This window comes from Larus michahellis, chromosome 3, assembly GCF_964199755.1.
Source record: "Larus michahellis chromosome 3, bLarMic1.1, whole genome shotgun sequence".
Classification (NCBI taxonomy): Eukaryota; Metazoa; Chordata; class Aves; order Charadriiformes; family Laridae; genus Larus; species Larus michahellis.
Genome location: NC_133898.1, coordinates 94,642,599 through 94,714,687, shown reverse-complemented (window position 1 = coordinate 94,714,687; position 72,089 = coordinate 94,642,599).

Sequence of the window (72,089 nt, the reverse complement as noted above, 5' to 3'; positions counted from 1 at the left end):
AAACTTAATTCAATTAACTTGAGTTGAGTTCATTTTCTTACCTTGTTGCTGTGCAGGAAAGGAACAAGTATTTAGGAGTCAAGTCTTGTGATCTTGTGGTCTTCTGGAAGCATCAAACTGTTCACTGCAATGCCTCTTCATCTTTGCTGCTTGTTCAATGATCTCTGATGTGCTTCACTTTACAAATTAAAATGTCTGTTGTGTATATTATTGTATGAAAATAATTTATTCCAAGGTGTCATTTGTGAACTTTTAAGTTACCAAGTAATAACAACAATCCCAACATACTCTTTAGCAACAAATTGTGAAATTTTCATTGACACTTCTTGGCTTCAAGATGAGGTTGTACAGCTTTTCAAAGGGAGCTGATTTTGGCACTGACTGTTGTTTAAGAAAGTGAAACGTTACTCTTCATGGAGATTGTTGACATGACTTGCCTAGTTCTCTGCAGATTCAAAGCTGACTTCTGTTACAGATATTTTACTTCTGAATACTGGCTTTGGAATGTCAATGTGTTACCAAATGACCTGATTTTTAAAAGAGCTATAGTTAGTACTAGTCCATTTGAAAATATTTTTACTATTTACATGTTATTTCCTGCCATATGTGAAACTATAGTTACAGATAAATCACAGTGCTGCATGATAAAGCTGACATGAATCTTTCAGTGGCCCTACACCCTTCTTCTCAAAACTGGCTTCGCAGGATGCACACCAAGGTGCTCTAAAGAGGTGTGATGGGACACTACGTAGGCAAGAGCAAAATCTCAAGCTGTTAATTTTACATGGTGATTGTCACCAACATCCATCTGGAGGTGGATGAAGATATTATATCTCTAACTGTGGACTGCTGATTATGTAGTGTGTTGTCGAACAACCATATTGACATGAAAAAGAGAAGATATTCATGGCCAGGAACCAAACACAGTCACTACAGTACTTTCATGAGAAATGTGCCGTGGCATTTGAGTGTTGATGGACACTTACTAGTTAAGAAGTGAGCGGCAAATGGGTATGCATGCCCCAACACGCAGTTATATGGCAGTCGTAACAAGCTGTCACAGACCCAGCTCTGGACATGGCTGCTGAACATGAACCCTTTCATGGTTTTCTGGTTTACAGGATTGCTCTGATCAGCTGCAGAGCAGAAAAATTTATGAAAAGTGTCGTAGAAATGCCTTTCTAAATTATTAAGTTTAGTGGGATTCCCCTTCTACAGCTGAAGAAAGTGTTAAGAAAATGAAGCACTGATGCAGCCTAACATATTGAGTGTCAATGAACAAGCCAAAGGCTAAGTGGACAATTAAGAAATTGTACTGCTTGCTGGGACACAGGCTCTATATGGAGCATCGAGTGGCATTGGCTCGCGAAGTTCATTTTGGATAATGCTTACACTCCTGTTGGTATATATGTTGAAGCACTTGACTAATGAACAATATAGGAAGTTTGGCTAAGGTCTTTCTCTCAGTGTTGTTAAATGTGCAATGAAATCTGCTATGAAAAAGGTCAATCATAAGTTTTTCTCTTATATGTGTGTGCTCCACAACCTTCATAAACATTTGTGTACTGGCTACATGCTCCTTCAAAAGGTGCAGGGAAAACTCTGTAGTGAGTTTTTCTCATTACAGTTGAGAATGTGTTCAAATGTCTTGTTCCAGAAGACTGCAATGTGCGTTTACAGACCAGAAAGCCAACCGTATCCTGGGCTGCATCAAAAGAAGCAAGGCCAGCAGGTCGAGGGAGGGGGTTATGACCCTCTATTCTGCTCTTGTGGGACCCCACCTGGAGTACTGCATCCAACTCTGGAGCCCCCAACATAAGAAGGACATGGACCTGCTGGAGCAAGTCCAGAGGAGGGCCATGAAGATGACCAGAGGGCTGGAGCACCTCTCCTATGAGGACAGGCTGAGAGAGTTGGGGTTGTCCATCCTAGAGAAGGGAAAGCTCTTCTCCAGGGGAGATCTTATAGCAGCTTTCCAGTATCTGAAGGGCGCACGCAAGAAAGCCAAAGAGGGACTTTTTACAAGGGCATGTAGTGCTAGGACAAGGGGTAATGGCTTCAAACTGGAAGAGGGTAGATTTAGATTAAATATCAGGAAGAAATTTTTCAGTGTGAAAGTGGTGAGGCACTGGAACTGGTTGCCCCATAGAAGTTGTGGATGCCCCATCCCTGGAAGTGTCCAAGGCCAGGCTGGATGGGGCTTTGAGCAGCCTGGTCTAGTGGGAAGTATCCCTGCACATGGCAGGGGGGTTGGAACGAGATGATCTTTAAGGTCCCTTCCAACCCAAACCATTCTATGATTCTGTGATAGTGAAGACAGGGTGCCAACCTCAAAAGTAACGTACTTCTTGGTCTGTCTGTGGAGCACAAACCGCCCATTACCAAGACCCTGTTCCCAAACTCACATAAGTGTCTATCCAGTTGCATCCTGTCCCCTATTTCATAATCCTTCAGAGCACTGCCAGATATATACTGTGCACAGTGCTAATCCTCGCTCTGCAGGTGGGCTGTAGGAAATGAATCACTCTCAAATGTGGAAAGCCTAAATGTCAGTTACAGCCATAAGAAGCTGAAAAGGAAGCTGAGTGTGGGCTGCTGAAACTATTTGTATGGTGTTGTTAAGAAATGAAAAGCAAGAATAAGGCAAACCTTCCCTGGTGCTGTGCGCTGTGTGCGTGAACACACTTGTTTTGGACGGTGGCGTGATGGTTCAGCCTCTGCTTGGACTAAGATAAAGCATTTGCCATGCTCTACAGGTTGGGACAGGAGCAAAATCTCCACTTCCCTGACACTGACAAGAGACGAACCACAGAAAAGTAAATTAGGACAAGTCCATGTCACTACTGAGCACACAGTGGTTTGCTTAGGTGACAGTGGTGGGAAGGGTGACCAGGAGCAGTGAGAAGGCTGTGACTCAAAAGGGTAGATTAAGAGGTGCAAATGTGCCAGCTTCTCCCTTGCAGCTGCTCAGGACCTCAGCATGGTCCCATGGGGAGCTGACCCAGCCTCAAACCAGGACAATCTAACCTTCTAAAAAGGCAAACAAGCCTTCCCCCATGCAAAAATTTCTCACTCCAATCTATCCCGAGGCAGTGAGAACAATTCTTTTTTCATGATCAAAAGCATTATCTTTTCTATGTAAACAGAAGAATAGCAAATCATGGGAAAAGAATCTCTTTAAAACAACAAAGCTGAGATTCCTGCACTGAGCACTCTGAATCCTCTGCCTTAGGGGGCGACACATAAAAAATACTTCTGAGCGAGAGAAATGAGATCAAAACACAAAAAATTATAGTAGCTCGATGTTTACATTTTTGTTAAGGTTTCTTACATTTCACATTTAATTATCTACAAGAAAAAGGCTCTGCCTTGCCAGATCTTCTATGTTACAGTAATTAAACTGAGTTCAAATATCTTTTCATATTTGTAATTGCAATTTAAGTGAGGGACTGCTGGAAGACACTCATCCAATTTAGAATCTGTTAAACTATTTTTGCTTGACACATTCTATTTCAACCTAACGATTATCCTTTTTTATCTTATTGTACCCTTCCATCGTAGAATTCTCTCTTTTTTTTTTTTTATAGCTGCCATAACTTTTAGCATATTCATGAGCTGGATATTCCTGTGCAAAGCACTGTACAAATCTCATTTGAGCCACTGGAAATGTTTGCATAGTTACAAGTTCCCTTCTGTAAACTGAATGACCACTTCATTTGAGCTTTCCCACCTCTTTCTGCATCAGGCTTGAATCTGCTGTCGGTCTTGCCTCATTGTTTCTTTTTTCTGCCTCATCCATCAGGATCCCCAAGCAATGCTAATACTCAACCACAGCGTTATGCAAAGATACATGAGGAAGCTGCCATGCTAGAAGCATCCAAGTTGTGACAACACAGAGCTCAGCATGGGCTAATTCACCTTTTAGAATAACTGCAAAGTAGATTAGTTCACACTCATCTCCATGCTGCTGCCCCCGCTCTGCTTTAACACAGAGCTTTGCTTTTTCAAAGCAAGCTCAGTACCCCCATGCTGCTTTCCAATGTACAATCCAGACATAGCCTCGTGTGTAACTTGTTAGGTGAAATCTCTTAGAGAATGAAAAACAGGCAAGATTTTCTGTTTTTGCTGAATCATTTTCTTTCTATCAAGACTGACCGGTCAAAACAGATGACCAGGTATGATTTCAGGTCTGAATGCATTTAGATTCAGAGCCTGGTCTTGTCTGTTCAAGCAGCAAAGGTCCAGGCACTGAGTTCAGATTCGAATCCAAAGTTCAGGTCCAGGATAAGTCTATATGGAGTTGTAGATTTTGATGGACTGATGGACTTCATCTCCAACTGTGCATGCGAAAGATAGATTTTCACTTATTTTCAAGTCTATTTGGTATCTTAATGCTCTTTTGTATACAGAACATTAGAGCAAAAGAAACGACAGGAATATAATAAAAGTGATGAAGAGTTTCTTAGGCTTCTGAGTCTGGGATGATGGGAGGTGGCAACAGTTAAATGTCTCTGCTTATTATGTATTTTCTCCTTGTCTGCTGGTGGGGAATGTATGGAAAGATTTAATTCTTTGGAGATCAATTCTAATAAAATGTAGATAGTTTGTAACACAGTTTCAGAGTGAAGAGAAGTTAAGTTAATGATAACTGTCTGTGTAAGACGTGTGTGTGGTCAGTTTTGTCAAGATAATATCCAAACCACTGCTGAATCTTTAGCAGCACAAATGCAATGAAGGATGATAACAAAGAGTGTGTGGCACAGACTGAGGGAGGCACATTTGCTTAAGCAACTTAAGCAACTCAAAGATGGATATCAGCGTCTAAGCAGGCCAGGTAAGTAACTCCTGAATTAATGGAGAGAAACAGGCACTCCCTGGTGGTGATTCAGCTAATCCTAAACTCAAGGTTTTGGCTGGTATGATGACTTGACCTCTGGAACTGCCTGTGTTTTTCCCTTGAGTGCAGGGGATGATTTAGCTGTGTAATCTTTAGGCAGAAAAAGTGAGGAAGGTGAGTTGAGCAAAGGAGATACTGTTATGAAAGAAGAAAATTTAATAGTGTTATATGGAGCTTTGCTGGTAATTGTTGTAGGGTTCTTCTTAAGCAGAGTTTAGTGATTCTGAGAACATCCCTGCAGCACATGAGAAAGTGTGCTACAAAAGGCCACGCAATTACCCTTTTTAAAATGTATATTACTGCAGTGAAAATGTGCAGCAGAAAAAATCCTACTCCGTTGAAACCAAAGCTCTCACTGATTTCAGAGCACACAGAAGTGCATTTGCTGTTCTAATCCAAAGCTGTAGGTATTATGCCACATTAAAAAACTCTCCCTCCAACATGGAGGTTGCATGCATACAAAGACATCAAATTAACAACTGGCATAAATAGCAAAAGAATTCTGTGGGGTCAACAAAGCTTGTGGAGCTTTAGGAGAGCTTCAGGGTATTTACATGCTTGATGCCCTTTGACTTAAATGAATGCCAGTGTTGCATAAAGTGTCTGGCTTCACAAATCCAAGTCTTTTCACTTTCAGGGAAAGTCAACATCTAGGTGCTCTTGAAAATAGCTCATGTATCCTTATTTTAGGTGGCTAATTACATTTAAAACTAAAAATTTCAAATAAGAGGTTACAGATGTCCCCTTTGGATATGACCACCATCAAGAATGAGACAGAAAATGGGCGCAGGATGTGAATCTCTGGGTTCTGTTGTTTGGAGCACCTGGTTCTCCCATTCTCCAACCTGACATATAGCACAGCACAACCCCTCATGATACAATTAACTGTGCAGGTGCTGGTGGTGTAAATCAGGGCTTCATCTGAGTCAGTGCAAGGCTGATACTTCTATGGCATGCTTCATGCTCTTGGTGCTATCATTCTGGGGGAGAAGAAAAGCCCCAAATCACAATTGGTTTGGTTGGGTTTTTTTTCTCTCTTTATTTAAAGTTTTTCAAATCTTGAAGAGATATTAGCCTAGGAAATGCCAAATCTGGAGTACAGTAATATTTCTGTAAACTCTTCAGATGCAGAAATACACTTCCAATCTTAACAAAAATCATGACAATGGAGAACTAGAGAAGAATGCAAGTTCCTCTGCTAGCTCTTTGATTACTCCACTCAGCAATAAAGACCTCTTCTGTTCGTTCTTATCTGGTAAACCTGGTGTCTAAATTAGAAAAGAGATTCATCTTAGGCAATTTAAAAACAAAAACCAAAACATCTCAGTGATTTTTAGTTATCACATGGAGGATTCATAACTTCTTCCTGAGTCATTTCAATGAAATTGCCTAGATGCAATGAATCTTCATCACCGCTTGTCAGTTGTATTCTGCATGGGGTGGCTGTACCCAGTTTTACTCTATACAGGTATCTTTTCTTCCCCAGGAAATATGTACTCTTACAGCCCCAAAATAAAAGGTATTGAAGTTGTTATACACATTTATCTTTTATCACCTGTAACTTTTATGGAAAATGTTAACACTGGCACCTTTTCATTGAGGAAGTAATTTCATACTAACAAGCTTTGCTTGGTTCAACAGCTACCTTTAATATGTCAGTTAGTCTCAGAGATGATGTAAGCAAATGCGGTTACAAAGGTATTTCTTTTATCTTTTGTTCTTTGCAACAAATTCATCATCATTAAATTATCTCCTATTTCAGAACTCAGTTTATTTTCCTGAATACTTACTGATAAAAGAAATATGATTTTAGGTAACCTTTAATACAGTTGGTGGAAATGCTGAACTTGTGGTGAAATGTAGGGCACTTGCAGAAGCTTGAAATACTGATCTGATAAAGTTCCTGTTACTATACTGAAGGCCAGTGAGCTGTGCTAGTTTACACCACCTAAAGATCTCAACAGTGTGTGCACTACTATTTAACCCTCAGTAATATTGTAATAATCTTTCATTTAGGGTTTCTGTTTTCAAAACAAAAAGGAGATACATCTATGACAACTAATATTGCTCTGTGGTTGACCAGAACATACAGAGTAACACCGACCGGTCCGAGTAGCCAGGGCCTTACTGTAGCCATCCCTAGAATGGTACAAGGGGTCTGAGGGAGTTTTGTGGACTGGGCTGATCACTCTCCAGCTACACTCAGCAGTCCAGGACCTAGTCCCCAGTGCCAAACCTCGCATCTCCTCACACATCTGTCAGAAGCATCCGAAAGAGGAAGCAAGAGGAAAGGATTACGTTGGACACAGCCAGACCATTTTGAGGTCTGAAAACCAACTTTCAGGTCTCAGGTGAATTTTATTTATAAAAATAAAATAAACCCCACAGGTTTAGAAAGAACCTCGTAATTCCAAATTACAAGTTTTGTAAAATAAAGGAGATTTTTCCAGTCACCATTAATGAAGAAAAAGTCTTTTCTTTTATAAAAAGTGTCATTTCCTATTTAATGCATTTTTGATAACATTTCTGTTAACAAATTCTGATAACAATCCTGTCTTGGAGCACATCCTGTTGATATATCACACTCACAGAGAGATTAATCTAACTGGCAAACAGTTACAGCATTCAGTCTTCCTGTTGGCCATCATTTTTCCTGGGGAGAATAGCCTTAATCAAACCATTCTGCCTGGTAACACAGCAGTTTTTAGTTCTCATTCACAACTTAAACTTTTCAAGACGAACTCATATGTATTCTATAAAGTCAGAGGTCATATATTTTATTGATGGAAATACTTCATTGAACAGAGCTGACCAATAGCAAAGGTCTAACTCAACTCACTACTGGAAGGTTTAAATGCCTGAATTTCTCAAAAGGATGCTACAGCTTGCTGTTATTGTTACCAGTATTAAAACAGTTCCCTATATTTTCTAGTCTGTTGTATTTTTTAATCTTCTGGAGTTGTATTTGACAGATCTCTCACCCTGATTCTATAAGCAATATATTTGCCATCTCTAAAAGTTTTTTATTTTTGCCGCAATATGCCACAAATGCTCAAAGTCGTCTTCGTTGCAAGTGGATGGAGATGTGATAGATAAGGACATAGAAGGTAGGAATTTCATGGAGGCTTTTCCATTCTTTGTCTAGAGGTTGTATAAGGTAACATGCTTTTACTCCTTTAACAAAGGAGAATAGCACAGTTGTACCTCACTCATCCTGTCAATGCCTAGTGACGTCAGTGTGATGGACACCTGTTAATAGGGTCCCCATGGGTCTTCAGTTTCTCATGCATCCTTACACTCAGCATTGCAATAGAGGAAGCTGCCTAACAAAAGAAATGCAGTTCCAGCAGTTATGGGGGTAGAGGCACGTGCACTATGTCAAACTACTTTTCTACTATCATTTGGTGGCTAGTATCATTTCATTCTACTATCATTTGGTGTTCAAAGGAACATTGAACAGGAGGGTATAATGGAATAATCAGCTTCTAATATAGTTTCTGTCTTGCTTCAGTTATAGTTGAGAGGGAAGATCTGTGGGAGGATTCGAGTATCAATGGCAACTGTAGTCAGCATGTTTCCAAGATGTAAGCTTTGAAAAGCCCTGATGAAATGCTACCCAGGTATTGATGCATGTGAGATACAGATATATCTCAGAGTGGCCAGTGTTCAAATTCTTCAGGCATTTGAAGAGCTTTGGATAAGCTTTTTAAAGTTCCTAAGTGCGGTCAAAGTTAAGCTGATCTCAGCCCTAAGATATTTTGAATTTCAAAGAAAGGGATTTCTCCACTTTTTGCCTTTTTCTGTAGTGAAATGTAGAAGTTGCCACCATTTCAAATGGCTTCTGTTTTTTTAATGCTTTATTTCTTACTGTTATTAAGTGTTCTTTTGCATATAAGTGCACAGTCTTTCTAAATGACAACTTTGAAGCCTGTGGCCCTGTGATGGAAATCTAAAACTAGCCTGGAAATAAATGCAGGGAATACACACTAGAAAATGATCTGATCCTGGCAAAGGAGCAGATCAGATAATTTAACATCTTCTCAATTCTAGGTTCTGTTATTCTATAATGATTCACTTTGCTGTCAGATTCCTCTGCTGTGTTTTTGCTTTCTCCTGTCTTACATTGGACAGAGAACAGAATAAAGAAAATGGATGTTTGCTTTGTATCATCTTCGATGGTACTTACAGTTTTCACAAGAAGACTGTCAGTCTTGAATAAGATATGACATTTCTGGCTGATAGACGAATACCTTTTCAAAAATGAGAGGGGTTTTTTTTTTGTTTGTTTTTTTGTTTTTTTATTCTAGTGACCTTCAGAGAATTTCAAGATCTACTCTTTTACTTTACAAAGACAACTTCTTCCTGTAAATGGAAAGGAAATAAAGGAAAATGTTTATTTTGGATGTTTTATATAGAAATACAGCTTTTAAGTTAATGTACAAGCCCCAGAGCATCCTCTGTCACCCCAGAAATATACCATCCTTGAAATGTTCATTCCATATCCAGAACTTGTGAAGCCACATAGCTGACTGGCTTTTTATTATTTTTTTAATTATTTTTTAAAAATATAACCGTATTTTATTCACAAAAATAAAAGCAGATGTGTCAGTTATTTCTTCACCTGTGAAAGAAGCAGAGGAAAGATATACCTAAATATATTTTCATCATGACTTCAACCTTTGCATTGACCAGTTCTACATTTTGTTCTTTCTGTTGTACTTTTCAAAAAAGTGAAGAGAGGAGCAGCATAAAGGCACAGCTTTGGAAATCCTGTCTTCAAGATATTGGTGTCTCAGAGTTCCTGTTCTCAGAGCATCAGGCATAAAATTCAAGGGAGGTCACAGTAGATTGTTATTAGACCTGTTGTCCTCTTTCAGTACTTTCACAGTCTTCACATGCTGTCAAAAAAGGCAGAGTATTATTCTGTACTATAGGATTAAATTTTTAGGATATATTTTTCCAATCTGATTTGTAGTATTTAGCTTTCATTCTCACTGTTTGATTGCCTATTTCTTAATTTCCATGACAGCTTCTTACAAAGGTGTTAGCCACTTATTGAGCAAATTACAATAATCTTCTCTAGTATTTTAACAACACACTAGAAGTATTCTAGCAAATTAGAGAAGTAAATTTATTTTCACTATAGGCAGTGCTCCTCAATTTTTGCCTTTTGTCCTTGAAAGAAATAAGACTCCTATCTATGACTAGCAAGAACAAATCCTTGATCTTTATTCATGTATAGTAACCCTATTTCTATGCATATATAATATTTGTAGAGGACAAGATGCTTCATACATGCTGCCAGTAACTGCATTTTAGATGTCAGGTGTCTGGAGCAAAACCCAGAATCCTATACGAAGTATCTGGCCAGCATACGGAGCTCATAGTCAAACTTAGGTATTCATGAAAAGGCAGTTACATGAGCAGCCTCAACCCACTTTCCAGCTTTCTAAAACTGTCAGAAACGGTACTGACAGGAGAGCATGTGGTGTACAGGCTTCTCCATCTACTCTGGACACATATCCCAGTAGTCCTGCCTAAAAATACAGATCTGTGGTGGTTCTGGTACTGGATGGTACCTGGTCCTTTGGTATAACGAAGTGCTGATGAGAATAAGCGGTGGTAGACTCAGATGCAAACTCGTGTTTCTCATGAATGTATCCAAATTGCCAGTCTGGTCTCAATGAGATGAGCATGTCCGCTGTCACCTCTGTCCAAGTTGTTCAACATACATAAACAACAGAAGATAAGATTTATCTGATGAAAGGGTATGCTGATTTGGCCTAACAGTGAAGTTACTCAGAAGGGAAGAAAAAGATTTTGAACCCTACTTCCAGGACCATTTTTTATATGATGACGCTAAACACTGCTGGAAACCAGGTGTCATTTTTGTGCTTACCTCTCTAGTACGTGAAAGCAAGGTTACTAATTTGGGGAGTAGGATTCTGAATGGTTTGGAAGTTCTGGAAATCTGAAAATCTAACCCAAATGCCATGCAGCATGTATGGGGTGGAGGTACTTGTCGGGGGAGATATTAGTGGATTTAATTTTGCGTTAGGTCTGAATTTGTTTACTGAATCTACTCCAGTGCCCCTGCTGGCTCCAGGCCACAGCTACTACCAAAGCAAAGACTGGAATAAGCCCTGCTAAACTACTTTTTTAGTTTACACTTATTTGTGAGACAATAGTGCTCACAAATTATTACAAATAACAATACAGTTAATAGTGTCCTTAGGCTATCTTACTGGATCTTTTTCTGTTACTATTGCATTACACATGCGGTGATGTAACTTCAGCTTTGTTATAAAAAGCATGAACCAGAGCTTTCTAATTAAACATTATAGAAATTTAATAAGAGCAATGTGTCAAAAGTATCTTTCTGCAACATGGTAAACTTTGCAACCTTCATATTTTCATACAACTTTTGATTTTATTAGTGGTTTACAGATTTTTTTTAAAGTACCAGCATATGTTTGTTATTCTCTATACATTTATAAGACTCACAAAGCCATATGTTTTTCTGTAGAAAGAACTGGGGCAGAACCCTATGCTATCTATACACAGGCAAAAACAAACAAAAAAACCACAACAACAAAAAAGAGGCTCCTGTAACTGACCATCCTATTTGTTTTTCTCTCTAATGATGCTGTTTCTGACAGAGAAAAGGTAAAATAATGATCAACTAGAATAACCTGTGCCCGCTCTTGTTTTTTATACAAATTTGATATACCTAGCAGAGACACAAAGTGCCTGCATCATGGACTTAGCAAAAAAGTGAATATGCTCCCAAAACATGACATTGTAATAAACTGCAAGTAAGTAAAATAAAATTATCATCTGAATTAATACAGATCTTTCTGGTGTGCTAAAAAGTAACAAGACATTGAGATAGGGACATAGATGGGAGATGAAAAGATGGCCTTGCAGAAATATAAAGCATGCAAATATGCTGAGAAGTTTTTTTTTTTTTCCACAAATCATTCCCAGAAAATACCAGGGATCGTGAAATGTGGCTACATCTGAGCAATCATAACTCAATCCAGTACTTTGCAACTCCTTGTTCATTTCTTACTTTTCCTTGGTTCTTTGAAAATATTCCAGGCTATTGATGTAAAGGAGATATTTGTCAAAGTCAAATCTCCCTCTAAAACTTCAGCCCAGTAAAGTATTTGGTAATGCCCGGTCTTTCTCCGTCTCAGTAACCAACCAGCTGGAGCCCAGCAGGCCAGCTGTATTAGCAGTCTATGATGACATTATTGCTTATTTTAGTAATTTAGCATGATAAAATGCGATGCCTCCATTAAATTTTCAAATACATAAAAAATGGATTGTTTATTGGAGAGTTTTTCTGAAGTATAAGTGTGGAAGACATAGTTGATACTCCAGAATCACAGGGCTTGTGACGATTCCGTAGAAGCAGTGGTGTATAGGCAGGTCTGGATGCAGCTACAGTGTCCCCCTGAAACAAAACAGCAAGGCGCAATTCACACTTTCATGTGCGGAAAACCTGCATTAGATGTACATTGTCTTGCAGCTGGTATTCTGTAATCCCTGCTTGTCTGGGTGATCCCTTATTTCTGTGGGTTCCCTCATTACTCCTGATATTTCTGCTGCTGTAAACTTTGCTTGTATATTTTTCAGGGTAGGGACTATTTCGCTGCCATGTTTGGGAACTCCCTAGCTAAATAGAGCCATGGTATTTAAAGATTATTATGGTACAAATAATAGATAATAATGATAACAGAAATGTTTACAAAACATGTTTGATTTGCCTGGCTGTTGATCTTCCATCTTAGGCAGGTGGAAGCTCCTTGAGGTGAGCGTGCCATGAGTTTTGTACCGTGCTGACTGGAGCTGTCAGAACCTCTTTTCTAAAGTTTAGAGAAATAACCAGAAAATTTCAGAACTGAATTTTGTTTCAGATCAAAACAGAACTTCACAAAACATCTGATAGACTGCAAAATACAGCCCTGACACTGTTTGCAGACTTATAATAACAGGAGTTGGTTTCACCTCACCTAAGGCTAGATGTGTGCAGTGCAGATGTCTACATCTGAGCTATTCAATGAAGACTCTTTACGCTCTGCCGGGAGAAAGCAGGCATTCCAGTCTGTGACTCATCTGACCTACTTCAGCCACTTACTTCCAGATAGGATGATTCATTCTCCAGAATGAATCCCCCCATGTCTTCCCAATGGCTATCCATCAAACCTGGATGACTATCCCAACACAGATGTCTCAGCAGCTTTACTGAAGACGTCTAACATTAGATGAGGTCGGTATCACTCACTGTACCTCAAACGAGAGATGGGCGCTCCGCCCAGCTATCTGTTGAAAAAAATTCCTAAAAAATTCACATTTCCCTACCATAGACAATGTCAGTAAAAGTTTCAGATAGGTGGCAGCAACATGCAGGCAGCACCAGCCAGGACAGTCAGGGGTGCCCCTGCTCAGCCTTACCCTCAGCCCTGGGAGTAGTATTTATTACTGGGCAGCAGGGGGACTGCCAGGCAACCCCCACCCATGAATGCAAGCGATAGTGCCACCATGATCCCTGCCAGGCCCCAGGACCGTGTGCTTTCCCTAGAGCATCTGGTCCTCAAAGGAGAGGACACGGAGCCTGTTTCAGCAGTTTGAAGGCAAAATGGTAGCACACTTAAAGGGTCTTCACTCACAGTATGGTGGGGTATCTGATCTATGCATGCAAAGTACTACCTGTTATTGTTAAGAGCTTTGAAAACTTAACAGTCAGTTACAACTTTCATAGTACTGTATTTATATGATGTGGATTGTTCGCTTTGGGCTTCATAACTGAGGCAATGTTAGAGCGGCTCAAGCTGCCTTATCTCTGCATTTCATACTTGCAGAAGCCTGGGAGACTTTGAAAGAGTAACCTTAACCTTGAATTTCCTTGCTGCCTAACATTTAGGCTTGCTCAGAACTGCCATACGATCCTCTTTTGCAAGTTTTCCCTTAGGCTGCTTACAGTCTTCACTTCCTCGCTTACCCATGTGCTTGTCTGGGAACTTACAAACAGGGGTTTTTTAACCGTCAATGTTTTTATCTCTGGAGGAGAGTGCCACTTTCAGGCAAGCTGTAGCACCCAGAACTCCGGGTTCACGCTAGCGAGTGATTTGACTGAGACATTGCAGCATTCAGGCTAGCGTGTTTTACTGCTGTGGCCAAACATGCCTCAAAAAAGTTGAAAATCAGCCTTTATTGGGATGGCACCAAATCACTCCTCCTGTAAGATAGCAACGCAGCCTCCATTCGCTTGCATAGCGAATGTGCAGTGTTTTGCCTGTGCTGGGCTATGTTTTTTGGGTCCCTGGTGGAGAAATCACCTGACTTAATAGCAAGTGCTTCACTTTTTCAGTTAGACGCTGTAGCATGTCTGCAAATATAGAACCCAGCGGTGGTGCTGGGATCCCTCATGATGGTCAGATCAGGGTAGGACATGTTTTGGGAAGTCTCATATCGATTCAAACAACTGGAAATGTACGAGAAATTGGAGGGCGTATCTGACTATAAGGACTCAACTCCCATTTTTAAAAGCCTTTGTCACCCACAAAAGGCAATGCAGTGAATATTTCCTGGAAACATTTGCTCCTTAAGCGCCTGGACAGACTCGAGGCAGCATATTTACTGTCCATGTGCTATAAGCTCCCCCCGAACCTTCCTGTATCAGCATCCCAGTCTTTCCAGGTCAGCTCTAACATGGAGACAGAGATTACCTTTATATTAGGTGAGAGGGAAATTTAATGATACAGGTTAAATAGCATTCAGGGTTCTCCCAATATTGAGATTAGTCATTTGTGGGGTTTGCTTAGCGATGGGGCTCAAGCTGTCTGTGAATCCCAGATCATGCCATCATGCTTCCTGTCAGCAGCTCAGATGCAACCTGCGTGACAGCGTCAGCACGTGGGGACATGAGTCACCTTTGTCTTCAGCACAACATCAACCACAATGGCACCCAGGTCCTATGCAGTTACTGAAAAGTAAGGCTTAAAAAAGAAATAAATACTTCAACTCGAGGCAAAACACTCCAGAAAGTTTCTTGTTTACAAAAAATGGCCAAAAATAGTGCATTTTGGTTCCATGGATAACAGCACAGAACTGACTTCTAAAAGGGGAGAATTTACAAAACTCATAGAGAATTTCAGTTAACTTTGCTAAGGTTTAGTCTACATTCAAGTCCTACCCAGCGATTCAAGAAAACTTGTCATCTGTGAGTGACAGTGGTAATAACTTTTTTTTTTTGCTGTGTATCTTTTCTTAGCTTTGCTTGTGTCTACTTTATAAATGCTTCATTACATGGACTTTATTCTAGGCCTTGTACTGTTCCGTGGATATTACTGGCTCATAAATAACTTGGCTCAGGAACAGTTATGCTAAAATAACTCATCATTTGAATCTCAGTACAGTAATATATTTAAGCACACGCTTAACTTGAAATGAGGCAGTACAGTATTTGGATGCTAGAGAATTTGAAAGGAGCTTGCTGCTCGCTGTGCTGAACGAAAGGAAAAGGTCATTGTTCTGTCGCTGTACTCAGCAGTCATACTAAAATATGGATTTAAAAGGGCCCTAGCAGAATGAAATGCTCCTGTCATTTCTCCACATAGAAGTTGAGTTTGGGGAAAATAAAGAAAAAAAAAAAGCAACAAACAACCAAATCTATCAACATAAATTTGTTAATTTTCAGAAGGGATATGAGCGTGTGGGCACTCAGGAGGAGACATTGAATTTTACTGGCTTTAATCTTACCTGACTTGCAATGTTGGGTTATGAGGGTGACTTACCATCTCACATCACAGCAGGACAAGTAAAAAATAAAAAACAAAAGAAAACCATGATTAGAGGAAGAAAAACAGACTAGGTGTAGATTCCTGAGGTACTTAAATACCCAGACTCTCAGAGCACCCAGTCAACAGGAGCTGGACTCTGGAAGATCCCAGAATCTGCTTTAGTGTCTCAACCTTGGAGTTGTCTTGATGTCTAAGCTTCTCTTGCTGAGCATAGAAGGAATCCGCTAAAACTCAGTGCCTAAACCTCTGCCGATGTTACAGATATGATGCATACAGTTACCTCACTTATGTATCCTGGCATGTATCTTTGAACCATATTCAGCAGGTCAAGTCTTGCACAAAGCTGGACTATGAAAAGCTAGAAGACTTTCTCAGGCTATGAACCTACTGCTTTTCAAGACCACTAAACTACGGTGATACTAACAGCTTACTTCAAGAGTACACCGGTAGTCTGTAGACATAATATACCTCCTCACTTGAGTTTCTCATGACTGCCATCACCAGAGAATATACTCATAATCATGGAGTCCTGTTAACGCATGACAGCAATAGCAGCATTTTTCCAGGAAAAACTTATCTAAACATGACTGCATTGAATAAAAGACTTCTTTTCCCCTGTAGAAACTTACCCTCTGGCCATTCCCAGCCAACATTTTCTCTTGGGTTTCTACTGTTGGCCCAGACCCTGCTGAAAAGAGCCTAAAGATATTTTAGATGGAGAGAAAATAGAGTAAGTCTACATTTATATGTAAATCAGTTATTGATGTTTACTTGCTACAGTAAACAAAGTGTGTTTATTTTAAACAGGAAAGAAAATGAAAATACCAAAGAACCAACCCTCAATGTTCTCTCATTACTGATGAAGTTAAAGTAGAACTATCATTTCTAACTGAGAAAAGGGAGGGAAAAATATGAGCAAGCATTTGAAAGCACTTTGATTTACTTTCTATTTTCAAGGTTAGCTATTTTTCTCTTCTTTAAATTAAGGTAGATTTCTCATTGCATTCCAGATGGCTGATCTCGAGTCCAATATTCTTTCCTTTTCACCCACACAGAATTCTTCATGGCCTTTCTTGTTTCCAAAGATAGCATATTGAGATCAAAATTGATCAGGTGTGTGTAAAAAGTGACATCTCTCCAAAGCTGAAAACATGGTGTCTGTCCTTTTTAGTGGTATCAGTTCAACGGCTACAAACTTCAAATTGGTCAGTACAAAGAAGCAAAAAAAAAATAATGTAGACCATTTTACATATTATTTTATAAGCACTATTTACAAGGACAAAGAATTTGAGTATTGCCCAGTAGCTGATCTGTCTTTAACCTGTGTGACTGAAGCTCCTGGGGCTGAACTTTGAAGGCCAGAGTCTTCCCCTGGTTTTCCTCAGCACCCCTCCCTTCTCCATTACATTTCAGCTATAAAAGCTTGTGAAAAAACATAAATATTCTTTGTGAAAGAATGAATTCTGTTTTATGGTAGCCCAAAGATATGAACTCTGAATTGGCAGAGTTTAAGTCCTGACATCTGATTAACATGAATATGTTAGGTATCTGCAGACTTTCTAAAGCTAGGAGTATTGTTATAAGCACATAGAAATTAGTACATTGAAGACAGAAATACTTTCTCTTTTATAAAAACTCATCCGTCTACTTAGTAAGGAAGAAATACCAGTACTTTGCTACCCAGGGACCCAGGAACTTCAAAGTCATAAATATTTACAATATCGATGTAAATAACTAATTGCTCGTAAGACATTGAAAAACCGCAATTCCCAAAGATCTAGAATCACGAAAGATTTTTGGTTTCCACAGTACTCAATTCTATTTCAAGAAGACAGTAATAAGGCAGAGAGTGACTGTAAATCTTGGACGGTTTTATCTTGTTGCCTGCAAAAGAACTCTAAGCTCCTTTTAGAATACCTCACATGGATACACAGTGGCTTTTTATACTATGCACTCACTAGACTCCAGCAAGGTCCATAAGCAACAACAGTATGAGGAAATTGTAGCTGTGTGCTGATGGCTAATATTATCTTATAAAAACTGTCTGTCCCATAAAAAGGATTACCCCATAGAAGGTACTTGGTTAATTTGCACCTAAAATTCTGATTCATGTAAAAGTAACAAATCCCAACAGAGTGCAGAAGAAAATCATGGAACTGAGATGGCAGAGACATGCACTGTATCATGAAAAAAGAAGAAGAATAAGAAGGAAAAGGAAAATAAAAAAAAATATAAAAATAAAAATAAAAAAGAAAGAAAAAAGAAAAAGAAAAAGAAAAAGAAAAAGAAAAAGAAAAAGAAAAAGAAAAAGAAAAAGAAAAAGAAAAAGAAAAAGAAAAAGAAAAAGAAAAAGAAAAAGAAAAAGAAAAAGAAAAAGAAAACTTGAGTTTGACAGGAGCTATTAACTTTTGAACAAATATTGTAATAATTTTCCAAGACAACAATTGCCTCTTGGTAGTTTTGATTGTACATTAGAGATTGGAGCCTACATGCTTTCTCTTTCCTTCTTTTCCTCTCTTCTTTCCATCTGCTCTGTAGATGTTCGGTCTCTTAGGAGGATGAGATTTCATAATGCACTAACTGGCATTTAGAACATGCTGAATAACATGCAAGCAGCCAAGAATTGTAGTGAACCAGAAAGAGAACAGCAGGTGAAGTGATTTATATATTGCTTTCATTTGTGATTAATCTTTTTCTTTCTTACTTAATTGTGAGCAGATATACTTATTTTCTGTGAGAACAGAAAACCATGAACAAATGCATTTTTTCTTTATTTGCTAATCATTCAAGAAAGCATATTTGTTTGCTGTTCAAATTTTTCCCATAGTCATGCTGATATTACATAAAAGAACTCTAGAATTAACACTAACTGCAATTGCTGCTTGTTTATGTAAAATCACTGCAGAATTAATTCCACACAGACATCTGAAAATATGCACATATTTAAAGCAGGTTTTCAAAAAAAAAACATTTTGTTTTGCCATGTGTTTGTTTTGATTTATATATTGGCCTATTTCACCAGGACCTGCTAAGATGATTCTTATGAGAGACAAATGATTAACTTCAAGTATTTTCCATACTTTTAGAACAGATTTTACAACACTTAAGATTTTCCAAAAGGCTCTGTATGAAACTGTGTGATGCACAATGCACAATATATACGCATACGCAGAGAGTCTCTAGGCACTGCAAAACCTAAGCCACATGTTTATCCCAGCAGACCTGTGTCCCTTCCTTCTCTGGGATACAAGTTCATACTACAGACCAAAAATTAAACCTGCCCATCCATTTGGGGTGCAGAGCGCTTAGTTGATTTCTGAGTACTCACGCCTCAGGAAATCTCTGTTTGTCAAATAACTTTAACCATTCTGGTGCTCACTCACCAGGGAGTAAATGCGTCCTTGGCTACCTGCAGCTTCAGGTGTCCTAATCCCGCGAGCCCCAGGACGGGGTAGTGGGCAGTCTCCAAGAGGCTCTCTGTTCCTTCCTGCTGAAGGACAATGGTGTCACAAGGGACACTTGAGTCATGGTGCTAGGAGAGTCACCAAAAGGCTCTCGGCCTCTGTCCTCATGGTTTGGGCATGCAGGTGGGAGGATTTATGCTTGGAAAAATTATGGGTTTCAGATTAGTCATCAGGAATGGGGTCCCAATGATTTTGAGCCAAGTACTCCCTGTAATAAAATAGCTGTATCTTTTTTGTTTCTTCTCCTTCTAGCCTGATGATTTTAATAATCATGGTATAACAAAAGCTTTGCTTCAACGGAAAGATGGAGAATGCGCCCATCCAGAATACCTGACTGCACGAGGGCTAAAGCACATTTGGGCCCTGGTCCTCCTGTGCTGGGGTGGGCAGAGAGTCGAGAGGCCTGGGCAGGGCCTCTGACAAAAGGTGCTCGTAATTAACTTCACTGCCACCAACCTCAAGATTCTATAACAGAACTCAGCTTTCTGCAGGATGGAGGCAATCATTTCCCTATGCTGAGGCCTTTTAAACCATCCACTATTGAAATTTAGGCATTTCTGCAATTTTAACAGCAACCTGGAAAAGTTTAAAATTGTCAAATGTTTGGCCAGTGTAACAGAGTAAACAGTCTGGGTGATGGGCAGGGACTTTGGCAGCTAAGCAGTGGCTGAACATCAGATAATATGGTTGCTTTCCCTAATTACTGCAGGATTACATTTTAGCTTGTTTTGTCATTATCATCACCACATTGTCTTTGTATCCTGTTGTAATCACCATAGATTTGAGGCAGCATTATTTTACATTTATCACAGGCCAGAGTAATATGTTTTCTAAAGACTTGTACTGATATTTTTCTTCTGTTGAGTTGTAATTTTAATGCACTGCAGCATTCACAGTCTTCCACTGAATTTTTTGCCAGCATCTTGAAAATGTAAAATGATCTCTTGTGACATTCACAGATATTTTCTCAATGCTGACCGACTCCTGGAGCAATGCTTTGCCACTGCTAAGGGAACGTAGCCTCTGAAGATGCTTCAGAGGTTTATTCATAGTACTTACAGAAGAAAGGTGATCTGAACTGATTAGTAAAGCAGTAAGAAAAACAGGGGATACAATGTCCCTGAGAACAAGCTAGCCCCTTTGGCATCTCCTCCAGTGTCTAAATAAGGTATTGGTAAAATATTTCTTGTAGTACAATTTCAAATGTATACTTTAGCTCCTGAGCGGAATCTGTAATGGAAAGGCCTGCGGGAGATTGCTAGGTGACATTCCAAAATGATTTTGGAAAGTATCAGCTATGGTTGGTACTGAGGATTAATATAAAAAATAATTTCTCTCTCCAAAAAATATCTCACAGACTACCTTAATCACTAGGAATTTGCATTTCTTTACCCATCATTATTGGAGCCATCTACGGCTACAGCAAGAGGCCGATCTCTAAACTTCCCCCAACTCTTTAAATTTGCAAGTCTGAATGTCCTTGGGGTTCACAGGATCTAGTGTGGTGGAATAAACCCTCTTAGTGCTTGAACTTCCTCTCTAGCACCTTTCAGTTCCCCACTTCTCGGAGAAAAAGTCTAGTGTTAGCAAGGACATCTTTGAGAGAAAAAGAACTCTCTGAGGAACTTGAGAAGTTTCTCAATAGTTGTCAGACTAAAACTATGGTTAAAATTTAATTTTTAATACTCCTGGTGTTATTCAACCACCAAGTGTTTGACTCAGGTTTGGTTGTTTTGTTTGAAGATAATAGCATGTAATATGCATCATGCAGTCCGGAGTACTTTCTCAGAAGTGGTGTCAGGAAAGTAACAATGAAAGAAAACTGATTGCCAAGGCAGAGGAAATCAGTACAGATGGTGAGCTATTGCCTAGGCTCTTATACAAACCAGTAAGATCTCACTTACGTAGGACTGTAAGAGACAAATATCGAAATATGAGAGGGGAAAAGGAGAAAGATGACAATGTTACTTCTTTTTTTCTTTTGTACAGCTAAACTTATTCAGTGAAGAGCAAGATATTAACTTATTCTATTTCTTGCATTTTTAAGAAATTAATGACAACATTGAGGAATTAATTTAATATAACATATGAAAAATAAAAGCAACATAAAATCAAGTTTAACCTAATTCTGAGGTAACCAATTCAACTGCCATGAAAAGCAGAAAAACATATTTTAATGGGTATGTATCATAAAGGGAGAAAATATGTTAAAGAGAACTTTTTCTATCACTGATCACAGTGTTTTGTTACTCAAGTCCGAAAATACTGTATTATATTTCTAGTTAACAAATAATAAGGGATTAATTATGCAAAATACATTTTTATTAAAAGCAGATAAGGTGTAATCTCAAAAAAGTTTTTTGGTCCCATCTCATTCTACCATTCCATCAAGTGATTCTTTTGGTTACTCCGAAAAATCAGTGGGCTGCAGTTTATTTTCACTATACCAACTTGTGTGCAAATAGTGTCCTGTACCAGAGTCCGTCAAATTCAATCAGGTTTTAATATATTTCTAAAACATAAATGAAAATAAATTGAAACATAATGAAATTGCTTCTTCTCTGTACTAAACCAAGAGGCAACTTGATGCTTTTTGGACTTCTATCAAGATTTTGTTTCAGCATTCTCTATTATTTCCAGTGGTGATAGCTTGGAAGCTGTTTAGTCCCAGATCCTTGGAAGTCTTCGATATTGGTCTGTGTTGCAACACATAATCCTCAGTGGCCTGATGCCCGGTAGTCTTTTTAACCCCGAATCAAATGTTCAGTTCTTCACTGGTGGGAAGAACATTTTAGCAACAGACCACCTGGGCAGGAATCACATAAATCATCCTGCAATGAAATCGCCAGGACAGAAATTAAAGAAATCAGTGCAGCTTAGGCAGCTCTGCTAGAGATCTGATGCCTCCAGATAATAATGGAGCGTGCAGAACCTTTCCCTCCTTGCTTCCAAATTCTCATGTTTACTCAATGACTTCAGATCAGCTGCCTGTGGGAGGGATAGATATCACTCTTACCACATCATTAAGTTCAGACAAACTAAAAGCGGATCTGAGCTTTTTTTCTTTTTCATCAAGCTAAGTTCAAACTTGACTTGCTGCAAGAAAGACTGTGATCAAAGGTGAGTCATCTCACATTTAACAACCAAAGTAAAGGATAAATTCATTATTATTTATATGACACCTTTCAATGCATTAGCAGGATTATTCTTTTGCAGTGTCTAGTTGCTGAGTTCTTGGAGGACTAGCAACCCATAGCTGAAGTATATATTTTAGTAGAGTATGATAAAGAGCTCATGTGCTAAGGTTGCAGACTGACACATCATCTTTCTTTCCTTCCCCTTCTCCATCTCTGCTGAAGTATTCATACTGAGAAATGTTTATTTGCCAATTCATTGTGCTAATGTAACCCTCAGTATAATTTTTAAGTAGCATTGTACAGGTCTAGAGCTATTCTAACTGAGAAACCAGAAGAATTCCTTTTTATTGCTTTGGCCTTGCAACCACACCCACCAAGAGATCATCTGTGTCAAATTTTCCATCTGCTTTTGAGATATAGGTGACTTAAAAGTCAGTAGTTTGTTTTTGACAGGTGTGTGTCACCGATTCCTAGGAAGAAATGAGAGTTCAGTATAACAGATTGTACGAATACTTTGATTATCCCTAGAAGTGCTAAATGCTGTTCCATCTGGCATCTTCCAGTCTAGTGAAGGAATGCACAACACCAAATTTTCTGACTTTGTTAACAGACTTTAAATTGTCCCTTTGTGAATTTATTATTTTAAAATTTGAAACTTCTCCCCAAATAATTGGCTGCTGTAAAATAGACAAAAGTAGTTCACTGAAGAACATAAATAGCCTAAATCTCAGCATAATTACTGTTCACATGGATTATGTGTCATGACTCTGTCTCTTAAAAAGGAACAATCCTCAGAGTCAACTGATCATGTCAGTGTGTCTGGCATCCTCTTTCTGTATGTGTGGTAGAATATTGCTTTGAACTTCTTGTCTCAATGAACTTTCCCCATCTGTAAAATCATTTCAAAACAGAATTTCCACAAAAGGTGAACGCAAGTTATATTTCTCCTAGTAAATAAAGCAGGACAGGGACTGTTCCCTGGCACATGTGCACCCAGCTGAGATCTCTCAGCTCCCAACACCATATGCTGAACCCATGCTGCTTGTTTGTTAACAGTCTCTAGCCCATACTTGGTCCCAACCCATGCCCAGGCAACTCTCTCCGATTGTGCCAGCTCTCTTGGACCAAAACCATGCCAAGGACCATGGGAACAGTTAAACCAGATACAGGTGCCAGAGCTCAGCCTGGTTCCCTCATGCTGTTCAATTTGCTAGCATAGAAACAGTCTGTACATTTATTTGATTTGTATTTGTTACACAATTTAACCAATATTCACAGGCAATGTAGTTCTTTTTTTCTCTTAATTTTCATTTGCATCAAGTTTTAGACCTAAGTTTAATCAGAAGCCTTGCATTTTATATGTAATGTAATGTTTTTCCCATCCCAGTAACGATAAAAACCATTTATTTTTCTGTGTTCCTCGGATATGTATATGCTGGTTTTGGTAATGATAATGTCAGGAACAGTAGTAATGAAGCAATTACTGCTGTGCTGGAAAAAAAATATTTTAATAAAACCGATTAGTTTTCACATAAACGTGTTGGAAGTTAAATTAATTCAGATAAACCCAACATATTCTTGATACTTTATCTTCAACTCTGAAGAGATTTATATAGAATTAGAAATATAGTTCACATATAAGGGCATTTGGCAAGAACCTGAAAATGGAAGGAGACGTGCAACAGAGAATGAAAGAATAAAAGTAGTTCCAGAGGAACACAGTGAAATGAAAAGAGAAGGTCAATTCATATACTTAAACCACTGAGTTTCAGATAGCTTTGTTGAAGTTTGGATAAGGGTAGAGGATAATAAAGAAATCATGGCTGCACTTCCATTTTTAGGAAAAAAAATAAAGGAACGTTATGCTCAGTTTCTCAGTACAATTAATGAAAGGTATAGTATATGATATTCTGGTCTTCTAAAAGAGAAATTTGCAAAGGCTTTTCAATGTGGGTTTTTTTCTTCTTTTTTTTTTTTGTAATTTTTTTTGGGGAAATGAACATTGCAAAAAGTTACTTTTTATATTGGAGTCTCCAGTCACCATGGCAACATCCATACTGTGGGACTCAGGAATGCTCCCAGTTTCTGATTGCATGTGTCTCAGGCGTATTTTATCTCTTTGTCAAGGTGAGAAATGGGCATACATATCTGCCCAAGGCTAGAGATTGGTTGGCTTCAGAACAGCGAAAACTCAGCCACACGGGCTGACAGGCAGACAGGACTGAAAGGCACACCACAGCAGGTCAGCTCTCCTGATGCATAGACAAAGCTCATGGTAGAAGGAGAGAGATGCCAGAGAAAGTTAATTATGCTGGAATCAACTGTTAAAGCTGAATTAAAGTCAGTGGTATTATTGTCATTTTATCTTATTGCAAACAAGAATGTAGTTAGGAGTCCCGGTATCTCACAGCTCACAAAGTCTTTTGTGCATTTAATAGTGCAATTTACACAAATAATAATAATAACAATAACAATAACAATAATAATAATAATAATAAAAAATCCCCTCATTTGCATCTCAAAAAGACTACCAAATAGTGGTATTTTTAGACAGAAACAGAAAATTTAAATAATTTTCTTTGCTGAAGACCAAAGAACACCTATATTCTTGCCATATTTACAGGAGATTCTTTTTTTTAAAGAAATTCAGCAGAAGGTGTTACATATGACAATCAGCTTTACCTTTTGCTCTGTCGCTCTCACAATATAATTTCCAAATGGATACTTCAGAATATGTCAGGGTGACATTTACATAGCACTTAAGCATTCTTTTCAGCAGAGGAAATAGAAGGACGTGAGAGCGGCAAGTTTTCCACTCATTTTGAACTCTTATTTCACGCAGCTGACTTCGCTCTCATTCTGTTTTTCCTGCACAAGGACAAGACCTCGGTGCCTACACAAACTGCACTGATATTAGAGGAGCACCAAGTAACGTTACTGACTGAATGCCCTGCTGAAGATGCAAGGTCAGAGGCTCTGTGTATATTTTTCAGAAAGATTCTGTCTTGGAATCTGCATGTCATCCATTCACACAATACTTCTATCAAAAAGTTTACTCTTTCATGAAGTTCTGTCAACAGTTTTGTAGGTAAATTTGTACCTTTTAAAATTAATTTTGCTTTTACTTCTTCTGTTGCATTTAATATCTACATCAGTGACACAGACTGTGGGATCAAGTGCACCCTCAGCAAGTTTGCAGAGAACCCCAAGCTGTGTGGTGTGGTTGCCATGCCTGAGAGACGGGATGCCATCCAGAGGGACCCGGACAGGCTCAAGAAATGGGTGCGTGTGAATCTCATGTGAATCCTCTGTGTGCAATGTCCTGCTCCTGGGTTGAAGCAACACCCAGTATCAGTAAAGGTTGAGAGCAGCCCTGCCGAGAAGGACTTGGGGGTACTAGTGGATGAAAAGCTGGACGTGACCTGGCAGCCCAGAAAGCCAATCGCATCCTGGGTTGCATCAAAAGAAGCATGACCAGAAGGTTGAGGGAGGTGATGCTGCACCTCTACTCTGCTCTGGTGAGACCCCACCTGGAGTACTGTGTCCAGCTCTGGAGTCCTCAGCACAGGAAAGACATGGACCTGTTGGAGCAAGTCCAGAGGAGGGACACAAAAATGATCAGAAGACTGGAGCACCTCTCCTATGACAACAGGCTGAGAGAATTGGCGTTGGTCAGCCTGGAGAAGAGAAGGCTCCAGGAAGACCTTATAGCAGCCTTCCAGTAGTTAAAGGGGGCCTGCAAGAAAGATGGGGACAAACTTTATAGGAGGGCCTGTTGTGACAGGACAAGGGATAATGATTTTAAACTAAAAGAGAAAGGATTTAGACTAGATATTAGGAAGAAATTTTTTACAATGAGGGTGGTGAAACACTGGAACAGGTTTCCCAGAGAGCTGGTAAATGCCCCATCCCTGAAAACATTCAAGGTCAGGTTGGATGGGGCTCTGAGCAACCTGATCTAGTTGAAGATGTCCCTGCTTATTGCAGGGGGGGTGAACTAGATGACTTTTAAAGTTCCCTTCTAACCCAACTATTCTATGATTTTATGGCCTTCACAGCTATCAGTTATTTCTTCTCTTGTTTCTTTCTAAGAAATTTCTGTGCTGATTTCTTGTTTCCTTTTTCTCAGTCATTTGGCTTTTTAGAAGGTTCTTGCAATAATCCTAGGACAATTGGAAAGTATTTGTGATTCATGCCTTATTCAACCAACACATCATCACAATGACAAGTGCAAATTTCATCCAAAATTAGCAAAAGCTATCCCAGTTGTCTAAACCGTCATCTGTCAAGAAGTGAAGCTTTTCCTCTAAATCTTGGTCTTCTTTTCAAGCTGCAAAATATATGGCTCCCTGATGCATTGTAAATGGATAGGTAGACAGACAGATGCTCACTGCAGTATGCTTCCAAATTTCTCTTTCATGGAGTCTACTAGTATCACACAAGAAGACCATAAATCCGGGGAAAAGATCAATTCTGTCATTTGACACGAGGAAACAAAGTAGCGCTGTGAAGAGTGACAGATGCAAGTCATTCTAATTGCCTATCCTCTGTGTACAACTCCGGCTGCAGGTAGGTTCTCCTGGCACCATATAGCATTTTGGTTTAAGAAGCTAGATCTAAAACCAGAGAGGGATTAGCCACAGATGTACAGACAGGTGTTCTGGAGAGCTTGAGTCGTGATTTACAACTATCATTGGAAGGGCTTATGGGCACAGACATTTTCCATTACCTCAATGAAAACTGACTGTGAAAATAACATAACTCAAGAGACACAGCAGTCCACAGACGTGGAGCAATCAGCAACAGATGGAGGGAACACACTTGAAACAAATGAAGCAACTAATTATAGGGCAGAAAACAGTGTGGCTCTTGGCTAAGATATGGAGGGCAGTATAGCATGGTTACAATGAGAGGTATATGAAGTAGAACATAGATTCTATATTTTTTAATAAATATTTACTGTCCATTTTGTCAAAGTGGAATACTTCCAGAGCTCACATGAAATTTAAATCATGGGGTTTGGGCCTGTATAGATATATATGCCTAATAGTAGGGGCTGTGTGAGAATCTACAAAGATCTCTTCAGCCATTTTAACCAAGCTATAGCCTAATGACTTTGCAGAGGCTTCAAGGGTCAGGTAAAATTATCCAAACTGTGCAAATCTTATGCACTATGGATTCTTTTTTTTTTTTTGATAAACACATAACTTGCAGAACAATTCCTCTTTGTTTTCATTCACTTAGGCCTGAAATCGCAGTTCTTTGGCAGGAAAGCATCTCAAATGTAAAGTCAATAGGAGTTTTGGCTGCTCAGCCTCTGTCTCACTACAGAAAGAGATTGTCAGGGACATCAAGTCGTTTGCATGTCTTAGAGTTAGCCTGCCTGGCCAAGGCAGCTGTGTCTTCAGCTCAGATGGTCTGAGCATGGGCTTAGAAAGAATTGGAGGATCTACTCTAGCCAGCGTCATAAACAGAGTTTAAGGACTTCAGCTTTTGCCCCAAGATATCATCTTTTATCACTGCATTAAAAAGTCCTTGAATTTTAAAATGCCTTACCATTTTTGTGTATGCCTGAACAAAACCAGGAGCATGTACTTTTCCACATATTTTTTCTTCATTGCTATTTATAACATAGCTGTGCTGAGTGATCTCAGTCATGGAAAAGGCTGAAATGTCTTTTCTCCCATGTTAAATATATTTATGTCTCTGACAGACTACCATAACAGCCTACATGCAACTCAATCCTTCCTGTTTCTATTCCTTAGATTCTGGACTGCTTTTGAGTTATGTCATCATTCGGTTAAGTTCTTTACACACCTGCAATGGAAACACAATTCTCTGTGTAGCTTACACAGAACATGAAATAACAGGTGAAGGAGCATTTATATTTGAAAGGATTCTTCTTAGTCTAATAACCAGGTAGTTTCAGGCTGTAAGCCTGTGAACCATGTGGTCAGCAAAGAACGCAGCGTTAGCCCCACCTGGGTTTTCTCCAGGCACTGTGATTCTGCACAACTTTCAGGAAATCACAAATGATGCAATTATTTTATTTTTTTATTATTTTTTTTTGCCATGTGATGTGGGGTAGAAAAAATCAGTGCATCAACTTCATTTTTTTCCTATCTGTTGGCCTTATGCTTAGGCCGCAGTGAGCTGAGTGGGAGCACAGTTGAAAAAGACAGTGACAAGGGTGTCCAGGCACAGAAGGGCAAGAGCACTGAGATCACCATGAAGCACCTGTGAGGGGAGACGCAGTAGGAAGAATGGAGGAAACAGCTTGTTAGCACAAGGGAGCTTAAACTGCAGCCAGCACTGTAATGACACATCAGTACTTTTTAGTCCTTGCTGCTGAACCTGCTGAGATCACTTTCAGCTCCTGCTGTTTGAAAATGTATCATTAGAACCCTTTAAAAAAAAAAAAAAAAGGAAATTGGATTTTGATCAAAATGGTTATTTTTTCCAGACACCTTTTTTTCTTTGAAGAAAACATTGTAGTGTCACTGAGAGTCTCCCTGCTGTTAGCTCCCGTGTCTTTGGGCCACCCTGCTGGCTTCCTACACTGTTGTTCTTCCACAGACCACACAGTTAGTTAATGGGATGGAGAGGCTAAAAACCACTGCATGGGAAAGCTGATCCTTCCGCAGTGCACTCGTCCTGGTCCACGGAGGTGCTCTCAGTGGTAGCAGTACCTGGTCCCCTCCTCCCTCATCATGGCAGTAAGAAGTAACACCTCTGCTAGTTCTTGAAGGCTGATGGATGAGAAAAATAAAGGAGGACTCAATTGTCCAATTTTTTAACATGAATTGTAATAAGATCAATGCAGTTGAAAGAGCTGCCTACAGAGAGGATATTAAGCACACTACCATTTTGTCATTTGGTCAATAACAGGTAAGTTAGAAACTCTTCCGAAGGGGGAGATTTGGAACTGGACTGCTGAGGTACGGTCCACAAATAGCTCTGCTGTAACTCATGATCACAGGTGAGCTAAAACCAAAAGCCAAGAACAACAAATCTTGTTAGCATATATGGGGTATTGGGTTTTTTAAACCTTTAGTTTCATATACTTATAATGTATATTAAAATCAAGCTGTGTTTTGAAACTGCTCTGTTTCATGCACACGTATTTGTAGAAGGCACTTTTCTGCCTGTGAATAGTTAATTCTCCATATGAACCATGGATTAATGTGTCAAAACCGTAACATAAAGGTACGCTCTTTTCATGTGGAAAGTCTGTTTGATTCTCCAGAAGTGACATATGTGATAACCTGAGAATACTGAGGATGCAGTGGCCCTTTGGCATACCACTGTACACAGGAACATCCTCAACTACCTTATTATGTTGCAGGCGCTGCGTTTAACTTGGTGGATACAGCTCTGTGGCAGAAGAAAATGTCAAAAGTTAGACCCAAAGAACTGACCCCACATCTTTTGAGAGGGTGTGCATGGCACAACTGACAAATGTAGCCGCTGACCCAGGCAGGGCAGGTGCAGCTCCCAAAAGCACCTATTCTTTAGTGCGTTTCTAATGCCAAGTGATACAGAGCCATATCACCCTACTGTGTCCAAACACAAGTCTCCAGCATCCACCTCCCACTGTGGTAAATGATGTCCCAAGGTTAAAAACACTTCAAAGACTGAACAGGACTAGTCCTCTTGCCTAGGCGTAAAGCCAAATTTTTTATAGTGTATAACTATTTTAAGTGAGATCAGAAAAGAGGTCTTTCAGATCATTTACTTCAGTGGAATTACTCTAAGTTTATAGTTGTATGATTACAGTCAGAATCAGGTCCTACATAAGCAGCTTTTAGTCTATAATACTTTGAAATACATTTTTAAAAGAAGAACTTGCCAGTATGCTGCAGTAATGAAATGAATCTCCTCCATAGCTGTGACAGCTGTGGCCAATGGGCCTGCTGTCATTATGTTTAAAATCCTAAAAATACTTCCAGGGGTCTGAAAAGCAAGAGAAAGATAGAATATCAAAACTAAAGCTCATGTAAATTTTTATTCACAGAGACAGATGAGCTTGTCCATCTCAGCAAGACTCACCAAGTGGCGTCTGTTTTGCCCATGATGGTAATTGGTGAGTGATCTCCCTGTCCTTATCTTGACCCATGAGCTTTTCATTATATTTTCTCCCTCCTGTCCAGTTGAGAAGAGTGATAGAACAGCTTTGGTGGGCACCTAGTGTCCAGCCAGGGGCAACCCACCACAAATGTGCGTATTTTTCTACCTTAACATTTAAGTTACACATTTACATTTTTATAAATTCATCATATATGCATCTACAAATTCTACTTCCAAATTTAGTTTTAGCCACAATTATCAGATAAGTTAGCCATCAGGAAAACAGTCTACTCTCATCTTGTATGTGTCCAGCTCAGAGGTCTTGTACGTACTTACTTATTTTTTTACTGTCAGGGTGGTGAGACACTTGAACAAGTGGCCCAGATGCCCCATCCCTGGAAATGTTCAGGAACAAATTGGATGGGGCCTTGAGCAACCTGGTCCAGTGGGAGGTTTATCTGCCCACGATGGCGGGGGGTTGGAACCAGATAGTCCTTTAAAGTCCCTTCTGACCCAAACCATTCTATGATTCTTTGATTTTCTCCTAATCATCCAAAAGAAACATGATCTTCTGGGAGTGAGACTTGGGTGAAAATTGGCCAGTAATAATAAACATGCTTTTCACCTGTAATGATGATACCTTTCCTCAGGACTGGGACACAGTAACAGGATGGTATTAGGGAAAATTGTTCTATGAAGATCATATTTTGAATTTTATATGGATTAACTGCAGATTTCAGTTACCATTGCTGTCACTGGAGAATTTAGGATGAAAATACTGCTAGTTTAAAACTAGAAAGAAACAAAGAATATATTATAGCTAGAAGGACCAATTTTCACCTAATAAAATAAATATGTAGCTACTCATTTTACTGGATTCACATTTTATTTGCACTTCAGAGGCTTTAAACTTCCTGTTTCTAGTGGGAGCAACACATCTGGGAAGCTTCTGGTGTAGAAGGTTAGACAAATGAGGAGGCTTTAATGTTTTATGGCAGTCACATTAAGAAAAATACTTTCATTAGCTCTACAGACATTATACATTTCAGAGCTGTTTTGGTTTATATTTTCGTGTATCGGAGTTCAGGACTTCCCCTGAGAAAAGCGCTGGCAATGCAGATTAGATGCCTCAGATGAAACAGTACAAATGAGAACAGTTTGTATCAGTGGAGGAGATTATGAGTTCGGCCTCAGGTACAATGCCTTGTGAAGTTATATTTCCCATGGAATTCCTTTCACTGTTCCAGGATAATATTGCACCATTTGCGTTACAGTCTGCACTGTGTGTGGAAAATATGAAATAGGAGTTCTTTCCACCTGCACCACAAACCAGAAATTTTAATGCTTGTGTTCCTTCGAGCATTAATTTTTTTTTTTAATTTAATTAGCTGTGACACAGAAATGCTATTAAGACTATTAGCCTTTAATGCAGTTGATCTCTCAAGTAATCCCTTCTTGCAATCACGTATTTGCAACCATTTTATTTTTCTTAATTTTAGAAAACCAGACATTTTGAACAGCCACTGCACACTGTGGTGTCGCTCTGCTAAGCTAAATATGCAGATACAAAGTTAACAAGAATGTCTGTGATGAAAAGGTAAAATTGTTTAGGAATTTCTTCAAAAGGTGGCAAGCGTGTCTTGTGCGAAACACACAGACATTTGGACTCCTCTGAGTGTAATAGCAACAGGCAGCACTGAAGGCAAAGATTAGCAAGGGTCAGAGGAAAATAAATCAGCAGAAAGATGTCATCAACTTGTAGTACACAGGAAGACAGGATTCAGATCCTGATGGACATATCTAAGCGTAGGTATCTATATGTAGATCTGCATGGTCCCATTGTAGTCAGTAAAGGTCTAGTCAATACAGCCAGGTGCTAACTAGCTAGTCAACCAGTCACCAGGTGCCAGCTTCAGAGTGAGCTGAATCACTGTCCAGCACCCACAAAAAGTGCCCAGTTCCTCCAGATTTTTTTTCTAAAGGCATTAATAGTCTAAGGGGGAGGTCTGAATAAGTAGAGGTTGCAAGCTACCATGAGAAAGCTCCATCTGTATTAGAAAACTGAATTCGCCTTTTATTTCTCTCTGATACTGAGGTGTGTTGTGTATTAGACAGTCTTACCCTGCCAAATACAATGGATACATCTCAACTGATATTAGGAGTGGTTTCTGCTGCTTGCTAGCTGACAAACTATGCCCAGGAATTACTTGCGAGGTTGCTAATTAGCCTAAGCCAAAACTATACCAGGACAACTGAATAACTACAGAGTCTCAGATCCAGTGATGGGGAAAACTCCTGGTGCTTTTCAATTTCCTAGCATAGGTAGAGCTACTACAAGTCGTCATTCAGAAAAGCACTAATTTTAAGTCTGAGCCTTCTGAATGTCTGTATTAGGAAGAAATGTCCACAGCTTAAGTGCTGTGCAACAAGGCTATCGCAGCTTTTATCCCTTATGTACGCTCAGTAATCTCTCATCCAAGCTTCTCTCAGCACAAAGAGGACATGGACCTGTAGGAGAGGGTCCAGAGAAGGGCCACAAAGATGATCAGAGGGCTGAAGCACCTCTCCTACGAAGACAGGCTGAGAGAGTTGGGGTTATTCAGCCTGGAGAAGAGAAGACTCCGGGGAGACCTTATAGCAGCCCTCCAGTACCTAAAGGGGGCCTACAGGAGAGATGGGGAGGGAGTCTTTATCTGGGAGTGTAGTGACAGGATGAGGGGTAATGGTTTTAAACTGAAAGAGGGGAAATTTAGATTAGATATTAGGAAGAAATTCTTTACTGTGAGGGTGGTGAGGCACTGGAACAGGTTGCCCAGAGAAGCTGACAATGCCCCATCCCTGGAAGTGCTCAAGGAAAAATTGGATGCGACTTTGAGCAATCCAGTCTAGTGGGAGGTGTCCATGGCAGGGGGGTTGGAACTAGATCCCTTCCAACCCAAACCATTCTATGATTCTATGTTTCCTAGAGAAGAGAAAATAAGTCAACCTTTGGGTGTCATCAAATATTTAGTGCGAACAAAGTTTTTAGTAACAGCCTCCAGCTGCTTGGGAACAGTTTAACTCACTGAGGCTGAAGGTTAACATTCATATGGCGATTCATTAGTCATGCTCTATGAAGTAGGTAAGGCATCTGGCCGTGAATCTATTACTGGACTCTGACCAAAAGCCTCCTAGGGTAACCCAGATGGTTTTTGTCCTCAGTGGTCAAACCAGGCTAGAGACGATGCTAACCAGATCACCTCTTATATGTCAGTGGCAGAGGGAAAGATTGTAGTAGCCAAGTTTTAGACCTTTGCTTCCCCCCAGAAAGCTTTTGAAACTCTGGAGGTAGAAAGCCAACAAGGGATTGTGAATTTGGCCATAAATACATTCCAAAACACGCAAATAATTTTAAGTGGACATTCTTGTTTAAATAAAAGATCATCTAAAGCACATTTTAAAATATTGCTTTCTCAGCTTAACTTAATCTTCATCAGGCCAAAGCTGCAGTACCCAAAAACTTGCCTTGAACTGCATTCTGAGATTGCTTGTCAAGCTGATTTTCCTCAAACTCAGCACAGTCTCACAAGAACCGAACAGCAGGCACTTTGTTTACATTACAAGGATCTAAACTTACTAGCACTAGTGCAAGTAACATTTGCTTTACCTGCGTTTAGCTGTTCCCAAGCTTTGTTGCACCTCAAGCACTAAACACATTTATGCACCGTATAAATGCATTAAATCCTTAGGACCTGTGCTCTAAGAGAATGAAATAGTTTTTCAATTGTGGAGCTTATTTCCAAAAGTTTCTTTCAATGTCAAAACTACCAAGGTATTCAAAACGATTAGATATAATCCTGAAAGATATCAGTTGATGGATATAAAACAAGATGGTGCAGATAAAGTTTTGGCTCATAAAGGTCCTGAACCAGATTGCTGGAATTTAGCACAATGTGACAGTGAAAAGGTCACTCCGTACTTGCCAGGGTTTTGGTGTTCCCAGAAGCATCCATTACTGGCCTCTGTTGAAGTCAGCCTTTAGACTGATGGTGTACAGTCATGCTTACCTTATTTTCTAAGCCAAACAGCATTGACTTTATCCACACATCCCTTTTCCTCACACTTGTAATGGTTCAGCAGCCCCGTTAGCACTATAACAAATTCCTATCAATAGGTTAGTTTGTATATTCTAGTATATCAGAATATTAATTGCATAAATAAAGATAAGTAAGAGGAAAATGCTATTTGGAAGAATTCTGAGCCACATCTGAACAAGTTGCTTAACTTGAAACACACAAAGTAGAAGGTTTTTTTTAAAATAGTTTTGATGATTTGAAAGGTCAAGAAGTTAAAACTCTTCATCTCACTACACTCAGGAGCAAAGCTTTTGTGGTGTACTGCAGGGTCATGAACGCATCATTTGCTGCCTTTGTCATCGCCCAAATTAATATTTCTAAAGTACAGCATGCACAGAAATAACAGCAACTGCTTTTGTGTAGCTACTTTAAGGTTCTGTGTGATCTGTACATGATCTATCTGCCAGAATCCCGAGGGAGAGCTGGTAATTTCTATATTTCTGTAACCTTCCAGCAAAGCTATTGAATGTCCACTTTTCCAAAAATGCATCCATACTTGCTTCTTGAAAACATCACTCACAGTCTGTTGTCATCTCACATAATGTGATCAACTGGAGACTTCAAGAGCTCTTCTGGCACCAGAGTTAACCCCAGGGTTATGTTATTCCACTGATGATTAAAAAAAGCCAAAATGTAAATATGTGAACTGAACAGCTTTTGTCATTGATTCCATTATTGTAATCTCTACTCCAATTGCTCTTGTAAAATAATGAATCATCACCGCCTTATTGTAAAAGAACACATTCTTTCAGCACCAGCATGATTTTCATGGCAAGAGCCTATTCATTCTGAATTGTTAGTGTAATCTTGTGTGCATTTTTATGATTACGCTCTTTTTCAGAAGGTGTTATGTTGTATCCTGCTGGCAGTAGCAATGATGAAAGGCTAGAGACATTTACAAAACCCAGATTTTTTTATAATATGTTTGTGACCGATGCCACGCCATTCTTGTGGAATAAATGGATGGATTTACCCACTGCTGCTTCTGTCAGCAATAGGTAAGTGGGGGATTGCATACACTGGTGTGTGGTCTCACAGATGGAAGTGTTACGCATAAAAATCACACATGCATGTTTTGCGTAACTCGCATGATTTAACTCAATATAAACCAATGTATAAGAAAATCTCTCAGATTTTTGGGTAATGTTATGATCTTTTTTTTACATCTTCTCCCTCATTTCTACTGCTTGATCATCTCATACATGTTGATAGAGAATACCAGACACATTCTAAAATATATTTGAGAGATTTAGGCATTTATGACAGAATAACTCTCAAAGACCCATAGGATCCTAATGGCTTAAGTTACTGCTGAGAGGGGCAAATTAGGTTACTAGGTCCCTTAGAGAATTTTGAAAGTGTGATTTTGGGCCTCCGATGTATACTATTACTCTTATAATTTTGTACAAACTTTCCCCACTAATGTCCGTTCACTGCTTTAAAGCTCTGTTTCTCAAACTCTTGGAGAAAGGATTCCCAGCTGTCTTCATGCAGTCCCCCAAGCACCACATTAATTCCTTCAGGCAGGGAGCAAGAGGCAGTCACAATTACTGTCTGTAATTGTACACATCTCCTCTGTGCCTTGGAAAAACTGAACGGCTGGTGGTAACTAAAGGTAATGTGCCGTTCCTTATTTCACCTCAAGTGTTTTGATCTAGGCTTTACCAGAATATGAGATCAATCCTTGGAGGCATATGAGAGGATATCTCCCTCGATACTGAAATCCAAGTGCCCCCGACATTTGCAAGTCTGCATTGTACTGCCTCCCTATCCTCCTATGCCTAAACAGTATGTCTAGACACATACTAGGAACCATACAAAGTGTTGTGCAAATCCCTGACATAGCTGCAAAGAAGCCAGAAGCAATAAAGTAGCATGAGTGTTGTCCTGTGCTCCATGCTAGGTAGCACTACTGGCACACCCATGATCAGCCTGTAGTCTGAGCTGATGATCCTGTACGGTATTATATCCCACCATGCATTCAGGGACAGCGTGCTTACAGCTACTTCAGGTACTGTTCTCCCCCAGGTTTGTGTTATATCCTGGCCCTCACCCACAGCTACCAAACTCTAAGCCCAGGTCCTACAGTACTTGCATGGGGATGAGAAGGAATGTTTTTCATGAGTACCGGGACAAGTTTTGCCCGGGCACGCTGAGCATCCTTAATACCTATTGCTGGCCATCTGTTGTCTCAGGAGTGCTGAAAGCAGGTTACCTGCCCAAAGATGGCAGGAACACAACTGACCATGACAGATGCGTGAAGTGTGAGACCGTCCTAGGGGCAACTTTTGATGCTAGGGCATGAAATACTTAGACGCCTAAGTCAAATCAGCTGCTGAGCTACAGGAGGATGATATATCTGCCTGAGGTACAGGTAGTGGAGAAAGAAAATGTTTATCTCAAGCTTTCATCCAAATGCTTTCAGGTGACACAGGTCTACTTCTCTCCCCCAGGATTGCTCAGGAGGCTCATTTTCATCTTACTGTTTTCTGGATCCTCTATGAAGAGGAGGGGGATGCATGATTTGGGGGTGAGAAGTCCCTAGGCAAGAATCTACAAGGATTAGGCACTGTAATACAGAGCAGGTTGGTCCCAAAAAACCTTTAATATCCTTAATTACATCCAACCTATCATTATTAGGACCAGGAGGGAATGCTGAAGTCTTGGGTCAAACCAACAGAGCATCAAATGTGTTTCTTGTTTGCTAGGTTTTTCCCTCTCCAATTGCTATTACCATTTTAAGGTACAAGCCATGCCTCCTTCATCAAATTTTCAAAAACATATATTAAAATCTGGTTAAATTAGACAGGTTCTAGGTCAGAAAACCCCTTGCATGCAGAATGGCATAGTGAAAATCTGAAGCAGCTGCACTAATTTCTCACTGTTCCCATCCAGCTGATCTTTTTATTGAGTAGAGACCCAGAAAAAAACTCCTTGGATTATCCCTTATTTGAATCCAGAAAAAAATAAAAAAATAAAAATCATGTTTTGTATTACTTGCTCTGTGTCATTAAGATAATCAGATAAACAAAGCCCGCCAGGGGATAAAGAATCAACATTTCTGTACTGAAGAATAAGAAACTATAACAATTATTTGCATGCTTCTTTACAAATGTAACTGCTGTTTTCCAAATTTTCTCTTGCACATGAGCTATAGCCATAGAAGCAACGAATTGGAAACTTGTGAAAGGCTGGAACATGTCCGGGGAACACGTCTGAATCTACAAGCTCAGAAGCCTTCCTGATATACACAATTCAGGTAGGTCAAAGACTGCACCCAGGGTGCCCATTGGTTGAACTCCACAATTTACACAAACCCAAGATTTTCCATTTAGAGATTTCCTAAAGCTCTCATGAGAGGGTGGAGATGAACAGGTCTAGAAAGGACATTTCTAGATCGTGGAATGAGGAGGAGGTGGGGAATGATGTGAAGGGAATGAATCATGCATGGAAGGAATGAGGAATAACAGAGGGTCCTCAGATACCCGTGAAAAGACAGGTAACCTGAGATGCTGCTCCCTGTTTCTTTCTTTTAAGAAGGAATGGACTTTTTTTTTCTAGATTCTGACTCTAGGGTATATATCCCAACTAGATGGTAGTGCCTATTAAAATCACAGTAACTCATAATTATTTAGGCTAGAAGTGACCTCTGGAGATCATCTGATCCAAACCCCATTCAAAGCAGGGTCAACTTCCAAGTTAGGCCCAGATGTGATGGTGAACCAGGCTGCTCAGGGCCAGGTTCAGATCAATTTTCTGGAGATTCCCCAGTTTGTCTTCACAACCAGCTCTGCTGACAACACTAGGACCTCAGCTGCCTCCTTGACCTTGGCTCTTTCAGCTGTGAGCACCTTTCTGGTACGCACACCTTCTTCTACCGTATCCTTCAGAGCTGCTTAGCTTTCTGCTAACTATTGATGCTGTTGCAGAGCTGCATAATCCGCGTAAGTCACTGCCCACTCATCACTAACCACATTTCAGCTTTACCTCTACAGCTTTCCATTCACCTCCCAGTCTTTCATCCTTTACCAACACCCTCCCACCCCCTTTTTTTTTTTTCTCCCCACCCCCCGCCGTGTGTCAGCCCTAGAAACAACATTCCTTCTTACCTTGCACTAATTCCTTTCTTTGTAGTGCCAGAACAATTAGGAAGACACTGCACACAAAGAAGAACATGCCACGATGAAAGCCCCATGGAAGGGGACTGTATGCAGTAGGAACAGCTCCTCTAGTGATCTGTTTGCAGCCACAGAAGGAAACAGAAGCAGATGCTGGTGACTCCTTTCTATGGTGGCCAACAAACTCCTTCCCATCCCTTTTGGGATGTTGAGGAGGGTAGCAAAGCCTGGCACTAATTAACCCCAATTACATCCACAGAGGAGAAAGGAGGGGAGCTGCTTTTAGTACGAGGTAAAGTTTAAAAGCAAAATGCATCTGTGCTTTGTTTCTTGATGGAAATTAACAGAGACAATGGGCCTGCAATGGATGCAGTGCTCATGAGATCATTAATCTCAATGTGACTGACTTCTTCTAAAAGCAAATGAATGTTTTTCATAGATGTATGTGTATCCTTTTTGACTTGTACTGATGAAGGCAGTGCAAGAGGCATGAGAAGCTAAGGTTGCACACAAATTACGGACATGATTTTGCCAAATTTGGATCTTTACGATACTGTTCTCCTATACCAGCTAGGCTGTTTTGTTGTGGGGTTTCTGGTGAAAAATACTGTAATCGTGTAAAGATCCTCTAGGTAAAAACCAGGAGAGTTAAATATCTACGCGCTGCTTATGTCAACACTGAAAAATACAGAGAAAAAGAAGCTGCAAGTTTCTAAAAAACACATATTTGAGGAAACACAAGCCCCTGAGTTTCTCCCTATTGATTCCTGCAATGCTTGGCCAATATGACCTTGTGAACCATTTTCTTTAAAATGCAGACAGAAAATATTCTATGTGATAAGAGAAACATGCCGATTTCGACAAATACTTGACCAGTACCTCTGTATTGTGTGCCAGTTAACAACTGCACTTGTAGCAAAAAACACATTCTGAGGAATAGCCATTTTTTAATCGACTTTGGAAAACCTGGTTGACAGATAAAGGTAAGTAGTTGTTGTGCCCTAGGGAAAACAAGTTTTATTAATGCATTAGGAGTGGGACTAGTCTGAAAATCCGTATGATTTAGTTTATTTATTGAGTGAAAATATTGAAAAATTAGGTTATCATAGCACATGATGGGCAGGTAAACGGGGGTGTTAGAGTCTGATTGTGCCTGAATACATATCTAATGCTAAAGGAGGCTTCTGTTTTAGATTTTTGTCTACTTTCCAAGAATAAGAGAAGACTTTAAATCCAATAAAAACCATTCTGTTGTAAACAGGTTTTGTAAAAATACGGGTTTTTTTTCACTTATTTATTTTTTAAAACCAAGTATTTGAAGCTAGAGACTGACTAATCTGCCTGGCCTGAATATATTCACTGAATCAGTAGCCTGAACACTTCCAGGCCAAGGTGCCTTCATCACTTACTCAATGCAGAATTCAACTCCTCTGTCCCAGATGTCAGAAAGAGAAATCAATAAAGCTTGCACCACTCAGAACAGACAAAACATGAACAGAAGAACCATTCTCTGCTTGTTTAAGAACAAGTCTCTTAAATATCTGAGGAGAAGGAAATACTGCATGAGTAATAGGAGTCTAAAAAAATTTCCTGGCTACTGTTTATTCAACAAATATAAAAATAATAGGCTATATTTTAACAAGCAAAATGTGAGACAGCCTGACATATGGTGATGATGTTAAAGCCTGGACCTCTAATCCCAGAATTATGGTAGGGAAACCCTGAAATTGGAGTGTCTTTTTTATTCTTCCAACTCCAATAATTTACTTCTAAAGATCGTGTAGTCCAGTGATTGTTTGCATGAGTAGAAGTCTCCAAAGGCCTTACTTTCCATGCTGCAGTCTCACAATGTCTTTTGCAGGCTTGGTCTGGAAATTTGCAACACCCTGTTCTTCCATGGTTTCATTGCAAACAATTTGGTTTGCTGATGAACAGCTGTAAGTGTCTAACAATTTGGGGAAGGGTTGTGTGTGCCTCTTGCACTGAATAAAGGCTATCTCTGTGTTACCTGCTTCCTTGCTAACTGTATATCTTTGTAAAATACACTGCTGACAACTTTAGAGAGTGGTGCTTCTGGAAAGTCTGTAGCAGTTGACACGCTGGATGGGCAGTGCTGCATTTCTGTTTCAGGAAGTGTAATTTGCAGGCAATGGCCGAAAATTTCCAAAGTGACTAGAGAGATTCTGAATAGCTCTTTTTTTTTCTTTTTTTTTTCTTTTTTTTTCTTTTTTTTCTTTTTTTTCTTTTTTTTCTTTTTTTTCTTTTTTTCTTTTTCTTTTTTTTTTTTCTTTTTTTTTTCTGTCCAGCCTAGGTGGTCTTAAACTGGCTTTGTTCTTAGAGAGGAACAGCTCAACTGGGAAAAAAAAATCTTTTCATCTTTCAAATCAGGTGCTCACAAATCCATGCTTCCCGAATCACATTTTACTTTTATCATATAAGGTCAAAATAAGTTTTGAATCTGGCTTATTGAAGTGCTCATGACATCAATTCACTGGAGCTGAATATAGAAGATATGATGTGTCACTTTGCTCATTAAGAAAACCAAACCAAAACCTTTGCTGTTATTTGGCTGAGTAGGAAACACCACTCATAGTTCTAGATTTTGGGTGGTTTTCAGGCGACTTGTGTCGCCTGAAATAAACAAAATAACTTGTGTAGGAATGGAGCAGACTTGCCAGCTTCCACAGTATCTTCTGAGACTTCTGAACAGCTCAGCTACTTCAGTACTTGTTTACTTGCCATTCCAGCACTTCAGTATTTGTGAAACATGGAAAGTATCAAAAGCATTTTTTTGCCACTGAATGATATGGGTATACCTAATACAGATGAAAACATTTATTAAATCTCTCTTCCTTTTATACAACAGGAGTGATTACTTTACTTTCCTTAAATATCCTTGGTATTCCTAAGAATGTTTCCTTCTGCTAAATCTGAAGAGTACTTTCATCTTGTATTTAACCTTCATAACCATGGAATCTTTAATTGATATCTTTAGGTTTTTTACCAACTGTAAATTCTTTATCTCCCTGTTTGTATAAATTACTCTAAATTTCACTGTTTATTTTGTCACTGATGCTATTATCTTCCTACTCAACTGACGTTCTTTTATAATGAAATGTCTTCAAATATGTATGAAGAATTATGTAAGAGTTAATTATCTTTTCAAGTATTTCTAACACCTCCAGATACCCAGTTACTATTTTACATTTTATACACATAAATGTTACCTTCCGTTTTATTATGCTATTCTATATTGTGTTTCTTTTTGCTTCAGGGAATTGAACTTTTTAAAATTCTAAGAAACTAAGATCTGAGGATATAAGCCATTCACTCAACCCCTTTCTCCTTGACTCTGTACAAGCCTTTTAATTTTAGTGTTCAATCTGACCTTGAATGTTTCCAGACATTGCGCATCTACGACCTCTCTGGGCAACCTGTTCCAGTGTTTCACCATCCTCACTGTAAAAAACGTCTTCTTTATATTTAGTCTGAATCTACCCTCTTTAGTTTAAAGCCATTACCCCTTGCCCTGTCGCAACAGGCCCTGCTAAAAGGTTTGTCCCCATCTTTCCTGTCGGCCCCTTCGCTTGCCACCAAAAATAATCATCTGGCTGAACAGAAGCTGACTAAAATTTAATCCTTAAACATGGAGCTTATATGCACAGCTGATCTTCTACACTAAACTGTACCGTTAACCATATCACTTTATGTTCATGTGATTATAATGTAAAAATTATAACATAATAATATTTTATAATAGTTTACAATATTTTAATATCTTACATTATTGCATTTTATAATTTAATATAATAAGTTAATCTACAAGATATAATTATGTATAAATGTATAAAGTAAAATAGTGATATGATAATATTATAATATAAAGTTAATGTAATGTAGTATAATACATACATGCATACATATGGATATGTAATTCTAATACCTTTGGACACATCATTGGACACACAGGCTATAATGGTAAACTAAACATTTAAAGGAGCCTGAGGCCAGCAGCACAGCTTGCTGTCCTTTGTAGAGTTAAATTGTCCTGCCTTTCAGAACAGGGTGGTCATGTTCAGACTGCCTATTAGAAAAGGTCCTTGGCACATGCTTGCTTCTGAGTCACACCTAGGAATAGTTCGGGAGACGCTTGATTGCCAGGCATAACCATGCCAGAGACCATTCTTATTAGTTACAGATGTGCCAATAAAGTTGCAAAATCAGACAACTTCTCCCCCCCACCTCATGTTTTAGACAGGGTTGTTCAGAGGTTTATACCATTTTCCTGGAACTGGTTTTACAGAGTCATGGCATCCTGCTTTAACTATCGTACCTTGCATAATCTCCATTTTACAGAGTGGTCCAGTATCCTTACTCAGGATTGAATTACATGCTGAATGAATATATGTCCTAAAACAGTAAAGAGTGTACCTGATTTTAACGTTTCTCTTCAATGTACTTTTTAAAGACTCTGCTCTTACTCAAATGTTGATGCTAAGAGAAAGAAGCTTCTGCTGGAACACCATGTTTTATATCACCATTACCATCCTCATTACAGTCTAGTCTGATGACTGTCACACTCATCATAACCTGCAATTATTTACATTTTGTATTGCCATGTTGTTTAAAGACCCACGTCAGCGAGCACATTATAGTTGTGTTAGGTAACATACATAAAATTAGTCAATTCAGGCCTCAGAGAGTTCCCATCTAAAGATGTGGGAAGAAATAACAGACAGAGATAAAGAAAGTAGCAGTAGAAAGAACAAAATTGTGATGAACAAGGTTTTAATGAATGTCTGTCACAGCACTTCAGCTGCTAGTGTGTTGAGTGCTTAGCCAAAGGGCTGATACTTCAACTACTTCTTCTCCTGAATAAACCTAATGAACTGAGCATTTGCAGGGTCAGGACTCCTGCTTGCCTTTTGTTACAGCTGTCTCGGGAGCTATGAATTCCATGGGGTTCATGTTTTTAGCAAATTTCCATGACTTTCAACATGTTGAGATATTTGTGGATGACTGGACGTGAAAGTAATCAGCTGTGCTAACTTCACTGAGAACCCTCGAGTGCTGCCAAATTAAACTTTGGGCTGCACAGATAGTTGATAGAAGTAATTCAGCCAAAAAATTCTGTGGTAAAATTGTTCAGATTTTAGTTCTGTTCATTTGTTAAGTATTCACCTCCTTTATTTCTGGTGCCACAGAGAACCACAAAACCTAACTTTCCTTCAAAGCAAAGGAAGAAAGAAGGTAGTTAACAACTGTGCAGTACATTTGGGTTTCTTAAGCCTTTCTTTCATATGACAACTATCATGCTTGAGGGGGACTACTCTTCTTGCCGCATGTCTGTTGTAAAACAGGATTTGTTTTTCCTTTAAGAGAATGACACACAGCTTTTTCAGTATGTTCCCATTACTTTTATGAATCATCCTGAAGATTAGAAAAAAAACAGTATTCTGCTGTTTTCTGTTTGTTAGTCTTTATGTCTGGAAGAATGACTTGTACGTAATCCTACATCGCAGCCCACTGCAGAATAATATTGTTCGGACTCAGGCTAGATTTAGTTTGGTAACTGGAAGTGAAAAGGTCCGTATTTTGGCACTGCAAAGATATGAATATTTTTTTTAATAGTCTGATAACTCTAAAGATACAATGACAAATGGGAACATTCAAGGTGGAATTTATGTCACCTAATTTTAGGTGTCTTGCAGTCTAACACTAAAGTCTAAGGTCACTCCCTTTACAGTGATCAACAGGCACCTTCAAAGGATATTTATTCTGGCATGTATTAGGTATTTATTTTAGGACAAATTGATCTGATTTGATATCCAGTGCCATTAAGGGACTATAAAGAGACCCAAAGCATGTTTAGCTTGGACTTGGAGTTAACTTTTTATTTATGCTTGGGCAAATGAATCCCTCACGTAGCACCTATCAGTATGCTTTTGTACCTCATGGATCAATATCCATGGATATATGGAGCAATAAGCCAATAGGAACCTGAGGAAAGGCTTGTTATCATGAATGCTTTATTCTTATTCTTGCAACAAAATGGGAGTAATGGTTCTGGAAAATCTTCTTGCCATCTTATGGATGTACTTTCACTCTTCTGAGATTCACTTCACAGTCAGCTGAAGTCACAACTGTTAAAAGACTCCGGTTTTATGACCAAATCTTATTCAATATGGATTATTTCTTTCCTTTCTAAAACATCTCCTTCTCAACATTAAATCTGAGCAGCAATTTGTTCACTCTTCACAGATGCCTGAAACTTAAGGGAACTTCTGAGTTAAGGAACATCAGGACACAAAACACCAAAGCAGAAAGTGCAGCTACGTCTCTCTCCCCACATCTCACTTGGATCCCATCAATTTTGTCCATTTAACCCGCAAATCAGTCTGGAGACTAGCAATATAAAACATTTGTTAATGCTGTGCTCCAGTTTGTTCCGTGCCTGGAGAAGTGGCATGGGTATGAAGTTACTACTAGCCTACTGCAAAGCAGGGTCCATCTCTCTTTGTCACACCCCAGCTCTTTTGGTTTGACAGGCAGGGCAAGTCTTTCTGAAATCTTTCCTGTTGTGGCAGTCAATGATGTGCGTCATTTAGTGATTTCTCTACTGAGCATACTGCTTCTTTTGTGACACAGAAGTTACGCTGCTATGTCACCAGGCCAACAAACCAGAAATTCTATAACCAGATTATTTTTGGTTTCACTCATTAATTTCACATAGCTAATGGGATTAATAATGTGCTGCTGTACTGAAAACAAATTCTTCTAAACTGGGTATAATGTCAGAGATACATAACTGTAATCAAATTAAGCATGCTGGATGATCAAAACTGACTTGATGTAGCTCTTAGTTTCTGCAGATTTCTGAACACCAGGGAAAAAGAAAACATAGAAGCAGAATAATCTTTCTCCTGTTGTATTTTTAATTATTCATCTTCCTTTTTGGTCCATTATCCCTCCTATCTCTCTTTAAAACCACTTACCAAATACATTTTATGCAGATTAGTTTTACAGCTTCCTGCAGCCCTTATTGGCAAAGATTGAAGATGGCAAGTAGATAATCTGGAAGGTGTTCAGAGGTGCTGCAGAGAACCCTGTGCCTTATGTTTATGTCGTAATAACTGTGTTTTCATGAAGTGGTGAGAAGTGTATGGACCTTTAGAACTGGGATCAGGAAGGAAGGCCAGGTTGTCGGGGAAGCTGTGGCCCTTTTACCCTCTTCTTTGAGCACAGAGCATATTTTGTGGGCTGGGATTATTCAGCCTGCTCCCTGGGAAAGATGTGAGCCTAGACTGATTCTGGTGTCTCCTGGTTTGGGTTTGTGGTTCGTAGTTTAGCCCCATAGCAATTAGAATTCATTGTTTAAGGTCACAGAGCTTCGTTTCAGGGGAAGTATGCAAGCCTGCAGTAATGCAGAAGGTCCAACTACATGGAGTCATAGGCTCTTCTAGTCTTTTTAATGTTGTGGTTTGGGGTTTTTTTAACAAGTATTTTTTTCCATTTTATAAAGTCTAATATTCTGCATCTTTTATGGCTGAGACCTAACTGCGTTAAAGGCTTGTTATAGCTGGCAATCCCCTCATACTTTGAACATTTTACCATTGACCACAAGGAATTTTCTCTACCATCACAGTTACAGGGCAAAACTTAGATTTAGCCCCGGGGTTATCTGTGCTGATAATCTGCAGAATGCAGTCCTGACATCCACCCATAGGGCTTATTTTAGAGCCTCTTCCCTCATGTCTTTTAGACCAGGCTGGATGGGGCTTTGAGCAACCTGGTCTAGTGGGAGGCGCCCCCATGGCAGGGGGGTGGGAACTAGATGATTTTTAAGGTCCCTTCCAACCCAAACCATTCTGTGATTCTATGATTTCTGTAGGGTCAGCATCAGATAATCCTCAGCATCAAGAATAACAGCAACTCTTACTGTGGAGCCTTCCCTGGATTTTGGGTAGTGGTGGTGTAAGTTTCTGGAAGTCTTTCCTTGACAGCATGAAAGCAAATGAATGATAACACCTCCTTGGAGTACTGTGGGTACTATATGGGAAAGGATAAAAGTTTATGTCTTTTTGTATTGACAACATGAACACCAAGAGACACTGCTCTGGACAAAGCCCAGCTGTAGGTACTGATGGGACTGGGCTGTAGCTGTCACACAAAATGACTGCAGATGTTCAAGGACTTTTGACCTTCCATATGTGGAACTGGCAGCAGCTTGACAGCTAAAAACAAAACTGTAGGAGTGGACACAAACTTTGCCACAGTATAATTAATTTGTTTGGAATGGAATGTGAACCAAGTGCTCTGTGAAATTTTTAACTAATTGTACCCTTACCTTGTAAGTGGACAGTAAACAGTTGCAAGGATAAATAGGGCTTGAGATAGGTTTCCTTCCATTCTATGCACTGCCGGCAGTGACATTTGTGTGCTCATATCCTGACAAATGGATAACTGCTTTTAGAGACTGGACTTCCATAAAGGAGCAGACATCACTGTAAACTGTGAAACACTGAGCTCGCAGATGTGTCAATGCAGGCACAACTTGGTGTGGAGAACTCTCAACAGCAGCACCGATGTAGAAGGAAGCAAGCCTGTAGCCTGCGTACTGCAAGTCACTGTAGGTCTGAGTAGAGGCAGCAGCAGACTTTTGAGATGAGCACATTTGATATCTAAATTATTGAAAAATGTAAAATGTTGCTAAGGAGAGAGGTAGGGAAGGTGACTAAGTGGAAAACACTGCCAAGTTTTTAAAAGCAAAGCAATAATATGTCTAAGAAGATGAAAATGTGTTTGGAACTCTGCAATTTTCTCTCACAGTGCTTCTAAGAGCTATAGTCCTCCTACTTTTAATGTTCCTTACAATTAATTGAGTATGTTAATAACAGGTAGATACATCTATAATTTACATCTAACAGTTACATATAACTCACATTTAGTCCACGTTTGCAACATGTCATCTTCTCACTTTTTTTTTTTTTGAGAACGAACTGCATTTAAAATTAAAGATTAAATACTGAAATAAAAATACCCGATATTAGAAAACACATCAAGAAACCACGTAGGACACTTCTGGAGCTGAAGGCTGAGAGCATCCACTATATGTGCACCAAGCCCAACCTTTTTGTGGTTCACTGGCAGAGCAGCCCTTCCATACATAGTGTAAGGTTGGTTGTTGGGAGGCATGATTTACATCTCTCACTCTGGTCGGTTATAGATAGAGCAGGATCAGCAAAAGGAAGGCTTGCAAAACGATACCTTGTTGCTAGGGCAGCCAATCACTTGAAAAATAGGTATTATTGGTGGTTGACTATGTCTCAGGATTTGTCTGGGCAGCAATGCATCCAAGAGTTGAGCTTGCGTTATGGTTTTACATTCAGTCCTAAACAATTGACTCTTCAACCAACTTCTCTGGGCAACTTTATGTCATCGGTTCATCAATGTAGTATGACCAAGAGGGATGGTGCACTGAGCTTGTTATCATCTGTGTGAGCACGTTTACTGACTGCTCAGTAGCTGACCCTCCTTCTGAGCTGTAGGAAGGCAAGCAGTGGGAGAAGGAAGGAGTGAAAAAGAGTAAGGGAAGGACTAAGAATACATAATGGGAGAAGCAGGGAGGAAATTAAGGTAGAAAGATGACCCTGAACAAGAAGATGTTCTTGTAAATCCTGTGGTTTTTTCCGTATTTTTCATGACAATGTGACGTCCACTATATGGAATTCTTTGATAAGAACATTTATAGGATTAATCCTTAGGTCAAAAGCATCCTTACTTTGGAAAAGAGCTTGAAACTGTCTGTTTATTGTAGATACATGGAGAATGCATCTTCTGTTGCTGAGCTTGAGCCAAACATTAATATCCGGGGGTGGAATACGGATCTAATCTCCCTGGTTGGTCTGGCTCACATACTGAGCTTCTGCCCCAGGTAATTTAACATTCTGAAAAGGAAGCATGTATGACACAAGCACAGCAGACTTTGCTCTGATTTTAACCTCGGATTAGCATGCTGTCCTTACATAAATCTGTAAAGATATCATGCTTGGAAAACTCTGAATATATTCAGGAGGGTTTTGTTTTTTTTTAAAAACTGACATCAACCTTCTTTTTTTCCTAAGTGCTGTCTGATTTCCTACATTGTATGAACTCCCACTGCAGGTTTTTATTCACGTATCATATTTTATTTTTGGCCTAAACTGTGAAATGTTAGAAAAGTATGATAAAGCCTTTTTGATGGTCATGATTACTTCACAGCAGCTGTTTTTCTCAGGCTTTTGTGCTTAGTTACTTCTTTATGTGCTTTGGCCTTCCTTGGTACAGGTAATTACCATCTTCTAAGAGCACAATTGTGAGGAAAATTAAAATGAATAGTGATTTCACATATTTTCTTGGATTATTAATTTTTCCTTGCCAAAAAGATTGTACTACTTTGATGAAAATGTTTTGATATGTCATTTTCTGTTGCACCAGTACAGCTGCATTATTGGTTTTTCACCATGTTTTGAACACAGGGTATATTTGCCTCTTGGTTCTGTTTTCATGTGCTATGTAAGTGCAAAGGTTTTCTTTTCTTTTCAAAATGTAAGAACTGTGGACAAACCTGCAAATCCAGTAAGAGTGTACCTCACCACCTAAGTAATCCCACTGAAGTTTTAATGTACGTTTAAAGTCTGGTCTTTCACCAAGGTTTTTGCGTAAGTGAGAATATAAAATTGCTTCCTAGGTGCGTTAAAAGGCAGTGGATGCAATATCTCAAAAGTATAGTAAGCAGCTCATGCTGCATTGCAAAGAAGGTAGTTGGTCTTTGGAGTCCCTTGTTATACTCATAAGAAGCGAAAGGCTACAGGACAATGTTGGGTTTAAAACAGCTGGACAGTCAAAGCATTTTTCTGTGTGTGTTTTAGGGAGTTTCAGAGTATCAAATCCTATGAAAAAAAGCCATATGGAGCCTATCAATAGGTTATACTAAATTTACTATGTATTATATGTCAGGTGAAGGAATTACAGTTGATGAGAAGTAGTATACATTTATGGGATTCATGTGAGTTTTACACAAGTTTGCCACGAAAGGTTATGGCAGGAACTCTTAACTAACTTCATGTGAATTGGAAGCTATTAGATTAAGCAAACCATCTAGCAGCCATACTTCTTTTGACCGACAGTCACAATGCTGGTACAAGATTTATATACACAGTAAGCAAAACTGGTAGCATTAACATGTGTCTATAAAATCTTCTTGGCATCCATAATTGTAAAAAAACATAGGCAACTCATCTGAAGTGACTGAAAGTATGCATTGAAGAATTGTAGTGTAGCAGCTAAAAACCAGACATTGCATTTTAAAAAGAAGAGCTTTCAGTAAAAAGTTGCTATTGCAAAATACTTAAAGCTGTTTGTAATTCCCTGACCTATAAAGTGACAATAATAAATGACACACAAAGGATTTTTCTCTTATTCCTATAGTTTCTGGCAAACAAATAGCTATAATGAGTTTTCCAGGACTATGCCTTTAAAAAAATCTTGTTAAATAGTATTTACACTACAGCTGGAGTTCCTCTGTGTAAATGCTTTACTGTTTAAACAGCCTAATGCTCAGTTCAGTTGTGATTCATACTGAGAATTAGAAGAGGAAAAAAACTTTAATGAAATCCTGATATTTAAAGGATTAAAAAACAGCCCTTGCTGGGATTGCAAGGGACTTCAGAGCTTCAGAATATAAATTGCCAAACCTTTTCGCATATGTCTCCCGCTGACAGAAAACAACTGCATACTGTTATCAAACAGAGGGCTGGGGGGGAGGGGGTAGACAAAAAAAGAGATAACAAAACCAAACTGGAAAGAAAGAGAAATTAACACAAATTTCTAAACCACCTTTACAAAGTGTTATGCTTCTGGATTCTCTTAAATGCCTTTATCCTGTTTGTAGGCTCTGGCAGTGCTGCAGCTGAAGGGCAGGGTACGAGGGCAGGACAGTAGAAGAATCTGCACGTCTGCAGGGATATTTTCAAAGGCACAGCTGACGGCAAGGTGCCTAGCTCTGATCTATGTTGTGGAAAACCTCTCCTAGTATCTCAGAATCTACAAAATTATTTCAGTTATCCAGAACGCTTGCTGTGCAGAGTAGCTATACCACACGCTGGAGGAAGCTACAAAACGCTCTTTCCTGAGACTGTGGGGGATTCAAATTGGCCAGAGGCTGAGGCTCTGCAGGCAGAAGTAGTCTCTCAAGAAAACTATCAGAATCGGCAGCTTAAACAACAGCCAAGCTGCTTGTCTTCATTTGATGTGAGCAAAAGCCCCAAAATACATTCTTTTATTTCAGTCATGTCCAGCTTTTCATCCTCAGCTCCCCTTTCCCAAAGGAACGAAACCCAGCATTTCAAGACAGATTCACTGCTTTACTCTGCTCTCCATAAATGGAAGCAATTATGTCTTGCAGTTCCTCTACAGGGATTTTCCCTGGAGGTATGGTGTGTGACTAGGATTAACATAACTAGCTCTTATTCCTGTTTGTGCAGAGTCTCCAATGCAGGAGTAGATCCAGGGGGTAGGAGAGTGGCTGGAAAACAATGCTCTCTGCCTATCCCCAGCTGGCATCTGGTTCCAATGGACCCATTGCCAGCTGTCACAAAGTTAATTTTAGGTAGGTTTTGTTTTAATTTGGATAAATAAATATGTGTTTATTTTGGAAAAGCATAATTAATTTAGGAGAACTCAGTGAATTCACACATAAAAATAATTAAGTACTATGATTGTGAGTGATTTTTGAATTATAGATACTATTACAGAATGACATCAATCTGTGTGCCTTCTGGATTCAAATAGGGGAAAAGGAAGAGAAAATGAAGAACATTTTTTTAGGACATGGGTGCGTAATCTGTTCTTTCAAAGCTACAACATTTTATCTTTCTGTAGATTTCCCAGCTGGTTATTCATCATATCCTATACTGTCCGTCCTGCTAATGCTCTAGCAGGAACACCTCTTTGCCAATATAAAGCAGAAATGTTTCAAAAATTCCTTGAAGAAATTCAGATTTCCAAACTGAAATATGTCACTTTTATCTGTTGGGAGGAGGGCTGCCACGCCTGTCTTGCATGGGTATGTATGTAACCCAGTAGACATTTCTGGATAGTCATTCTAGGATTTCCTAACAAATGCTGAGATATTTCAGCTCCGCACAAGCCTTCTAATTCCCCTTCGGCTCCAGGAAATTCCTGTAGTTTGTCTGGAATGACTGATTTCTTTATTTCCTACTGAACAGGCAATTTCCTTAAAGATAACTGCAATGTTCTTGGAGTGCTTTCTACCAAGACCTACATGTAATGTCAGTGTGGCACTGGCAGTCATACAAGGTTCAGTCTCCTAATATCTTTATGAGGATTAGGCTTATAGCCTTGTACCTCTGTGGTATTTCGGAGCACGGGGCATAGACAGATGTGCTTTGGGAGACCTCACACAGGTGGTTTACAAATTCAGTGCACAGTCAGGTGGGTTAATTTAAATCACGACTGCAAACATTTGTCCTATCCAGATGTCATTTGTCAAATAGGTTGATATAGCTAAGGATGTCAGACAGTCCATGAAATCCCATCTCAACTTCTTTAATAATTTCTGACTAAAATTCAAGGTTAGCTATAACCTGATTCTTGTCATCACCTATAACTGAGAAATCTATCAGTATAGCACTGGGAATTACTTAGAACTGAATTTTTTTACTGGTCATCTCAAAGTGAATCCCTAGTCTTGTTAACACTTGCTCCGGATCTTTTGTATCAGATTTCATTAGTGACAATGCAAGTTATTCCAAAACGCATAATTCACAAAATCCTTGTCATGCTATTAGAATTTTACAGAATGCTAATTGACAAAAACTTAGGCCAGTGGAGATGCCTTGTTTCTCCCTTTTAGATATTGTCATGTGACCTTTCAATGCTACCTGAACAAGCATAAAGTAGGATTTTTTTAAAAAAAATCTATTTCTTTAGATTTCTAACTAGTTCATTCAATGCAATGATATGATTCAAGAGAAGAACTGGAGATTTCTGAGGAAATTTTTCTTAAGAGAAAAAAAATCAAAAACCAATCTTCCTATCGGTTTTAATAAGAAAGTTTCCACCTAAGCCAGAAAGAAAGAGAGAAAGGACCCTATTCCCCAAGCTGTGTTTCAAATCACTAGCATGAAAGAGCACAGCGGGAGTTCTGAAACAGATCCTGCACAGCACAAGGAAGTTCATACTCTGCTGCGCTGGCTGCTTTTTGATGGCTCTTATGTGAAGGGTGTGTCGCTTTTTGTTTTAGAAAAATCTTGGCTTTGTCTCAAGGTAAAATGCGTACATATGCATATATAGTTTATAAACTGGACTTTTGTCCACTGCACTCAGCAGACCATAATATGACATTGGAGGAAAATGGTTAACTTTTATCCAGAATTCCTCACTTTTGATCATAATGGACATATTTTTATTTAGTCCATTCAACGCAATGTAGTATTCCAGGGCTGAACTGCAGAAAGGAGGTTTCAGTCACTGAACCTTTGCTTTTCTTTTTCTTTTTCTTTCTTTTCTTTCTTTCTTTCTTTCTTTCTTTCTTTCTTTCTTTCTTTCTTTCTTTCTTTCTTTCTTTCTTTCTTTCTTTCTTTCTTTCTTTCTTTCTTTCTTTCTTTCTTTCTTTCTTTCTTTCTTTCTTTCTTTCTTTCTTTCTTTCTTTCTTTCTTTCCTTCCTTCCTTCCTTCTTTCTTTCTTTCCTTCTTTCTTTCTTTCCTTCTTTCCTTCTTTCTTTCTCTCTTTCTCTCTTTCTTTCCTTCTTTCTTTCTCTCTTTCTTTTCTTCTCTCTTTCTTTCTCTTTCTTTCTTTCTTTCCTTTCTTTCTTTCTCTCTCTCTTTCTCTCTCTCTCTTTCTCTCTCTCTTTCTCTCTCTCTCTTTCTCTCGCTCTTTCTTTCTCTCTTTCTCTCTCTTTCTTTCTCTCTTTCTTTCTCTCTTTCTCCCTTTCTTCCTTTCTTCCTTTCTTTCTTCCTTTCTTTCTCCCTTTCTTTCTTTCTTCCTTTCTTCCTTTCTTTCTCCCTTTCTTCCTTCCTTTCTTTCTTCCTTCCTTCCTTCCTTCCTTTCTTTCTTTCTTTCTTTCTTTCTTTCTTTCTTTCTTTCTTTCTTTCTTTCTTTCTTTCTTTCTTTCTTTCTTTCTTTCTTTCTTTCTTTCTTTCTTTCTTTCTTTCTTTCCTTCCTTCTTTCTTTCTTTCTTTCCTTCTTTCTTTCTTTCCTTCTTTCCTTCTTTCTTTCTCTCTTTCTCTCTTTCTTTCCTTCTTTCTTTCTCTCTTTCTTTTCTTCTCTCTTTCTTTCTCTTTCTTTCTTTCTTTCCTTTCTTTCTTTCTCTCTCTCCTTCTCTCTCTCTCTTTCTCTCTCTCTTCCTCTCTCTCTCTTTCTCTCGCTCTTTCTTTCTCTCTTTCTTTCTCTCTTCTTTCTCTCTTTCTCTCTCTTTCTTTCTCTCTTACTTTCTCTCTTTCTTTCTCTCTTCTTTCTCTCTTTCTCTCTCTTTCTTTCTCTCTTTCTTTCTCTCTTTCTCCCTTTCTTCCTTTCTTCCTTTCTTTCTTCCTTTCTTTCTCCCTTTCTTTCTTTCTTTCTTCCTTTCTTCCTTTCTTTCTCCCTTTCTTCCTTCCTTTCTTTCTTCCTTCCTTTCTTTCTTCCTTTCTTTCTTCCTTTCTTTCTTTCTTTCTTTCTTTCTTTCTTTCTTTCTTTCTTTCTTTCTTTCTTTCTTTCTTTCTTTCTTTCTTTCTTTCTTTCTTTCTTTCTTTCTTTCTTCTTCCTTTCTTCCTTTCTTCCTTTCTTCCTTTCTTCCTTTCTTTCTTCCTTTCTTCCTTCCTTTCTTCCTTTCTTCCTTTCTTTCTTCCTTCCTTCCTTTCTTCCTTTCTTTCTTTCTTTCTTCCTTCCTTCCTTTTTTTCTTTCTTTCTGTTTTTTAAGAATGTCTCGGAAGTGGCATGATCAAAACATTGCTAATTAACTTCATAGAGTATTTTTTGAAACTAGTGTCTTATTAAAAAATAAGCGAGTGGAAACTTTTCGTGTTCCTGGATATGTTGGAAAGGTTTTGGGACAGGGGCAGAGTTAAGGTTTCTAATTTCCTTCGTTATTTTTTCTGGACATTCAATTTTTAAGTGTAAAATATGATGCTTCTTTAAAGACCCAGGTTGTTTGCCTGAGAAATTCCTCTTGCACTACAGTCTCTCCGGGCTTACTTTATTATTTATTACATAATTCAAAGTTAAATTTGTAAATTATTTGCTCGGCCTGATGCAGACTTATTAATATTCCCCAGCGCCAGAAGAAAAGTGGAGCATGCACCTCGCATGCAGTCCCAGAGAGCCCTCCATGCGGCTGCTTCTGCTGATGGGAATCTGGCATATGCTCCTCCTGCACCTGCTGCTTTGCTGTTGCTCAGGCAGGGACATATTGTTGCTCTCACATCATCTGCTCCTGATCTGTTTTCAACATCTGCCAAAAACCCAAGGACACATACAAGCTTTGCTGTAGTGGAATGGAAGCAAATAAGTTTTCTTTCACGTGAAAAATGCGCCCGTGCACAAGAATTATCAAGTACCATACTCTGTGTTACCATAAGCAGATCCTTCTCCAGAGAACTTTGAAATCAGATCTGGACTGGTATCAAGGCTTATTAACTGGAGTTTTTCCCTTGATCCTGATGATTTCTGAATGAGGCCCCATCAAAGAAACTGGAATACGTTCAAACAGTCTCTGACGAATAACAATGGCATTTCCAAGGCGGCTGCTACCATTCACGTGCAGTCTTGTCTGAGTCAGGAGAGTAGCTTCTCTGGAGACAAGCCTATGGGAAGGCAGGAAAACAGTGTGATAATAGTACAATCAATAGAACCAAAATTTAAGAACTACCACCAAATTGTTCTATCTTCATCAAAAGTAAATGCAGTCACCATTTAGTGTTTTTGCCTTTTTTTTTTTTTTAGTTTTTGCTGTTGTCTATAAAGGTATAGGTAGAAACAAAAATTTAGTACTGTCCCTCAGCCCTGCCTCTTCCCAAAACACATGCACCATCCTGATGGTAGATGGTGCATATCCTGGTGCTGATGGTAGAAAATAAAATAACTCTCATGGTAGCAATGTGTCTTTTCTCTGCATGGTATAGTCCTGTGTATTTTACTTTGAACAGTTTTCTTATGAAAGTAGTGAAAAAGCACCTTTGGAGGGACCTATTAGCACACTGAACGACCTAAATTATGCTGCAAGTCAGACGTTAAGCACTGTGCACAGTGGTATAGGCAGCTGGCACTGGGTTATGTCAAAGCAAAGTGCTCAGTGGAGGTCCTCTTAGGTCCAGTCTCACTCTACTCACCGGCCAGAGAAGACTGTGCTAAAACATTAATGTGTGTTTTTACCTACCAACAAAAAAATCACCTTTCACAGAATGTTTTTCTCAGGGCTTTCTCCTTTATGATTAAAACCCCTGCCACAAAGCAGTAGTGAATATCTTCCACAAAAAGATTAGTTAGAGATGTTAAACCATTCTTTGTAATGTGCACGACAGAACTTGTCATGTCATGCTATGAGTAACTGCGCATTCAATTGCATGCCATGAGAGTATTGTGGGATTAGGAAACATTAAGGATAAAGCCATTTTCCCCTCAAAATTACTGAAGCCAAGTTTACAACTGATTTTACCTGAGCATCTGAAAGGAAGAGAGTATAGCTATCTATTCGGCATATCCATGATAATGGGTATGCTCTCTTTAAATAGAAAACCTGTGCTCTCCTCACTTTTTGCTTAATAGGAAATCTCTGTGGGCTTTTAAAGCACAGAAGACTCCCAGGAACAGTATGGGTTGAATTTATTTTAGCTTTAGGATGATTGCTTATAGCACTCAGTTTTAAACTGAGTAGAAATCAAATGAAGTCGAATGCATACCTTTACTCTCAATATAATCAAATAGCTGTCAATAAAATAAGTAACCATGGGATCTTGTACATTTGTGTGTGTGTATGTGTGTGTATACAGATTCCACATATTTTATATATATATCAAAAATCATTATGTGCAAGTGCAAGTGAGTGTCTGAAAGTCTAAGGGCTCCAATCCCTTCCATGAAAAATCTAATGTGTCTCACAGAAATGAAAAGTGTGATGATGGACGTTTAACCAGTATGACTGATATAATGGTACATGGAAACAGTGAAAAGAGAAATAATAATAAAATTCTACTTGAGAAAGTAATGATATGCTTTAGTCCAGGGGATCCCAGACTTTTCTCCCTCCATGTGTTACCACCAGCAGCCGTGACAGAGATCACTTGTAGCAATGTCCAGGGCAGCAGCTAGGAAACGTCCTTGCCAGAACACAAACTGAAGAGGAACTTTGGAAGAGCTGCTAATATGTCCTCTTGGTGCTCATGGCAGGAATCCAGCTTACATTTGCAGCGATGCTTTAAAAAACTACTTTAAGTGATATCTCATATATTTTATCCACACACGGATGAAATCTGTTCTAGTTCCTGCAATACGTGAAACAGTATTGGGCAGGCCAATAGATTGCTGGAATGACACCTAACAGAAAGCAATGTACAAACAAAATATCTGGCAGTAAAATATGAAAGAAATGAGTATGGATCTCTGGAGTTGTGGGAATTTAGCAGTTCTCTCCTCCTGTGCAAAAGCGTTACTTGCATTTGCAGGACTTCTGGATTTTCAAGATACTAATTCCAGAAAGCCAGCGCCTCATGGATGGGAACAGCTCTGCGTACTGCCACAAGAATAGTCTCACTTGCCCCCTCTTTTTGTCTTATGCATACGCACACACGCACACTCCGGCACAAGGGTCAGTTTTACAAGAGCTAAGAGGTTACAGTACCCCTTTACGCAGAGCCATGTCCGGGTAGATTTGAAAAAATAATCCTTCCCACTTTTGCAGCGAAGAGGTGTCATGCATAATGTCACCAGACACTGACTTTAAATGTCCTTTGGCATCTTAAAATATGCTAAAATCCCTCTGCAGATATGTTACAGCCTTTAAAGTAGTTATTGGGAAAGACACACAAGGCTCTTTTTGTGCTCAGCCATATCCTTATTTCTGGCTGGCCTAAAGATCAGTGCTGTGGAAAGGAACGTCATGCAAGAAAGTTTGAAAACAGTTAGGAGGAACACAGCGTTCCAAGCCTGAATATCTCCAAAAATACCTCTAAAGCAGCTCAGCATGAGTGAGAGTTAAAAGAATGAGCAAAGAGGAGAGCGACTGGCTGAAGGAGTGAGTTTTTCCAGACAATTAAGAGAAATATAACTAGTGTTTGTTTGTTTTTCAAAGAAAAATTCCACACAGTATCTGAAAGCCAGACATCCTCATAAAGGGACCTACAAAAATCACTCTCCTCCCCTCTCCCTGTCTGTACGCGGCGATCCCTGCCCAGAGTGACAGTCAGCTCCTCTGCTCCTCCTGTACGGGCCTCTGAGCCGCATCTCTGCTGGAGCTGTTTGTCTGCTGTGATTCATCCCAGGATGTGAACCAGGAAAAGCAGGCTAAACTGTCTCTCCTGCTAGCAGGGAGGGCAAAAAAGCGACCCACGTGTTCCCGAAGCATGTATGTGTCTCGTTCTCTCTGAAATGGAGAAATAACTGCAGGGCTGGATTTCTGGGTTTCAGAAGACCACAGAATTTTAAACATCAGGGATGTTTTCAATAAACACTGTAGATGTTTGGCTTATAACCTTGTTCAGATTCTACATTTCAGTCTGCATACTGCGGAAATCTGTCTCCACAACATGTGTCAGCAACCTGAGCAACTTTCTCTAATGCTGGAACAACATGAAATCTGCTGCTCTCCTTTCGTCTTGCTGCTGGCACTCATGACTCTTGTTTGCCTTAAGTCACCAGACTGGGAGGGGGCTGAGGGGAGGGGAAAGAGGCAGATGAAGGTTTGGTCTGGTGCATGCACTCCTGGGGCTTCGATGGATCCATAAACTTCTTGGAGCAGATTCTCCCACCTCTTTCCTTGTCTCTGCTTCACTGTCTTCCTTTACCCATGCTGGACCGTAACAGGACTTCTGATTTTTAAGAACTCAAACAAATGAGGAAACTTGTATGTTTTGGTTTATTGCCCCAATTCCTGCTCTTCCTGCAGAAAATCTTTACTTCATCTAAGCTAAAACTGAGGTCTTACCATGATAAGCATAGCAGGCTGCAGATAAAACAAAAGTAAAACAAAGTAAAAGCTCCATACATTTCTTTCACTATCTTCTTCCGTCTGTCTGTACCATACCTGCTTCTAAATTTAGGACTTTAAGTTTTGGTGAGAAAAAGCTTCTTGTGAAGAATGTGCTACAGAATCATTGTCCAAGAGCTACCCCTGTCCCATGTAAAAGCCCGGAAGCTTAAACCTTGCCATGCAAGCCACTCAGAGACTTTGCAAGGAAAATGCAAGAATGTATATTAGTAGCTTATCTACCAAATCTAGGCACTAATATAAAAATAACAACAAAACTTTTCAGCAGGCATGAAAGGCACTTGGCTGTTGGAATGGAATCCACTTTGCAAGGGCATTTTGAAACTCGATAACGCCGGATAATAACACACTACTGGTTGCCCACAGGGTAGCCCTATTAATCTTGTACAGAAAAAGAGTTAAATTTTCTACTCCTTGAGATTGGCCTGGCTTTATTTTTGCTTTTGAAAACATCATAAGCAGAAGATATTATGAAAAGGAATTCTTTTAACTTCAAACTACTGAACAGTAGAACTGTTTGGCAACTGACAGAGAGGTACAAAGATATTCCAGTTTTAAATTCAAGTGCAGTGGAGCTGGGGCTTTGCCTGCAGCAATTATTTATATATCAGTAAAGTAACTAGTAACATTAGTAAGCTGTTATATAAGAAATAAATGGCTTTTGCACAGTTTGTTTTGAAACAATGATGCAAGGTCAGGATGACTTACAGGATGACGAGTACATACCCCATTCCAGCCCCAGGTTTGGCTTTGTTCTTTTGTGTATTACCTGACAGTAGAGGTACAGAGACTCGAAGCATCATCTGCTTTTCATCGGGAGAGAGAAAATGACAGCACGCAGCCAGCCAGCCACAGCTCGGAGACAGCACCCCTGCCACACACACCGTTCACTGAACACAGATACGCCACTGTGTGACACGCTGGAGGAGAAAGGGAGTACACATAGTGAGTTTTAGAAGAATAAGGTTAACCTGATATACTTTGGAAATTACAAAGAATTACAGCAGAAGGAGCTGCCAGTTGCACTATAGAAAATCTGGAGTTCCTCCACTTTTATAGTGAGGGAACTGTGTGCGGATTTGGCAGGCACCTGCGCTTTTGCATGCAGGAACAGGGGAGCTCTAAGTCTGAGTCTGAAGATAATCACTGTGTGGAGACTGGAAATTGCTAATTACTGCAATACAGAAGTGGATGGACTTTTTTTTTGCTGCAGCTTCAAGACAACAATAAATGTGCAGAAGGCATTTTCCCATTCCCCTCTGTATTATTGTTAATTTCCCTGTCACAAATTTCAGAGCATTTTCTTTCTTTCTTAATTTGTTATCACTTCCTAAGTACCCTTCTCATGGTGACCCACAACCCCTGCAACTGTCAAGGGACTAATTAAAAGGCAAGCATGTGGTTTGCTAAACATAACGAGGAGCTCTACGCATAAGTCAGGATCACTGTTACTCAGGGCTAGCTAGCAGAGTCTGCCAAGTTTTAGTTTATAAAACCATAAAATACAGCTTATGAGCATCACTATAACTGCTCCATATCTAGTAAATCCTGTTAATGTCTGTGGGTCTGTACTGTTTAAATTCATTATCTCTTTAAAGTGGGATTCGTACAAATTCCAAGGACTAGGGTTCATGTCTGCTGCCAGGGTGGATATCTGGGAGACAGAACCGTAGAAACATAAAACAGTTTGGGTTGGGAGGCACCTTTATAGGTGATCTAGTCCAACCCCTCTGCAATTTTGCACTGTGTTGCTTCATGAAATGACAAGCAGAGTTTCAAACCTTGCAAATATGTTCCAGAATTAACTGCTGTCTCAGGAAAAGAATCTGACAGGTTTTGACTATAATTTGGGGGGGAGCATGTAGCTGGCTAGCAGTACAAAGCAATGCCATAAATCAATAATATATGATCGTGTAGTGGATCCCCAGGCACAATCTATATTTCATATGAAATCTCTACTTCCCAAAGAGGAAGAAAGCTGTTTTTGACTGCAGTATGGGCAGCAAGTAAGCTGCTAGTGTGCAAGAACAGGGGAAAGGTGGTGGAGGCTGGGTTTGGGATCTGTTCCTGAAGAGGTGGCATGTGAAGGAGAAAAGGACGAATTCACTCCATTCCCTGAATGTGAAAATGGCCCAGTGCAGAGCCAGGGACTGCCACCACCAGGGAGTGCATCTGCAGCCACCTGTGGTAGTTCAGGAAGCCCTGTGTGAGGATTTGCCACCATGAGTTTCAGGTAACCGCCTTGGCCAGAAAAGGGAGCTGGAGGCTATCTCCATAGCAGAACTGTAACAGTGTCCTACAGAAAAGCAAAGCTAGGCCTTGCTTATTAGGCAATGACAGTATTCTATTTCAGGTTCCATAAACCCAATCTTCCCGGCTGTCATGGAAACTGTCCTGGGACAAGTCCATTGGTGGTGCCTTGGGGTCAATGCTTCTCACTGTCTGCTGTTGTTTAGCCTTACTGTGCCCTCAGGTGAGTGGTGAGAAGGGCCCTAGGGAAACCTGGGCTCCATCTCTATCAGTAATGACCCTAAGGCCAGCTGGCCACAGACATACTATTAAACACCCTTATCCACCGAAATAGGGTAGCCACACATGAACTGCTCATTGGAAATGGTCTCCGGCCTGTGCTAACTCTGAAAACATGTCTAGAAATAGTCTGGGCATGTGCTTGTTGGTTTGGGCTAGAAACGGTGTCAGAGATGTAATGATTTAAATGGTGTAGGTGCTCGAATGCAGGTGCCAGGATCTTTTGGACCTGGTGGATTTACTGATACATTTGTGCCCACGTGGCCCTTGCAGCACTGCCTGCTGTGCACCACCCTGAGTGCCCCACCAGGAGGACACAGCTCTTCCAAGGCATGGCCCCCGCTACCTCCACGCCTGGCTCCACCATGTCCCCAGCACCACTGTATGCTCCAAGCCATGACAGCCAACCTGCTGGTGTTTCAACGGCCCTGGAAAGGGGCTCCAGGCCCTGTATAAGGTCTGTACCCCTGACCTTTACCAGAGAATGACCTATGACTCTTGGTCAGGTGTTTCCAACTCAACTCCATATCCAATTTGCCAGCAAAGCCAGCCTGCCTAACAAGGTGCAAAATATCTCATACACAGGTTCCTTCCACAGCAAACCCAGGCAGTCTGCTCTGCTGGGTTCACTTGTACCTGATGCAGTTTTATACCCTGAAAACAGATGCCCAAGCTTTGTTGATCAACCTTCCCCCTTCCCACCAGAGCAACCAGCCAAGCACCATTTCTGAGCAGGTTCCACTCACAGGAAGGGCACACAAACCAAATGCCACATAGGTAGAGAGAAATCAAGCAGCACTGATGATATTTCCATTTAAAAGAGAAAAAAAAATCGCTGTGATACCTTTGCCTTACCACTGTCCTCCAACACATTCTACTCTTCCCTCCCTGCTCCTCTTCCCCTGCTCCTCTTCTCCTCACCTCTGGCCTGGAGTGCCAGAGGTCCAAAGGGTATGTGGAGCAAGAGTGAGTGTGCAGGGGCAGGTAGGGCATAACCCATGTCAGAGGCCACCAGCTGACCACCTAAGCTGGTGAACAAAGTCAGAAACATTGTTCAGAGCATTCAGGGCACATCTATCTGTCTTCGGTGAATGTTTCAATTCACACAAAGTTCCCAGACACCTAAGGTGCCACTCTCTCTTCATAGATAGCACCTCAAGGGACGCAGAGAGCATCTTGCATGGGATCTGGGCAGGGAAGAGAGAGCAGATGGGACAGGCTCGATGTGGAACGTGAATATGTTTTAAGCCACTTTTACCACTTGTGTGTGTGAAGTTTGGGACATCATGCCAGAATAAAAAAATAAGAATACCCTATTGGGTCAGTGGAAAGGTCCATCCAGTCCCAGCAGCGGCACTCCCCAGTCAGGGAGAGCATGTGAGCCTCACCAGCCTCTATCTTCTGTCCCCTGGGACCTCCTCAGCAACCACAGTGGTTATATAAAGGATGCTAGAGGTTAGCTATGTCAGAGGATCTTCAGGATCAGACTTGGCAGACACTTCTGCGGAGTGCTTACCTTGAGGTGTCCCCTCATGTAAAAGCCAGTTAGGAAGCTAATACTCAGACCTTGCCTATCCTAGGTCACAGGCAGGTGGCATTTAATTTTCCTGTTTATTGTCATGAGTTAAGGGACTGTAGGAGTGATGGAAAGTGAAATGCAATTAATTATTTATTATCACCACTGCTACTTCAGGTAGCTGTTTGTTTGTGAACATTATTTGTGTTACTGAAGTAGTAGATGGTCGGAAATTCTTTGTCAAAATGTTTTTTAGAATCATAGAATCATAGAATCATAGAATTGTTGAGGTTGGAAGGGACCTTTAAGATCATCGAGTCCAACCTTTAGCCTACCCTGACAAGAGCCACTTCTAAACCATGTCCCTCAGTGCCCCATCTACCCTTTTTTTAAACACCTCCAGAGATGGTGAATCCACCACCTCCCTGGGCAGCCTATTCCAATGTTTAATAACCCTTTCAGTGAAAAAATGTCTCCTAATATCTAATCTAAACCTCCCCTGACGTAACTTGAACCCGTTTCCCCTCGTCCTATCACTTGTCACCAGGGAGAAGAGGTCAGCCCCCATCTCTCTACAACCTCCTTTCAGGTAGTTGTAGAGGGTGATAAGGTCTCCCCTCAGCCTCCTCTTCTCCAGGCTAAACAACCCCAGCTCCCTCAGTCGTTCTTCATAAGGTTTGTCCTCCAGGCCCCTCACCAGCTTTGTAGCCCTTCTCTGGACACGCTCCAACACCTCAATGTCCCTCTTGTAGCGAGGGGCCCAAAACTGAACGCAGTACTCGAGGTGGGGCCTCACCAGTGCCGAGTACAGGGGGATGATCACTTCCCTAGTCCGGCTCACCACACTATTCCTGATACAGGCCAGGATGCTGTTGGCCTTCTTGGCCACCTGGGCACACTGCTGGCTCATATTCAGCCGGCTGTCAACCAACACTCCCAAGTCCTTTTCTGTCGAGCTGCTTTCAAGCCATTCTGCCCCAATCCTGTAGCACTGCATGGGGTTGTTGTGACCCAAGTGCAGGACCCGGCACTTGGCCTTGTTGAACCTCATACCATTGGTCTCAGCCCATCGGTCCAGCCTGTCCAGATCCCTCTGCAGAGCCAACCTACCCTCAAGCAGATCAACACGCCCGCCCAGTTTAGTGTCATCTGCAAACTTACTGAGGGTGCATTCAATCCCTTCATCCAGATCATTGATAAAGATATTAAAGAGAACCGGCCCCAGCACCGAACCCTGGGGGACACCACTTGTGACTGGACACCAACTGGATTTAACTCCATTTACCACCACTCTCTGGGCACGGCCATCCAGCCAGTTTTCTATCCAGTGAAGAGTACACCTGTCCAGGCCATGAGCAGCCAGTTTCTCCAGGAGAATGCTGTGGGAAACAGTGTCAAAAGCTTTGCAAAAATCCAAGTAGATAACATCCACAGCTTTTCCCTCATCCACTAAGTGGGTCACCTTATCATAGAAGGATATTAGGTTTGATAGGCATGACCTGCCCTTCACAAACCCATGCTGACTGGGCCTGATCACCCTGTTCTCCTGCATGTGCCATGTAATGGCACTGAGGAGGATCTGTTCCATGACCTTCCCAGGCACCGAGGTCAGACTGACTGGCCTGTAGTTCCCCGGATCCTCCTTCCGGCCCTTCTTGTGGATGGGTGTCACATTTGCTAACCTCCAGTCAGCTGGGACCTCCCCGGTTGCCCAGGACTGCTCATAAATGATACCAAGTGGCCTGGCGAGCACCTCCGCCAGCTCTTTCAATACCCTTGGGTGGATCCCATCTGGCCCCATAGATTTGTGCACCTCCGGGTGCTGAAGCAGGTCCCTCACCATTTCCCTTTGGATTAGAGGGGCTTCATTCTGCTCCCCATCCCTGTCTTCTAGTTCAGGGGTCTGGGTGCTCAGGGAACAACTGGTCCTACTGCTGAAGACTGAGGCAAAGACTTCATTAAGTACCTCAGCCTTTTCCTCATCCTTGGTCACTATGTTGCCGGCCCCATCTACTAGAGGACAGAGATAATCCTTAGTCCTCTTCCTATTGCTAATATATTTATAGAAGCTTTTTTTGTTGTCCTTGACAACAGAAGCCAGGTTTAGCTCCAGCTGGGCTTTAGCCCTCCTGATTTTTTCCCTACATAGCTTAACTACCTCTTTGTAGTCGTCTTGAGTGGCCTGCCCTTCCTTCCAGAGGCCATAGATCCTCTTTTTTTCCCTAAGTTGTAACACTAGCTCCCTGTTTAGCCAGGCCGGCCTTTTTCCCCGACGGCTTGTCTTCTGGCACATGGGGACAGCCTGCTCCTGCGCCTTTAAGACTTCCTTCTTGAAAATCATCCAGGCTTCCTGGGCTCCTTTGCCCTGGAGGACTGCCTCCCAGGGGACTTTGTCAACCAGGCTCCTGAAAAGCCCAAAGTCCGCCCTCCAGAAGTCCAAGGTAGCAGTCCTGCTGACCCCTCTCCTTGCTTCTCGCAGAATTGAAAACTCTATCATTTCATGGTCACTGTTCCCAAGACAGCCTCCAACCTTCACATCCCCCACAAGACCTTCCCTATTTACAAACAACAGATCCAGCAGGGCACCTTCCCTAGTTGGCTCTCTCACTAGCTGTGTCAGGAAGTTATCCCCAGCACATTCCAGGAACCTTCTAGACTGTTCCCTCCCTGCTGTATTGTATTCCCAGCAGATGTCCGGCAAATTGAAGTCCCCCACGAGGACAAGAACTCGCGATCTTGAGACTTCTCCCAGCCGTTTATAGAATATTTCATCTGCCTCCTCATCCTGATTGGGCGGTCTATAACAGACTCCTACTACGATATCCGCCTTGTTAGCCCTGCCCCTGATTCTTACCCATAAACACTCAACCCCATTATCACCATCATTAAGTTCAAAGCATTCGTAACACTCCTTAACATACAGGGCCACACCCCCGCCTCTCCTTGCTTGCCTATCCTTCCTGAAGAGCCTATAGGCATCCATGGCAGCACTATAGCTATGTGAGTCATCCCACCACGTTTCTGTGATGGCGACTACATCATAGTTTCCCTGCTGCACGATGGCCTCCAGCTCGTCCTGCTTATTCCCCATGCTGCGTGCATTAGTGTAGATGCACTTCAGTTGGGTTAATTGTCCTGCTACTTTCTTGGGGGGATAGGCCCTGATTTGCACCTGGTCATTCTCGGACACTACTGTAGTTACCAAATTATCAATACTCCTTGTGTCTATGCTGGGATTTTAACAGTTCCTTTAACTGGGATTTTAACAGTTCCTTTTTTTATTTTTAATCAAGAAGGGTTCCTCGGGACCAACATTTGAACTCGAGGCAACCATGTCTTTTTGAGTATGTCTCTAAGCCTCTTGGCATATCTTGTCCTTACCTCTACCTTTCTTCAATAGGAGTTTTATTGTTGAATTTTGCAATGAGGCAAACCCATATTAAGGGAAGTCTGCTGTTAGCTTTTGGACTGGGACTAAGATTAACTTTGATAGTAACCGGAAGCCAAAATAAGGACATATATTTGAACGTTTGATCAGTTCTGAATGTCACTCGACTTGCAAACACGGGCATGTGCCCGTGCACCAAACTACTCTCAGAGAAAAAGATGTTTTAATTTTTAATGCAGAATGGTAGAAAAATAAGTTTGAAAACGTTATTATAAACTATCTAATTCATGATTAATAAATGTCTAATATAAATTTTCCAAGAATACCAAAACAGCAACATAGCTTCTGTTTTTTGAAATAGATAAAAAATATTTATGATTTAAAGAAAACAGTGTGAAAAAAAGCAAATATTATACAATTAAATCCTAATTTCTATTCAGGAATTTGCTGTTCCTACCCACTGTTTAAGTCTGGAATATTTCACCTTCAATAAATATTTCTATTTGTACATGGTCTTCTGGAACAGTCCCAGTTTAAATGAAAAGACCAACTTCTTCTAGATTGCCACCTCATTTATACAAGGCTGGCTGGAAAAAGTAAACTGGATGAGTTTGGCCTCATTTTTCTAATCCTTAATTATGCAGCAATACACATTTACATGTTAGTTCAAGAGGGCTTTTTCAGGAGTAGCCTATGAAGAAAGGAAGAACAGCTCTGAGCATTTTTGCTTCGCCAATTTCTTTTTAAAATAAAAGAGTAGAAGTGCTCAGAAAATTCCTGCAATTTGCATCCAGGTGTCCTGAGCTCAGATAACCCTTTAGAAGATCCATTTTTAAGAATTAACTTTAAAAGAAAAATTATCTGTTCTCTCTTTGTTTTTCCCTAGATGTTAGAATGTGAAAGTATCATTTTTAATGCTTTCTGTAAAACAGATGATAAGCATGTGTGAGAAAGTTGAGCATGGAGGGTCGGGATTTTCAGACCTACAAAATGAATGACATGCTTGTGTTTCTTCTTAATTTTGCTTTTTTTTTTTTTTAAACAAAAAAAAATAACATTAAGAGATAGGAAAAGTTAGTGATGACTTGAAAACAGACAAGATGAACCACTCAGCTTGAAGAGCAGATGTCAGTGGTACAAAGTCCAAGTGGCAGGTGGATACTGGTGGTGTTCTTCAGGGAATGATCTGAGTCTGATAAATGTTTAAGTGCACCCTCAGTAAGTTAATTCACAAAAAAAATTCAGATGAATGGAACTGTCAGTAAACCGGAGGGCAGGGCTGCAACTCAGAAGAATCTCATCAAGCTAGAGAAATGGGCTGACAGGAACCTCAGGAAGATCAACGAAGGGAAATGCAAAATCCTGCCCCTGGAGAGGAATAACCATAAGCATCAGTACAGGCTCAGGGCCAACCAGCTGGAAAGTAGCTTGGCAGAAAAGGACCAGTTGACTGTGAGCCAGCAATGTGCCCTTTCAGTGCTGAAAGCCAACTGCGTGTCAGGCTGCAGGGGGCAGACCAACATCTGCCAGTTGAGAGAGGGGATCCTTCCTCTCTGGTCAGCACTGATGAAACGTGTCTGGAGTGCCGGGTGTAGGTCTGGGCTCCCCAATGCAAGAGAGACATGGACATACTAGAAGTAGTTCTGTGGAGGGCCATCCAGAAGTTGGGACACTGGAGCACAAGATGCACGAAGGAGACACTAAGAAAAGTTGTCTTGTTCAGCCTGGAAAAAAGGGTTCAGGGAAGATTTCATTGCAGTCTTCCAGAGCCTGAATGGGAAGTATAGAAAAGTCAGAGCCGGGCTGCTCTTGGAGGTGCAAAGCAAAAGGACAAGGGACAGCAGACCCAAGTAGAAACAAGCAAAATTTTGACTATATATAAGGAAAAAAATGTTCACTGTGAAGGTGCTCAAACGCTGTAACAGGTTGCCTGAAGAAATGTGGGGCATCTCCCTCCCTGTAGGCATTCAGAACTCAACTGGACACAGATCTAAGCAGTTTACTGTAATTTTGAAGTTGTCCCTGCTTTGAATAAGGGCTTGGGCCAGATAACCTCCAGAGGTCCCTTTCAATCTACGTTATTCCTTGATTGTATGTTACCTCGTTAAGTCATAATGAAAAATCAGATTACATTGCATGTAATAGTTTTACTAACTGGTAATGCTTACAGGACACGAAAGGAAGATGGGGTTAAGATGAATTGTACAGAATATGTCCTTAATGAGTACACAGAATTTTGTACTATACATGAGAGAGAAAGGGGGGGTACTAGTCCTTATGAAACACTATCAGGGATCAGACTTGTGCATGCGTGAGGGTGCCTTGTCAAAAAGGTAAGCAGGAGGGGTGTGTGGGGTACGTGATTGTTCCTGTCAGTATCAGGGCTGAATTCAGTTCGTAGCTGGGTGCATGCTATCTAGGCCATTTGCAGGTGACGTATCACGATGATATCAAAATACAGTTCAGGCTTATCTTTAATCTAGACTTAATCACAGAATATGCCACAAACATTGTAAATCTCATTTGTGAATTGAACCTCTTGTGGCTTTTCCGTGCTTGTTCTGATACTTCATATGCTTTACAGTTACAAAATGGGGAACCTTCATCAAGTGCTGATGTAATTACCATTACTAGCATAAACAATTTCTGAATCAAAGTCAAAGGTCTCATTTTCCTAAGCAGTTGCTAGGGGAAGAGATTATTTTAAGTTTTGAAACACATTTTCCAATTTCCTGGGTCTGTAGTTTTCACAAAGTATGTAAATGTTAAACAAGTACAAATTAATTCTCTGATGGCCTGTTTTAGCAGAGAGTAAATCTGTTAAAGTTTATGTAAAAAAAGACCAGTGGTCTTCACACAAACTGTCAACACTAATTAAAGGTTTCTCTTCATTTCATATGATGTTTATCTCCAGCTGTGTGAATGATATAAGCAAAGTTGTTCACCCTTCCCTTCCCTTCCCTTCCCTTCCCTTCCCTTCCCTTCCCTTCCCTTCCCTTCCCTTCCCTTCCCTTCCCTTCCCTTCCCTTCCCTTCCCTTCCCTTCCCTTCCCTTCCCTTCCCTTCCCTTCCCTTCCCTTCCCTTCCCTTCCCCTATCCTATTCTGATTTCCCCACCAGCGTACAGGCCTAGTCTTTTGTCCTGTCTTTATAATTGGGAATGTGAGACTGAGCTGACAAAAAAAGCAAGACTTAATTGACTTCTAATAAAATGGCTTATTCTTAAAATCTCCATTTGTTTTTTCTCCTCTTCTCTTTCCCTCACTGTTAAAACAAAACAAAAAAAAAAACAGAAGAGATAACCAGATTTCTGATACTTGTTCTCACTTAAACTCATCAACCCCTTTCTTTTTTAACTGAAGAAATAGTGCTGATTAGTCAGTGCACTGTGACTTCAGATTGTAGTTCACTCCAGGCAGATTTTTCAGAGAAGACATGTTTCTGAAAATGTGAATCTTTACAGCAAGCAGAGACAGGGCAGGGCCACGGAGTTCAGATCCAGACATGCATTACAATGTGAGTGGCCGACCTAGTTAAGCCTCACAAAAGAGATTTGTCAGCTGGAAAAACTTCTCTCAGGGTCTGATAAAATTCTCACGAACAACCAAAGGTGCTTTGAACGCTGTCAGTGGATTACTCGCTGTTTTTTGAAATTGACAAAAATTCTGAATCAGGGTCACTGCTAAAATCTAAGAGCATACAATCACTGGCCAGAATTAGTGGGGAAGCAGAAAAGTGCTGCCTGCTTCTTGGGAAGCACTGCTTTTATATTTTGCAGTGATTAAATCTTTGGAATATTTTATTAGTAGTATGTTTACTATTGCAGATCATGCAAATACTCTGAAACCCAAGTGTTTATTAGATGGCTTGGCTTTGGAAATCTTATCCCAGAACATCATAAGAAAAGTGGTAGGATGGTGGAACTATTCAAAATGTAATTTTCTAATGAGTTAAAGAAAGGAAAAAGAAGGCTGAATTTTTATTTTATAATATATTAAGTGTTTTTTTTGTTTAAAATTGTTTATAAAGTAGTTTTATGGAGTAAATTAACGGAGAAACCCACTTTTTTTTTACTTTTTAAAAACTTTTTTTTTCCATCGGAGAAAGAAACAGAAAGTTAGAAAGTAAGACACTGTGAAAGAAACAAGAATGGTTTGTCTGTGTTTTCCCACTAGAAAAATAGAGGAATTAAGGAAAACTTGTTTGAAATACTGCATATTACTATCATTTCTAGGTTTTTGTTTTGCCCTTCCTTATATATACTACACTTTCTGAGATGAAAGAAGTGATGAAGAACAAATCTCTAAGGTAAACTATCCAACTCCATTATAAATAAAAAATTTGAAAATTGTGGCAAATATTTTTGTGAAAATTTTGGAAAACTGATAATTTTAATTAAAAATTAAATGCAAACGTTTTAAAAGTATTCTTATTCTTTGGATTAGAAAAATATAAGTAGCATTTAGTCAAGTTATTGGAATTCTTATTTCTTACTATCTAATTATATATATTTTATGAATATGTGTATACGTGTATATATGTATGTATATATAATAATAGTTTCTATGGTGTGTTTTCCAGTTTTATGTTTGCACATAGAGTCAGAAGCACGATAATGAAAAATCAGTCCAGCCTAAATGAGTAATGGTAGTAGCTCAGTCTGGGAACAAAATTAAGTGATTCACTTTTGATTTTCAGTAAAGTCAACTTTGATGTAAAATCTGATGGACCCCAGCTTAATGGTTACCTTTCATTTTAGGACTAAAAAGATGATTGCTCCCCATTACTGAGCCATTCCTTTCATAATCTTAAAATATTGGGATTACATTAGCAGGTGTCCACTTTGAAATGTGCCTAGTTTTGCCTGATAAGTGTAAAATTGGGAGTGACACCAAGAAAGCTCCTCTTTCCTCAATGATAATCGCAAAACAGCATCATAACTGCTGGCATGAATACATATCCTGAGCAATATTTTGCTGTAGAAATGTTCTTATAATTGTTCTTATCTTAGAACATGGTAAAAGAGATTCCTGTTTTACCAGACTTAGATTACTCCGTAGAGGACATCAATTAACAGGTAAGCATGAAGGGTGTCTGGATTAGACTATGATTAAACTTTCCATTTCCAGTTTCAAAGTTAATATAGATGTTGTAACTTTATTTGCCTTAATCCTTTAAGGCAGTGAAAATACTCATTGCAGAAGTGATAGGAACTCAAGTTTCTTGCCTGGGAAAAAGCTTTGAGTCTAACAGAAACTAGACATGAAAAATATTAATTACATCACTTTCCCATTCCAAGGAGAACATTTTCTAATGTTTTTCAAGTTTAATTGGACATGTCCGAGATACTGAAATTTCCCCCTCTGCCCTTAGGAGATTCATTTACTGTCTAACAAATCTCATTATCAGGATGTTTTACCAGTCTAAACTCCCTGTCTTCATGTCATCCCGTTTCTCCTATTAAACACTATTTCCAGCCACATTTGCAAGGAAGTGTTTGGTGTGCAGTGGCTGCAAGTGATTAAACATGAGAAGAGCCATAAATACCAATAATAGACAGTAAAATCTATCCTACTACTTTCTCATTTTCTGAGATGCTTTTGGTCCTAACACTTAACTGCAGCTGACATCTAGACAGAGCCACATTTTAAACTTTGGGCAGGTAGTGAGCAGAGTTGGATTAGCAGTTCATTATACCAAATCCTTCATGCTGGCGTAAATCCAATATGACATGCTAAGGAACTGCCATGAATTCTTAAAACCCTTCCTCCCTAGATAATTACATACCAATCATTGAAACACCACTGCTGGCA